Source organism: Myxine glutinosa, chromosome 14, assembly GCF_964187855.1.
Source record: "Myxine glutinosa chromosome 14, kmMyxGlut1.1, whole genome shotgun sequence".
In the NCBI taxonomy this organism is placed as follows: Eukaryota; Metazoa; Chordata; class Myxini; order Myxiniformes; family Myxinidae; genus Myxine; species Myxine glutinosa.
Window position 1 is genome coordinate 173,291 of NC_136274.1, and position 72,089 is coordinate 245,379.

Here is a 72,089-nt window from a genome sequence, read left to right on the forward strand (position 1 = left end):
GCATTTTCCCGTCTGTTATTTCAGGCGGTGTATGACTGACCATGCCGTGATTGTAAAAAAATATATCTCGGCAATTTCTCGTGTGTAGCGACACGTGAACGAAGCTATGCTCCTCTCCACATTATTGTGACGACGTATAAATTAAATATTTCATCGTGACGATTGTCATCAAATGGACGAATTTTTTATATATCTCGGCATTTTCCCGTCTGTTATTTCGGGCGGTGTATGACTGACCATGCCGCGATGTAAAAAAAATATATCTCAATGGACTTGAAGTTACAGGCCTTTGAGAATTCATTTCGTTCTATAAAGGGCAACTTTCATCGGATTTTCTTCACGTTTTTTTTCAACCGAGTCTAAAACTATGTTTGCGACTGTGAAAAATGAAATGATATATCGAATTTGATTTGAAAGAAACAAGTAATTACAGTCCAGAGAGTGAGTTGTTCTCTTCTAAAAATAAAAAGGTGATTGGAAAGTTCAAGGATGAATTAGGAGGAAATGTTATGAGTGAATTTGTGGGATTGAGGTCCAAGGCTTATGCTTATAAATACATTGTGAATAACGTTGAAAAGACTGATAAGAAGTTAAAAGGTGTAAAGAAAAATGTTATTAAAGAAACAATAAACTTTAAGGATTATTATAACTGTTTAACAACAAAGAAAGAGGAGTTTAGAAAGATTAATGGAATAAGAAGTTATAAACATCAATTATATACAGAAGAAATAAATAAGAAAGCATTGGGGGCTTTTGATGATAAGAGGTTTATTTTAGAAAATGGAATTGATAGTCTCCCTTATGGTTATATAAGTATATAAGTGATAAGTTAAAAAGGGGGTTAGGGATTTTAACGGGCTACCGCCACCTTTTTTTTACTATTATATAAATGATAGAACCAAGTATCAACCAGACTAAAGAGTGGAGGTGTAATCAACCTTGGTATATAAATGGAAAACTTAATGAATGTGAAAAATATCAAATAAGACTTATTGAAAAGGCAACTGGTAAAAAAGTTCACAAAACAAATAAGAGAATTACTTTAAATACTGGTGAGTTGGGTAAAAAAGATGGAAATATTTTTGAGTGGACGGAAAACTTTGATGGTTGTCAGGAAAATATATACTTTAATTTAAAAATGGTGTGTGGCACTGGAGGTGCTCAGACAAGAACATTGAGGGAGGTTTATCATTTTATCTTAGCTCAGTTAAAATATCTTGACAAAGAACCAAACTCAAACATCTTCTTTGTTAATGTATTACATGGTGATGGAAGTGGTAAGATAATTAAATTATTTCCCACGCATAAACAAATATTTGTAGGATCATTGTTTGAGTGGTCTACTAGATGATCTGCCAGATGATATGTGTAAGGCTCAGTGTCAATAGTAGAAGAAGGATCATAGGTCCATAAGGTTAGAAGGATCATAGGTCCTCAAGGGGGGTGAGAGGGAGCAAATATTCGTAGGATCATCGTTTGAATGGTCTACGAAACAACAATGATCATTGATAGTAAGAGTAAAAGGCCCATAAGACCAAGGGGGGAAGGAATAGAGGTGTTAAGGGGAAATGAGGAAAAGTGATGGTGAGAGGAAAATTTACATGTAAATGAATGGAGATTTGGGGCTGTCCCAGGAACAACATTTATCATCTACTTCCCATCATCATTTTTTTGGAGCTTACTTTTTTTCTAGAAGGTATACCATGGAGATGCTTTGGTGAAAAAATTGTGCTTTTGTCCACCGTGTAACGACATTTTCACTATGGTACCCCACTACTACCGGCAGACTGTCATCCAGAAAACTGTTGGGGAAATTAAAAAGGGTTATTCACCCACAGGTTCTGAATCGTTCCCAATCGCAAATTACCTCAGGACGGGCTCACCTGTGATTCACACTCGGGACTTCGATTTATACACCTTGCAGACAGGTCAGCAGAAGCACAAGAAAATAAGTTGTTGATAAAGAACCTTCCGAGTCGCTAAATATCAGTAATTTATTCGTATGACTGATTGTATTCATAAGGTTGATGTTGCCATTAACAACGCCCTCCGCATTGTAGCTGGTTGCTTGAAGCCCACCCCGGCATTCCACCTGCCAGTCCTAGCGGGAATCGCCCCAGCCGGGGAGGCTGCTACCCTCGCCCTGGCAAGGAATGCCCAGAAACACGACTGGCACATCCTGCACAACACCACAACGATAGTGGAGCCTCCAAGCAGACTCAAGTCCCACCATCCCTACAACAAGGCGGCACAAGAGATGCTCAGTTCTATCCCTGAGGACCTGTCTAGAAGAGCATGGCTGGCGGCATCTTGGAAGCAGGTGTGATGCGGGCCCACCCGCATCCACCACTACATCTGGGACCCAGGGGGTGGCGTCGGAGGAGAAGACCTACCACGCCTGCAATGGACCTTGCTGAACCGTCTACGTACGGGGGTCGGCCACTTCAAATCATCGCTGAAGATGTGGGGCCTGGCAGACAGCGCCGCGTGCGAGTACGGCGAGCCTGAGCAGACTGCCGAACACATAATTACCACCTGCCCCCTATACAGACCACCTTCAGAAGCCGGCCTCTTCGACGTAGGACCAGAGATGAGGGCATGGCTGCACGACACTGAGCTGGCCATCTGATGATACACGAAAGAAGAAGTAATTTATTATATTTTCCAGTTCACGATCAATGATCGATGTGTATATATAAATGTTGCTCGGCTTGGCTCCACCCCTCCGGAAAGCGTGCGCTGTCGCGCTGTTGATGTTCGCGAGACAAGGCTGAGGGCGCGCGGTGCGGCTTGAGGAGAACTCGAGAATAAACAAGAGATTAGCATTTTAAAAATATTTTCGTTTATTTAACGATATCTGCCAAACCACGTGCCCTATCGCAAATTCCAAAAGGACATTTTAGAAGATTGACATGCTGAACAGATCTGTGAAGTTTCCCCTTGATTGGATCAAAAATTAGGGAGGAGCTCAGCTTTAAAGGTTCATGCTTAAAAACGTCATAACTCTGAAACCATGTGATGCATGACGTAATGCTCGCTGATTTTTTTTGTTCGTCCTAGGTATGCGATTCTGCCTGCAGAGTTTGGCCTCAATCTGTTCAGCCATTGCAAAGGAAAAAGGGGTTTTCGTGTTTTCACGAAAAACAATATGGCGTCCAAACCACGTGACCTGTGGCGTCATAATTACCATTAAAATATTCTACAGACCGAGTCCCTCATATGGTGAAAATTTGATCTCAATCAGTCCAATTATTGCAGAGAAAATCTTTTTTAAAGGAAATTAAAACTTAAAATGGCACTGAGTTAAGGATCATCAGAATTCCCAAAGTTCAAAGTGCCATAACTTTGTCAAAAATGTTCGAAACGTCGTGAAGTTCGAACTTGACCTGTAACTTATCATGAGGAAACCATGTGCCAAGTTTGAAATCATTAGGATTGAGCGTTTAGAAAAAAAGGCCGGAAAACTGTTCTTTGCACGATGGACTGACGGACTGACGGACGGAGGGACGGCGTGCAAACCTATATAGTAGGGTCAATATACGGAAAAAAACTCACCTAACCCCAAAAACATTGATACAAAAGGTTTTTCAATGGTTTCTGGTACCATGGGGCATGCTAAATAACATACTAAAAATCTAGTAACATCTGACTTCCGGAAAGAGGTCATTTTCAAGATGGCGTCGAATATGGCTGCCGGGAGCTTAAAATGGCCATATCTCAATTATTATTCAACCTAGAAAGGTGGTTTTGGTGTCTAACCCTAGGTTTTAGGGCCCAAGGAATCCAATTGAATCAATAAAATTACCATCAGTTAATTATTTATTGACAAGTCCAAGATGGCATCCCAAGGTGACATCCTGATCCACTAAAATGGCTCTGTCAAATAGTAGTCAACCTAGAGAGATTTTTTCAGTGTGAATACCGAGGTTTAAGGCACCCAGGAAATCATCAAAATTACTTAAATAAGCACAAAGTAATCAGGTAATCCAGTAAGCCAGGTTTACCAGCCCATTAGGCATTTGTTGTCTTATACAGTTAGTCGCTATTCATCGTCATCCTCCGACTCCTCTGGAAGAAACTTATGTGGATTGTCACATTCTTCAAGTTGGCACGGTCCACAGGCAGCAGTACATGGTAGTCCATATCATCTGCAAGAGCAGCGGAGTGTCTTGCAGGCAGTGGAGCAGTTACAATGAATGACCTTCAAGAGACTGTCTGGAGCAGCGTTCATTCTTGACATAAGTGGGACAAACTGATTATCCTGCAGGCTCCACCCCCATTTCATGGCATCCATACCCTCTTCTTTTCCCATCCACACCATGATCTGGTAGTACGCTCTACGACAGTGAAGTTTGGTAGCAGAATCAGTTGGGGGCAGACGTTCGGGTGTTACAAAAGACGAAGCAGAGACAACCTTCTTGCTGAAGGTGTTACATCGCATTGTTGCAAGGGAATCTTTGCACTTGCCACCAAAGAGGATAGCCATTACTCGGCATCCAAGGTCATCGATCACCTCTGTGGTCTGGTTTGGGATGGTGAATGTGTTGGCACAAGACCGAAGGACAGGGTCTCCTTTTGCAAGCTTCTGGAAAGCAGTCTTTTTGCCAACACCAAAAATCCGAGAAGTCGTGTCACAACCAGTCATGGCATGGATGAATATCAACTGAGAACACGTCATGTCCGAGGATTTCTTTTAGACGGTTGATGTCATACACTTTAAAACTGCCATCAGCTTTGGACTTGTCTGATCTGAAATAAAGGCTCTTACTGTCTCCCTGTGCATAGTAAAGGAGTAAGACAAGGAGATCAGTATCTTCTCCACTCAGTGTAGTGGTGTGTAGAAGAGATGCCTCCACTCCCCCCCCACTTTCCAATTCATCACCATCCCAACACACACTTGGTTCATTAGCTGGTGAGTCGGAGGATGACGATGAATAGCGACTAACTGTATAAAACAACAAATGCCTAATGGGCTGGTAAACCTGGCTTACTGGATTACCTGATTACTTTGTGCTTATTTAAGTAATTTTGATGATTTTCTGGGTGCCTTAAACCTAGGTATACACACTGAAAATATCTCTCTAGGTTGACTACAATTCGACAGAGCCATTTTAGTGGATCAGGATGTCACCTTGGGATGCCATCTTGGACTTGTCAATAAATATATAATTAACTGATGGTAATTTTATTGATTCAATTGGATTCCTTGGGCCCTAAAACCTAGGGTTAGACACCAAAACCACCTTTCTAGGTTGAATAATAATTGAAATATGGCCATTTTAAGCTCCCGGTGGCCATCTTGGACGCCATCTTGAAAATGACGCCTTTCCGGAAGTCAGATGTTACTAGATTTTTAGTATGTTATTTAGCATGCCCAATGGTACCAGAATCCATTGAAAAACCTTTTGTATCAATTTTTTGGGGGTTCAACCATATATTGACCCTCTAATAGTACCCTCCGGTGTACTCCGGTAGGGGACTAATAAAAGACTTAACTCAAAGAAGCCACTAAATGTATCGTACCTTAAAAGAAGATGCCAACACGTTAAACTGAACCAAACCACCCACGCGTGGAATCTTGGAGTGCATGAAGGAAAGCTTCAGTACGTGTGGTTCATTTTAACTCACCTGGAACGAAGTTCCAGAGAGCTTTTGGGATTGTGCATTACCCGTTAGTCAGTCCTTAAACACTTGCAACGTCTTCTCTGAAACTGATGGGATTGTAACCAAACTTGGTTAAAATGATATTTGGTATGTTGCACCTCAAGTTTGTTCATGGCATTAAAAAAAAAATAGAGGTGTGAGTGAGTCTCCTGGGGGGTCAAAGTGGGTACAGGTTTGACCGCACAAAATAGGTTTTTTTTTTGTTTGTTTTTTTTGTATACAAGATCGAGGCTTGTGAAAGAGCCAACATTAATCACACAGAAAGACAAACCGACACATAAAATATATAACATGGGGAGCGGTAGGCAAGATGGGGCGAGAGGGGGAGGAACACAAAACATCTGAGAGCAGGGACATCGAGAGATCTGTGGGAGGGAGAGGGCTTTGGGGGGGGGGGGGGGAGAGAGGTGTGGGAAAGGGGGGTGGGAGAGGTATAAAACATATGGACACTGCCGGGACTTCCAAGAAAGAAGTTGGAATTTCAAACAAGGTGGATCTGGGGTGAATTAGTGGGGGTAGAAAAGATCAAGGTTTTGGATGGGGAAAGATAAGAGATGGTGGTGAACAGCTGTTTTAAAGACCTGGAGGGAGGAGTGGGATTGAAGTGAGTGTGGGAGTTTGTTCCAGAGGCGGGAGAAAAAGGAATGAAAGAGTGAAGGTGAGCAGAGAGCCGAGATTTCGGCAGTTTAACCATTAGAGGGTTGCTGGCAGATCTTGCGCGACCTGTAGGAATATTTGGGGGACAAAGCACAGAGAGAGCTGGGGGAGCAAGGCCGGAGAGGAGTCGGTGGAAGACAGAAAGACCACCTACCTGTCTGCAGTGAGTGAGTGAAAGGCCCTCGGAGATAGCTTCATTACGGGAGATTCCAATGATTCTGAAAGCTTTGGTTTCAACAGCGTGAAGTCGAGCTAGGTGTGAGGCAGGAGCACCGGCCCACAGGGGAGAACAGTATTCCATTGAGCTGCGGATGAAAGCCTTGTATGTGGTGAGGAGCTCAGGTGTGCCGAGGAAGGACTTCGCACGACGGAGGATGCCCAGTCGGCGACTGGCTTTGGAGGCCAGCTTGGAAATATGGTTTTCCCAAGAAAGATCATGGCAGATAGTGAGACCCAAAAGCTTGAGCGACAGAACTTCTTGGAGAGGATTGTTGAGAAAGTAGATGGGAGGGTTGTCCAGTCGATCTTTTCGGAGAGACATAGTAAGAGTGTGAGATTTGTCAGGATTGAAAGACATGTTCCACTTGTTTGACCAGTCTGATTTTGTCCAGGTCTTCAGAGAGTGAGGAGGCTGCAGACTGCCGATATGAGGGAAGAGGAATGGAGCGGCAGAGAGTGGAGTCATCAGCAAAGAGATAGAGAGGATTTTCCAGAGAGTCGGAGAGATCATTGATAAAGACCAGAAAAAGCACAGGGTGCAGAACACTGCCTTGGGGAACTCTAGCCTGAACAGGAAGAGGAGATGAGAGAAATACATTCAGGGCCACACGTTGTCTACGACCAGAGAGGAAGTCCGCAAGCCATGCATGGAGATTTCCATGGATACCATAGGAGGAGAGTTTGGTGAGCAGAGCTGGGTGCCAGACCGTATCGAAGGCACGTGATATGTCAAGGGAGACGGCTCTGATTTCCTGTTTGGCATTGAGGACCTCCATCCATTTTTGAGACAGCAGAAGCAGCATGTCCAGAGTAGAATGACCTGGTCTGAATCCAAATTGATGATCGGAGATCAAGCCATTGGAGAAGAGGAAGGATTTGATATCCGAAGCAATGATGGATTCCATGACTTTGCTGATAATTGGGAGCAGGCTGATTGGTCTGTCGTTGCAAGGATCTGTTTTTGCACCTTTTTTGTGTAAAGCGGTAATGTCTGCTGATTTCCAGGATGCTGGCAGATGACCTTGAGCAAAAGAGAGGGTGAAAAGAACAGAGAGAGGGTGAGATAGAGTGGCAGAGCAGGATTTTAGGACCCGTGGGCTGATGCCGTCTGGTCCAGTTGCAGAATCAGAGTCGAGGTTTGACAAAAACTCCTCCACATTGTCAGGAGAGAAGGACACAGAGTCCAGGAGTAGTTGGGTTCGACTGGGTAAGGTGGGAACAGAGAGAAATGGGTTCGGGACACAAGATTATGAGGCAAACACAGAGTTGAGGCATTCGGCTTTGTCACGTGCGGTGTCAACTGTGTAGCCATTTGAGGTAAGGGAGGGGATGGAGGGGGAACAAACACCAGAAACGGATTGGACAAGACACCACCAGGATTTGGAGGAAGGAGACAGGTTAGAGAGTTCATTCTTGAGTATGGAGAGATAGTGCTTCCTGGCACTCCTGAGGGTAGACACACACTTGTTCCGAGCTTGGTGGAAGGAACTGAGATTGCCTTCAGTTGGATTAGCCTTCCAAGAGGCAAAGGCAAGTTGTTTCAGGGCAACTGCCTCACCACAAGATTCAGTGTACCATGGACGGGAGGAAGGGTAAGACAACTGAAGACGAGATGGGATAAATCTGTGCATGAGAGAGAGAGAGCAGTTTGCTTTGGAAGAATTCCCAGGAAGAATTGATGTCAAAGGCAGTGGAGATGGGAGACCAGTCCAGATGATTGATGGCTGCTTGAAGACCGCGCCAGTCGGCCTGAGTGAAATGCCAGACTCAGCGACGCTGAGGAGGCTCTCTGAGAATGGCCAGAGAGATGTCCACTTTAACAAGCACATGATCAGAAGAACCGATTGGGGCAGAAGAAGAGCAGCAGACATTATCAGGGAAGTTTGTCACAACCAAGTCTAGAAGAGAAGATACACCATTGGCTGAGATCCGGGTCGGGAAATTGACAGATTGTGTCAACCCCAGTGAGTCGCAGAAGTCCTTTGCTGAGGTGCCATGGCTGGTGAGAGATGAACCCACACCCAGCCAGCTGGCATGATGACAGTTGAAGTCGCCACATATGAGGAAGAGAGAGTTGGGATGAGTGGATAGAAGTTGGTCCATGTTGTCAGACAGTGAAATGTAAATGGAGTAATCTCTGTTTGGAGGACGGTACAGAACACATATGAACAAAAGGTGGGAGCGGAGAGGAAGCCATAGCCAGAGGTACTCCTGGGGGTGAGGTGGAGAGAGGGCAGTGCATGGAGAGTGAGGAAGAGAGTTTTTGATAAAGATCGGCACCCCACCACCAAGACGAGGCTCAGGTCTATCGTACCGGAGGAGGGAGTAAACAGGAAGACATATTAAGGAATCGGAGACATCTTGAAGGAGGAAAGTTTCTGTTAAGCAGATCAAGTCTGGATTGTCAGAAGCAACCTGTATGGAGAGATCAGTCAGGTTTGAGCGAAGGCCCCGGATGTTTGAGGTCCATACCGTTAAGGAAGAGAGAGGGGGAGCGTCGGGTACAGGACAGGGGAGGGGAGATGTCGGGTAAGATGAAGGATGCGAGGGGGAGGTAGGGAGAGCAGTTGATAGTGTGTCAGAGATTACAGAAGAGTTACAAGAAAAGGAAGGATGAGGAGAACGAAAGGCTTGATGGTGAAGGGATGAGGCACAGTGAGGGGTAGTTTGAGGGGGGGCAGAGGAAAGTAGAAGGTTGGGGGAGGTGGAGGTATGAGATAGAAGGGAGACGAAATGGGGAGGAGGCAGCTTTGAGGAGGAGGAGGGGGGAGGGAGAATTGGAGAGGAGGGATGGAGAGGAGGGATGGAGATATGGGAGGAGATTTGAATGGGAGGGGTTGGGGGGGAGTTTTGAAGGGGAGGAGTGAGGGGGGAGTTTAGGAGGGGAGGAGCAAGGGGGGAGTTTAGGAGGGGAGGGGCAAGGGGGGAGTTTAGGAGTGGAGGGGCAAGGGGGGGATTTGGAGGGGTGGGGCAAGAGGGGAGTTTAGAAAGTGGATGATTAATGAAAGACGAACATTGATAACAAATTGGGTTTATTGTGATTTTCAAGTTAGCAATCCGATTAAGAACGATGGAGGAAGGATGGAAAGAATGTGAATTTAGAGCATGCAGTGATTTCGAGTTATAAGGGATTGAATTTATTTTTTTTGAAGTGGAATGAGTTGGAGAGGAAATTGAAGGAAGTCTTTTAAATATGAAGAAAAATAGCGTGTTGTAATATACCACTGAATAAAACACTGAAGGGGAAAGTTTAAACATATTTAAATAATATTTAAACAGAACCGTGAACAATCTTAAATCCACAAAATTCCGGTGGGGGGAGGGCCTGAGGGTGAGGGACCACCACGAGTCACGTGAACAGAGCAAAAGGTGGATGGCAAAGAGATAATGGGGGCGGGGCGAACAGCACACCTGGACAGAAGTACAGGATGAGACAACAGCACACGTGGAGAAAGGAAAAATAAATGTTTTTGGTTTTTTTTTTTGTTTGTTTTTTTTTTTTTGGGGGGGGGGGGTGGGGATTATTTGCTTTCTTTTCTGAAAATACACACACGATTTCAATGAAACCTGATCACAACCTTCATCACCCTTGATGTACCAAAGTTTGTTCATGGCATTTGAAAAATCGTGGTCTTAAGGGGTCTACAGTGGGAGGGTGGGGGCAGGGGAAGAGATGCCCCCCCTAAAATAGGTATTTATTTTGATTTAAAGTCTTATGTTAGTATGATTGTACATGCTGCCCTGTCTCCTAACAACCATTGAAATAGGCTTAAAATACTGATAAAAAAAAAAAAAACTTTTAGTGAGTGTCGAATACTTTATTCTTCCAAGTGAGTGCCCAGGGCGTCAGGAAGGGCATCCGGCCATAAAAACATTGCCTCAAACAGGGAACCATGATTGTCATGGGGCCCGCAAGGCTAACCCCTGCTCTAGCGGGAAAATGGCCTTAAAACGATCATTCATATTCATTCATTTTTGTGTGCCCAGGGGTGTTGCCCCTATTTTTAAGAAACCAGATGGAGATGTTGCTACTGATAAGAATAATGTGTTAAGTGATAGATAATGACAAGGTGAAACAACTTCGGGTTTCTCTTGCTGGAATATTTCATCCACGAGACAGATTGGAAATTGATTGGGATAAAAACGATGATGGCGTCTCACCAAAAGGTGTGCAAAAACAACGGTAATGAAGATCCCATTTTGGATATGGTTGTTTTTAAAATAAACTTTATACAATCTATGTAATTGACCTGAGTTCTCAAAAGGAAACTATAAAGTCTAATAGAGTGGACACTTCCCCATACATTGAACAAGGAGAGAGTGAAGGAGTCGATACATGTTGTTTGCTTTGGAAGAAACGAAATTACAGATTAGAAAAAAAAATTATGCTGATCTTCACCCCACTTCAAATTGATGCATGGGCATCACGATCCTGGAGTATGTGCCACTGTCGCCCTTTGCTGATGTCTTTCCCTCAGAGTTCCATGCTGACACCACCTTAGGCAGGAAACATCAGACTGAAGCTCCTGTCAAACGCACCCTACAAATCACCCCTCTTTCAAAGCCACTGAGGTTTCGTCTTGCAGCCATGCTCACAATAATTTTTGGCAACCAGGCCTGTGCAGCATTTTTATGCATGACCCTAAGCATGCTGGGATGTTATTATTTGCTTTACTAACAAATGGGCCAAACCTGTGTGCAAGCCATTGCTTTCAATATATCTGGTGTCCCTCATTTATGCAGGTGTTTCCATTTTTTTTGTCCACGACCTGTACATTCAAATTACTCCAACTGAACATGACATTTGGGATGGCTAATTGATAAAAAGAAGGATTTATCCATACTGTAATAGGTTCCAAGATTTCATTGTTATCCGATTACATTACAGTAAAAATCATGAATTCTAGAAATGTATGGAGAAAAGGGGGAGGGGAGGAGAGAGATTCAGCCATAACTGTATTTCTCCTCTATAGGAAAACAAATAATCAGAAAAACACAAAACATACAAAAGCATGAACTTACCTCTAAAGTTGAAGTTTTTTGGATAAACTTCAACATTTATTGTATTTTCTCAAAGGGGAGCCATTTGCAATTGCAAGCTGGTCTCAAAGTGTTGCCCAGAATTGAGTGCCTATCTTGTTCCAGGTAATGGTTGCAATCACGTATATCAGAAATCATCACGCTACATGTATATACAGAATGCACGGCTCGGAGCTCAACGGACATTCAGCTAGGAATCAAAATATCAGTTGTCACTGCTACCTGAACAAATGTATGTTAAGGGAATTGGGAAGGGGGGGAGTGAGTGGTGCCCAGGCCTGATTACGATGGGACACGAGCAATCAAACAGAGACAAACGCTTCATAGCAAATCGCAAGATGAAGAAAAGATAAAGGTGTTTTATCATTCAAAAACACAGGTCTCAGCTTGTGGACTGTGCTATTGCAAAGCAAATGCTTTTTTTAAATATCCTTTATCAACAAACGAGAAAATTTTTATTATTATTATTATTATTTTTAGTAACTCACAAAACTAAAACTCAAAATGATGTGCATAAGCAGAAGCAATGGTAGAATGAAGTGCTTGCAGTGCACTAACCAAACTCATTCGTGCCCGAAATGCTCGGTAATATATCCCCATTAGAAACAAGCAACGATAAACGCACAAGGGATGTGGAATACTGGCACAGAGCTCAGTGTTGGTGACAATTCTCTGACCTTCGTAACGACTCAATCCCAAATAAACCTTCCTTTGACAAAGCCACGTGGGTCTTTTGGATTATTTCTCACATCAGAGGCGAGACCCAGTTTGGTGTTCCGCAGATCTGGGTTTAAATTATTCACATCTTATGGTTCAATCACAGTTTACGTATCTGCCCGTCAGCGTTCTTCAGTTTGATGTCCATAATGCTGACCTTGTCTGTCACCTTGTCTATAACCTCATTCTGTTCATCAATTTCCAGTTGTAGGCCCAAGGCAAGATTCTTCAGCCTGCTCATTCCACTGCCAATTTCATCTGCATCAGACAATATACAGAATCACCATCCTGGAGCAAGTCACAAACGCGGGCAAATGCGGCTTACAAACAAACTCACCGAGGTTGTTGTCCATTTTCTTGTGGCAAGCCCTCACAGCATCGATCCGAGAACAACGTGCATCATCTAAGGCATTCGGCAGTGGCTCCTTTGCATCTGTTGATGAAAATAAAACGGGACAAAAATGTTTTGCAAATGTATCATGGAACATCAACACATCAACTATGTCGATGTAAACTGAGCATCGTGACATTTGACATGGTATGCAAATTGCAGCGGTGCAGGACGGCAACAGCGTCTGGAACAAGAGGTTTGGGCATTACAATTTTGAGAGCAACAGGAGAGCAAAGCTGTGACCAAAACGACGTACAGCCTCTTAAACTACACCTTGGGTGTGTTTAGACCACCACACCGAGTACAAGGAGCAAGGTGGAACCCCATTTGTCATGCTTCCTCGTTTGTTCCCACCGCTGCCCCTCTTCTGACCCCAATTCTCTCCCCCTCCATTCCAAACCACCACATACAAAGTAGAAATTTGTGAGGAGTTAAAAAATGACAGGTAATAAAATAAAAAAAGTGATCGGTAAAATCTGAAGTTCCTAAAACGAAAAGAAATCAAGTGGTAGAGTGGCCTTTTTAGGTTACCAATGTGCACGATTTGAGTCACCCATGAAGATCAAGACAAGGTCCCTTATGCATCCTTAATGCATGCAAATTGCAGTCACGAACATGCATACTGCTCGGTATGTGAATTACTCACAACAAACGAAGGTAGCTTCACATTAAAGCATGACCGCACAGCACACACCATACATCACCCACTAAAGGTTTCATGTCAATGTAAACATTCCATAAACTTGAAAAGTTAACAATTGCATTCTATTTGCCTTATTCCTCAGATGAATATCAGTTCCTTCAAGAATGTGATGTACAACATCCTTGTTTGGAGACAGCATCAGAATCTATCACTGAGGTTTGGTATGTCATTGAGTGCCAGATAATTGTTAGAAGCATAACCACCAAGAAATGCATTTGAACAAGCGACAACATTTGCCATTTACGCTAAAACACTGACCGTGGTCCCATGGGTGCTGCAGCATAGGATGGTCTCCCTGGGGTTGCTCTCTCTCTACATTTTGAAGACTTTGTTGCATGGCAGCCTGCAGCCTGGCCATTGGAAGTGCAATGTGTGAATCTTACATTGAAATGTATGAGCGAAACATCACACACCCCATTCGTAGCTTTTAAACTTCCTCGAGGACAATTATAACGATACAGGCTATCAAAATAAAGCGTAATGTAGCGAGATAATTACAATGGGGGTGCAACTATCACGGTGCAGAAGCATTCAGTGGGATCCGTTCAAACTGCATAGACTACAGGAATTCCTCAGTTAACCGTGATTTGGTTAACGGCACCGATAAAATCGGGAAATAGATCCTTTTAACGTTATGATGTTCGCTATTACGTTCTTTGCCAGCAGGCCACAGCAAACTACTTTGTATTGTATAGGCGTAGGGGCATACGTTTACGCTAAGCAGTTGCACCAGGCCATTTTGATGCCGATTGAAGCACGATTCAATCCCTTTTAAAGATGAATAAAAAAAGCTCCATAAGTGATGAGTGAGTACGACAATAAGATAACCAGAACAGCACTTGGACGTCGCCCGATATGCATCCGTCCACATTATTAAATCATTATTCATACTTGTACCAAGTTTAATTAAAATCCCTTCAATTGTTCTCAAGTATCACATTTTTACCTGACATGAACTCTGACCTTTGACCTTTAACGCAGAAATCGAATCGGTTCATCTTTTCATCATAATACATACTTGTACTAAGTTTGGTCAAAATCCCATCACCGGTTCACAAGTTTTATTTTTATACGAAGTCGAGACTCGTGTTAAAGTGTTAAAGCTAACACATACAACATATAATAAAGTGAGTGGGAGACAAGAGTGTGAGAGGGAAGCACAACAACAGTAGATAAAAGGGACATTGGGAGATCTGCGGAAGGGAGAGGGCTGGGGTGGGGTACACAGAATAAACAAGATGGACACTATTAAGACTTTCAGGAAAGAAAACGAAATTTGAAAAAAATGTGGATTTGGTGTGAAATAACAGGGGTAGAAAAGATCAACGTTTTGAATGGGGAAAGATAAGAGATGGTGGTGAACAGCTGTTTAAAAGACCTGGAAGGAGGAGAGGGATTGAAGAGTGAAGGAGTTTGTTATAGAGGCGGGAGAAAAGAGGCCATTTCGAGTTAGCTCAGTAACAGAATATTTACCAAACGAGACCTCTGACCTTTGACTTCCTGACCCCAAAATCTATTCAGTTCATTTTTACCTCATTGTACACATCTGCACCAAGTTTGACTTTAATTCCTGCAGGTGTTGTCAAGTCATCGCGGTAACGAAAATCTATAACGGACGTAACAGAAGGACAACCCCAAAACACAAGCGTTACGCATAGGTCCCCCGTCGGTGAAGTGATGCGAGTTGACAAAGTGGATGACGCAAGGCGGCCATCTTGGATTTTGACGTGGTGACCCAATTTGCAATAGCATTCTCCCTTATGCGTAGATACACCCACACACCAGATTAGAAGTTAGTAGTTCGTTTAGTTTTCAACATATTTCGCTCACAATGTTCAGACATATATATATATGGTGGTGGCCATCTTGGATTTTGACGTGGCGACCCAATTTTCAATAGCGTTCTTCCTTATGCCATGAGCGGTATTCCATGGTGGTGTGATGAGGAAGTTGGAAAGAGGATTGACGAGAAGAGGAAGAAGTTCAAGGAGTGGCAGAAGGCGAAGGGTACGGGAGCAGAAAAAGCCGAGCATGAAAGTTATAAGGCAGCCAAGAAGGCTGCAAAGAAAGAGGTAGCAAAGGCGCAGGAGGCATGTAGGAAAATTTTCGGAGAAAGCTTGGATTCGGAAGAGGGTCAGAGAGCGGTATTCAGGATTGCAAAGCAGATAGCGAAAGATAGGTGTGATGTGATGGGGGTGAGTTCTTGAAGGATGAAGTGGGACAAATCGTTGTGGACCCAGATGGAATTAAAGGAAGATGGAAGAGATATATGGAAATGCTGTTGAATACAGAGAATGAATGGGATAGCAACATAGAGAGTAACCCAGTTTTAGGACCGGCAGAGAAGATAACTGAGAAGGAAGTTGAGGAAGCGATGAAAGCAATGAAGAGTAGAAAAGCGGGAGGGCCGACGGGAGTTGTGGGAGATATGTTGAACTGAAGGCAGCAGGAAGTTGGGGTGTGAAGAGAATGACAGCGATCTGTAATCTGGTGGTGAAAGAAGGCCGCATTCCAGTGGATTGGGAACTGAGTACCCTCATCCCTCTACACAAGGGGAAAGGTGACCCTCTGGAGTGTGGCTCGTACCGAGCGATGAAGTTATTGGAGCATGGAATGAAGGTATTGGAAAGGGTGTTGGAGAGGAGGATAGGGAAGAAGGTGAAGATCGACGAAATGCAGTTTGGATCTATGCCAGGAAGAGGAACGACAGACGCGCTCTTTATTGTGAGGCAGTTGCAGGAGAAGTACATGGTGAAGAGGAAGAAGTTGTTTCTTGGGTTTGTTGATCTGGAGAAAGCATTCGATAGGGTTCCACGCGAAGTATTGACATTGAGGAAGTTAGGAGTGGAGGAATGGTTGATCAGAGTAGTGATGGCAATGTACAAAAGAGCACGCATAGCTGTAAGGATGAAGGACGGGAACAGTGGTGAGTGTGAGGTGAAGGTGGGAGTGCATCAGTGGCCGGTACTAAGTCCACGACTATTTGTAGCTGTGATGTAGGTGCTGGCTCAGAACGTAAAGGAGGGTTTACCGTGGGAGTTGTTGTATGCAGATGATCTGGTGTTGATTGCGGAAAGTATGGATGGACTGAAGGAAAAGATGAACAAGTGGAAGGAATGTATGGAGACAAAAGGTCTGAAGGTGAATATAGGAAAGACGAAGGTGATGGCAAGTGGTAAAGCACGTGGTGAGGTGGAAAGAACTGGGAAGTGGCCATGTGCTGTGTGCAGGAAGGGTGTCGGAGTGAACTCCATTCAATGTACAATGTGCACTGAGTGAGTTCATAAAAAATGTAGTGGTCTGAGAGGGTCATTAACCAGTGTGGCAGCTACATTCAAATGTAAGGTGTGCACAGAGGGAGCTGCAGATGGAGGAAATGTTGAGTTGGATCTTGGAGAGGGCGTGAAGCTGGAAGGTGTGAAAACATTTTCCTACCTCGGAGACATGCTGAATGGAGAAGGTGGATTAGACTCGGCAACGGTTGCAAGAGTGAGATGTGCATGGAAGAAGTTTTGGGAACTGAGTGACGTGCTGATGAGGAGGGGAGTGTCGTTGAAGCTGAAGGGAAAGGTGTATGCTGCATGTGTGAGAAGTGTTATGATTTATGGGAGCGAGACATAGGTAATGAACGTAGAGCAGCAACGAAGGCTGGAAAGGGTGGAAATGCGAATGGTTCGGTGGATGTGCGGAGTATCGTTCGGAGAGAGGAGGACAAATGATGAATTGCGAAAGATGATGGGAATAGAGCCTGTGATTGATGCTGTGAAGAGGAACAGGTTGAGATGGTTTGGTCACGTGTTGAGGAAGGATGAAAGTGACTGGTTGAGAAGAGTGATGGAAATGAATGTAGACGGAAGTAGAGGACGGGGAAGACCGAGAAAGACTTGGCTAAAGATGGTCGAAGAAGAAATGCGGGCAAGGGGGTTAACAAGGGGGAAAAAAAAAACCCAACTTTAGAGGCCATTTTTCCCCACAAGCGGGGGTTGGCCTTTTTTGGGGAGTGTGGTTGTTGTTGTTTTTCGGTCCCCTTTTTGAAGCAATGTTTTACGGCCGGATGCCCTTCCTGCCGCCAACCCTTTTTGTCGCCTTTTACGACAAACAGGGATTTACCAGTGAACTGGTACTCAATTAGCCGACCTCGGAAGGATGACAGGCTGAGTCAACCCCCCTGGCGTTAATTCAGCGATCGACCAGGATTCAAACCCAGGATCCTAGGATCCTAAGCCGGCACCCGAGCCGCTAGCCCAACACCAGGGTTGGGGTTAACAAGGGGAGATGCAGAAAATAGAGCAAAATGGAGAAGATTGTCATGGGGCCCGCAAGGCTAACCCCCGCTCTGGCAGGGAAAATGGCCTTAAAATGCGTTGTTGTTGTTGTTGTTGTTGTCTTCCTTTTGCCTAGATACACCCACACACCAGATTAGAAGTTGGTACTTCGCTTATTTAGTCCCCTACATGTGTACACCAGAGGGGACTATAGGTTTGCACGCCGTCAGTCCGTCAGTCCGTCAGTCCGTCCGTCCGTCAGTCCGTCCGTCAGTCCGTCAGTCCGTCCGTCAGTCCGTCAGTCAGTCCGTCAGTCAGTCCGTCAGTCCGTCAGTCCGTCAGTCCGTCAGTCAGTCCGTCAGTCCGTCAGTCCGTCCGTCACGCAAAGAACAGTTTTCCGGACTTTTTGTCTGAACGCTTAATGCTAATGATTTCAAACTTGGCACATGGTTTCCTTATGATAAGTTACAGGTCAAGTTCGAACTTCACGACGTTTCGATCATTTTTAACAAAGTTATGACACTTTGAACCTTGGTAATTCTGATAATTCTGATGATCCTTAACTCAGTGCCATTTTAAGTTTTAATTTCCTTTAAAAACCAATTTCTCTGCAATAATTGGACCGATTGAGATAAAAATTTTCACCATATGATGGACTCGGTCTGTAGAATATTTTATTGGTAATTATGACGTCACAGGTCACGTGGTTCAGCCGCCATATTGTTTTTCGTGAAAACACGAAAACCCCTTTTTCTCTGCAACGGCTGAACAGATCGAGGCCAAACTTTGCAGGCAGAATCGCATACCCATGACGAACAAAAAAGGTCAGCGAGCATGACAGCATGCATCACATGGTTTCAGAGTTATGACGTTTTTAAGCATGAACCTTGCAAACTGAGCTCCTCCCTCATTTTTGATCCAATCGAGAGGAAACTTCACAGATCTGTTCAGCACTAAAATGTCCTTTTGGAATTTGCGATAGGGCACGTGGTTTGGCAGATATCGTTAATTAAACGAAAATATTTTTTTAAATGGATATCTCTTGTTTATTCTCGAGTTCTCCTCAAGCCGCACTGCGCGTCCTCAGCCTCGTCTCGCGAACGTCAAAAGCGCGACAGCGCGCACTTTCCGGAGGGGCGGAGCCAAGCCGAGCAACATATATATACACATCGATCATTGATCGTGAACCGAAAAATATAATATATTACTGATGGTTTCAGTTATGACGTTTTTAAGCATGAACCTTTAAAACCCAGCCCCTCCCTCATTTTTGATCCAATCGAGGGGAAACTTCACAAATCTGTTCAGCATTTCAGTCTACTAAAATGTCCTTTTGGAATTTGCGATAGGGCACGTGGTTTGGCAGATATCGTTAATTACACGGGAAAAAAATTTTTTGTTATGGATATCTCTTGAATCGCCAGTACCTCAGACCATGAGTTGGTAATAATTTATATAATTCACACAGTGCAATACGTGCAGGCCGCTCCACTGAGCGACCTTGGGGGCTTATCAACGAGGCAAGGCGTGACACACATGTGTCTCAGCATAGCTCAGATCAAGTTTGAAAACCAGCATCAACCGTGCATAAATTTGCATATTCGATCATTTTTGACAAATTTATGGCACTTTGAACTTTGGTAGGGGACATGTATTGCAGCGCAATACTCAAATGCTTGTAAAAAAAGCTTCATAAACTTCCCAGTAATTTCTGTAGATTCTCCATTCGGCAGCAAATACACCTCAGTAAATTTCCCAGTAATTTCTGTAGATTCTCCATTCGGCAGCAAATACACCTGAGTAAATTTCCCAGTATTTTCTCTGGATTCTTTATTGGGCAGCAAATACACCTTCGTAAATATCCCAGTAATTTCTGTCGATTCTCCATTCGGCAGCAAATACACCTTTGTAAATTTCCCAGTAATTTCTGTGGCTTCTCCATGGGGCAGCAAATACACCTTTGTAAATTTCTGGAGATTCTCCATTGGGCAGCAAATACACCTTAGTAAATTTCCCAGTAATTTCTCTAGATTCTCCATGAGGCAGCAAATACACCTTTGTAAATTTCCCAGTAATTTCTGCAGATTCTCCATTCGCCAGCAAATACACCTTCGTAAATTTCCCAGTAATTCCTGTAGATTCTCCATTCGGCAGCAAATACACCTTTGTAAATATCGCAGTAATTTCTGTCGATTCTCCATTCGGCAGCAAATACACCTTTGTAAATTTCCCAGTAATTCCTGTAGATTCTCCATTCGGCAGCAAATACACCTTCATAAATTTCCCAGTAATTTCTCTAGATTCTCCATTGGGCAGCAAATACACCTTCGTAAATTTCCCAGTAATTTCTCTAGATTCTCCATTGGGCAGCAAATACACCTTCATAAATTTCCCAGTAATTCCTGTAGATTCTCCATTCGGCAGCAAATACGCCTTCGTAAATTTCCCAGTAATTTCTCTAGATTCTCCATTCGGCAACAAATACGCCTTCATAAATTTCCCAGTAATTTCTCTAGATTCTCCATTGGGCAGCAAATACACCTTCGTAAATTTTCCAGTAATTTCTCTAGATTCTCCATTCGGCAACAAATACGCCTTCATAAATTTCCCAGTAATTTCTCTAGATTCTCCATTGGGCAGCAAATACACCTTCGTAAATTTTCCAGTAATTTCTGTGGATTCTCCATTGGGCAGCAAATACACCTTAATAAATTTCCCAGGAATTTCTGGAGATTCTCCATTCGGCAGCAAATACACCTTTGTCAAATTCTGATTTCTTTCCCGAAAGTCCTAGTAGTGTCCATCTTGTTTATCCCTTGTATCCCGCCCCAGCCCTCTCCCTTCCACAAATCTCCCGATGTCCCTGTTGTCCACTGTTGTTGTGCTTTCCGCTATCTCCCTCTCTTGCCTCCTACTCCCTCTATTATATGTTGTATGTGTTAGCTCTTATACCAGCCTCGACTTGGTATGCAAAAAGAAAGAAAGAAAAAAAAGAAAGAAAGAAAAAAAAGAAATAAGAGAGTTCGGATGAGTCGTTAAAATTTCTTCCATATTATCTGAGAGGTCTGGATGGAGTCGTAACTGTTTGGAGAAGGTACAACACAGATAGTGGAAGGGAAGTTGAAGCTGGTGCACCTGGGGGTTAGGAGGAGTAAGATCAGCAAAGTGCAATTCCGCTGCTGGGGTTCAGGCCTATAGAATCGGACGAGACAGCTCAGAAATTGATATAGTTCAGAAATTGGGAGTGCAGAAAGAACAAAAATAAATAAATAGCTGAAATGGTGGTTTAGTACTTCCAGTGGTCTAAGAAACTCAAGGGTACCATTAAAATTGGAGGCGCTGATTGTAGAAACAAACGGTGCAAAAGCTATAAGCCTCCTTTATCCTATAGTATAGACTCTACAGGATATACGGAGGCTTTACAAGATGTGGGAGTGGAGGGGAAGTGAGGGGGGAATTTGAGTGGAGACAGGACGAAGGGGAAGCTGAGAGGGGGCATGACGAGAAGGAAGCCGAGAGAGAGCAGGACAAGCGGGTGGCCGAGAGGGGGCGGGACAAGTGGGTAGCCGAGAGGAGGCAGGATGAGGGGGTAACCAAGAAGAATAGGACGACGGGGAAGTCGAGAAGGTGAAGCTTTAAGGGGAGACTTTGAGGGGTTGGGGTGAGAGGGGTTGCTGAAAAGGGGGTAGTCAAGTGGAGAGATACTGAAGAGGGCTGCACACACGTAGGAAAGTTGGGGTTGGAAGGGATGATGGTTTGTCGGAGATGCCCTGTGAAGGAGAGGAAGAATAGCTCGTGATGAAGAACAACATGTGGGATGTTAATGCCAGAGAAGTAAGTGAATATAAGCATTCTAATGTTTTCAAAAGCTTTTTAAAGGAAGAAGCATCTCTTCAATGAAGATCATGAGAAAATGATGCAGGAAAAGGAGAGATGTGGAGGACGTACAGGTGGAGGGCAGAATACAATCTTGTTTTTTTATTTTTCTTTATTTTTGAAGGTAGGGGGGAATAGGATAACGTTGAAAAGGCTGAAAGGACAAAAAAATGAGATACAGGACAACAAAACACCCTCAAAACCAAGACTATTAAGTTCTGACTATGTGAGGAGGCCAAGCAAGGCTGCACAAAAAAATACGAATTCAAAAAAATATCAACAAAGTACGATTTATCATGGAAATTTTCAATGCAAATGCAAACAATGCACATGGAAGAAAATATAACAGAAAAACACAATGGATCCCGTTCGGAAAACTTAACTTTACACGTCTATTTTCTTTCCTTCGATTTAAATGTCTGCAACACTCTATCAATCCTTTCCCTTTGTCTTCCTTTGTTACTTAATATGTAGGTGGCCCCACAAGCTGAAAGTTATTTTAGAGTACAGTACCCATTTTTCAGCATATGGTATTTCTCCAATTCTGTCTTGCTTGGGTATTACATCATATATATTTGTTTGTCAGACTTTAATTTAACTGTGTTGTCCTCATTGTGGTGCAGCAATGCAGGAAGAGGCCCTGAAGCTCGTGTTGCTTGCTCTAGACTCTAGAGGATGGCTCGGCCCTCTCATGGAAGGTACTGGTTTTGTTTGTCATGCAGCGCCTGGAACCTCGCTTTCCCCAGGCATCCAAAACCAGTATTGGCCATGTGGTGCAACTGCTTTACCAGGCTTCATGCTTTAAGGTGACAACGCATGTTATTGAGGAAGCACCGTGTTGATCTTCATGTTCACTGCACGATGTTAAGAACTCCTTTTTAGCTCACCTGGCGCATCGTCCGTCCGTCCATCTGTAAACACTTGCAACTTCTCATCTGAAACTGCTGATACGGTTGTGACCAAACTTTGCTGAAATTATCTTCAATGTGGTAGACTGAGTGGCATCTTCCCCTCTCGACCGATAAGTATGTTATTGTAATGTTTAAAGGTCCCAAAAGTTCTCGAATTTCGATCAGGCTTTACCGATCAATGCAAAGCTTTACATTTGTGATCAATGACCCAAGATAAATATTTTTTTTACCTGCAACATGTCACAGGTCTGCAAGATCTTTGCAGTGCTGTTGTTGTTGCTGTTATTGGGATTCTTATTGGGGGTCGATTTTTGAAATGTGCACCCATTGGTTGAACAGCTGTCGGACCACACCCTCATCTGTTGCTCGACTCCACCCACCACAATGCCAAGACAAAATTATATGGCCACCATCTTGTTTCCTGGTGGGCCTAGCACATCAGGCCTGTATTCAGCCTCTGCTGATTATACACTGTCCGGTTTTGTTGCGTCAGATTTCCATTGGCTTTGTTTGGATCGAGTGTTAATTAGTAAGGGTTTTCAAGCCCTTATGCCCCTCCCTAAAAAAAAATAGCATTATGTAATTTTGATTGGCGCCATAGGCACGTTTCCAAATTGGCTCATTGCCAGATTTTTAAAGGCAATTATGTTGCACTTAAGAACAGTCCCGTTTTTTTTCGAATGACCATTTACAGGTTTTTATGAACAAAATGTTTATTACCACAGAAAGAGTGGGAGTGCGGAACCTTGCTAACTGAGTACGCCTTTGACGTTCCTGAGGCTCGAGCCAAGATGTACTGTAATCTATATACCCTACAGAGTGTACAACCCTAAAGAGCAACCCTGGTGTTGGGCTAGCAGCTAGGGTGCCAGCTTAGGATCCTAGGATCCTGGGTTCGAATCCCGGTCGATCACTGAATTAACGCCAGGGGGGTTGACTCAGCCTGTCATCCTTCCGAGGTCGGCTAATTGAGTACCAGTTCACTGGTAATTCCCTGTTTGTCGTTAAAGGCGACAAAAAGGGTTGGCGGCAGGAAGGGCATCCGGCCGTAAAACATTGCTTCAAAAAGGGGACCAACAAAAACAACAACAACCACGGTGCCCGAAAAAGGCCAACCCCCACTTTGCGGGGAAAAATGGCCTCTAAAGGTGGTTTTTCTACAGAGTACAATAACAACCGTATCTGCCGCTCCTGTTCAGAGTGGGTGCACGAGCTGCATGGAACCAGACCATGCTGTTTGTCAGACTCGTAATTGATATTGAACCAAACCGTGAAGACCCTCGGAGATGAATTGTACAATACCTTCAACAGCAAGGATGAGGGTGTTGAGTGGACAGACGAGAAAAATATATATTTTGTTTTTCAGGATGTGACCACAGTGTGATCATTCATGTTTTTTAACAATGACTGCATCAGTCACGTGGTGATCCAATATGGCAGCCATATTGGATCAAAGCAAAACCATTAAAATCCATCTTCTCTGAAACCGCTTAGTCAATCAACCCGAAACAAAATATATGATTGACTACCTATAGGAAGGTTTGATTAAAATAAGCTGATCCGGAACACACTATGGCCACCAGTGATGTTATAACAGAAAGAGAGCAATATATCAAAATATGAAATATATAGACACCTTGGAGTATTACCTTAACAAACACAGCTAATTTTGACACAAGAGGAAGTGACATAATCATCCTGGAAGTGGGCAGTATCGCGAAAACTAAGGCTCATATACAGCAGGGAGTTGTACTACTGTGAACATCATGTCAATACTACTTGACATGAAATGTGTATTCTCAATCCAGCTATTAGTCCCCTACCGGTGTACACCGGAGGGGACTATAGGTTTGCACTCCGTCTGTCAATCAGTCAGTCAGTCAGTCAGTCCGTCCGTCCATCAGTCCGTCCATCAGTCCGTCAGTCCGTCACGCAAAGAACAGCTTTCCGGACTTTTTTTTCTAAACTCTTAATGCTAATGATTTCACACTTGGCACAAGGTTTCCTCATGATAAGTTACAGATCACGTTCGAACTTCACGACGTTTCGATCATTTTTGACAAAGTTATGACACTTTAAACTTTGGTAATTTCCCCAACATTTTTCCAGACTATAATTTGGAGTGCGGTAAGTCAAAGCTGTTAATATTCCTTGTTTTAACTCCAATTTACATTCTGTTTCCACTTTTATTGAGAAGTAGGGGTCTGTGCAACCATTCATGAACTTTATTTGGTGCAAATCGGATAATCTTTAGCCGAGTTACCTCAGACCGTGAGTTGGTAATTATATAATTCACACAGCTTTCCGGATGACAGACTGCCGGTAGGGGACATGTATTGCAGTGCAATACTCAGAATGCTTGCTTTTCAAGATATTCCGCTCACAAGGTTCAGACATTCATGGCGTCAGACATACATGGCGGCGGCCATCTTGGATTTTGACGTGGGTTGCACCCACACACCAAATTAGAATTCGGTCCTTCGCTTATGCACGCACGCATGCACGCACGCACGCACGGACACACGGACACACGGACGGAGGGGAAAACCATAGTCCTCCTTTCGCTCTGCGGTGCGATGGGGGACAATAATGCCTCCGTCAACTCAGTCGTCGGAGGCATAAAATAAATTCTAAATTGGATATTTCAAAGCATTCTGGTGTCAGAGAACAAACAATTGATATTAGGAGAGCATTTCAGCTACGCTATATAAATGTAGAATCAAATGTTGAGCATTGAATTGGAATGTTTAGTGGACTTTGACATCATGCATGACGAGGCAAACGTCACACTACATAGATAAACCAGCATCATACCACAAGGAGCGAATACTCCGTGCCATGTTCGATTCCAGACAACCAAAAACAATTAAAACTTTTACTTACTTCATCACACAGAACATGAAACCTTTGCATATCTACATCCACCATCAATGGTGGATGGAGGTTATGTTTTCACCCGTTACTACCTGTCTGTGAGCAGGATATTTAGATTGTGGACGGATTCGGACAAAACTTGGCGGACAGGTTGCGTGTGTGACATGGAAGAATCGATTCACTTTTGGTGAAGATGAAGAATCGGATTCCAGATACGATAATTTTTTTAATTTTAAGTGATTCTTCATTGAGTGATGGAACCAAAAACGATATATAGCATGATATTTCAAAAAGTTGCAGACAACCTATGCTAAAACTTGGTGGATGAGTTGAGTTTAAGTGACAAAAACAAGCTAATTCGATTTTAGTTCAAGTCTGGATCCAGATCTGACCTGTCAGTGGGATAAAAAACTTAAACTGATTAGCCTGGTGGAGGAGTACCCTCTCCAGAGTGCCGTTCTCGTCACTTGTGCATTGCATTACAAATTACATAAATGCAGAGTGATAACATTCTAATGATACTCTCCTGAAGTTAGATCGGGCAAGGGCTTCATAATATACAGCCGTGCTCCCAAACAAATGATGCAATCGGCAGGCAAAAGTTCAGATTGAGGGATCTCCTTTACAAAAGGAAGCGTTTTAGAAACGAGCACAAAGCCCCGACTGCATAAAGGCACTATAGAAAATGAACGAGCTTTGCTTTCCACTCAAACCAACCTTGTGTTCGGTTGTCGCGTCTCATCCACGTTAGATTTCCCGGTCGTTGCCACCTCTTCCGGCTTTCCTCTCATATAGTTCTTAATGCCCCACCAGACACTCTTGATACTGTTAATATGACGCTGACTCGTCTTCATCTCCTTATCAATTTGGTCCAGTGCACGACTTGTCCTTCCCAGGGCCTCGCCCTGCCGGCTCAACTCCTGTGTGCACACACGGCCACAACCTTTGCATAAACATTCAATCCAATCCAACTGTGAGGGTTACAAAATGCATGATACAAAAACTGTGCCCAAGTTCAAATCGACCAAAGAGAATCAAGTTATATTCAATGCTTTCATTCTTGTTTTAGGACTAGTGACATTACCTCTGCCACCAAAGGTGGATGGAGGTTATGTTTTCACCCCTGTCTGTGAGCAGTACATCTCAAAAATGTACGGACGGATTTCGAGGAAACTTGGTGGATAGGCTGGTTGCGTGACAAGAACGAACCGCTTTGATCTTGGTTAAGATCCGTATGCAGATCTGGCTCATCAGTTGGATACAAGTAAACTGTTCAGCCCGGCAGAGGTACGTGCTCTACAAAGTGACGTTCAAGATAGATATTTATTTAAGGCATTAAAGATCAACAAAAGTTGCATTTGACGGTTGTATCTGCCGCCACTGTATGATATGCCGACAGCTCCCATTTCAGGACTGGTACATTGGATTTGTTGCTCATGTGCATGCGCCATGCAGCGATGGTCAAGTGCACAGGATTTGATATTACGCAGCTCCGGCGATATCAACTAATCCTTGGCAGCGTCGTTCTGACATCTCTAATCCAAACTCACCTTGGACCTCTGGGTGGGGGAACTTGTGGTCGATTTACAAGTGTGACTTGCATCAGTTAAACATTCGATCAACACTCATGTGTTTGTACCAGTACTTGGAGATATATTCAGAATACAAACAGTACGAGTCAAATAATATTCCTCTTCTCTTCTCCCTCTTGCAACATCAATTTGCTTTTTGGTGTTGCATCCCCATTAGTTTCTGCAAGCCTGATTATTCATGCCACTTCGCTTGAGTCCTATTTTATCATTTACATCATGTCCTTTCCATGTAAATGTAAAATATCTATCCAACAGTGTAATAGTAATGGAAGAGTATGATAGCATTTAGCTGGCTTAGCCTTTCCACTCCTCACGCTCATGGTGAAGGTAAACTACATGCAATGTACAAAGCTTGCTCAGAACAGCACTGTACAAGCAAACTGCAATTACAGTACTGTAAGTGCTCGCTTATCGCAAGGGTTGCGTTCCCACAAAAACTTGACAAGTGAAATTGCATCAAACAAAAGTTGTTTCCCATAGAAACCTGGTCTGGTACCCCGCTCTGCTCACCAAACTCTCCTCCTATGGTATCCATGGAAATCTGCACGCATGGCTTGCGGACTTCCTCTCTGGTCGTAATCAACGTGTGGCCCTGAATGGATTTCTCTCATCTCCCCTTCCTGTTCAGGCTGGAGTTCCCCAAGGCAGTGATCTGGGCCCTGTGCTTTTTCTGGTCTTCATCAATGATCACTCTGACTCTCTGGAAAATCCTCTCTACCTCTTTGCTGATGACTCCACTCTCTGCCGCTCCACAACCCATCCCTCAGATCGGCAGTCTGCAGCCTCCTCACTCTCTGCAGACCTGGACAAAATCACAGACTGGTCAAACAAGTGGAGCATGCCTTTCAATCCTGACAAATCTCACACGCTTACTTTGACTCTCCGAAAAGACCGATTGGACAACGCTCCCATCCACTTTTTCAACAAACCTCTCCAAGAAGTTCTGTCACTCAAGCTCTTGGGTCTCACAATCTGCCATGATCTTTCCTGGGAAAACCACATTTCCAAGCTGGCCTCCAAAAAGCCAGTCGCCGACTGGGCATCCTCCGTCGTGCAAAGTCCTTCCTTGGCACACATGAGCTCCTCACCATATACAAGGCTTTCATCCACAGCTCAATGGAATACTGCTCTACCCTCTGGGCTGGTGCTCCTGCCTCACACCTGGCTCGGCTTCACGCTGTAGAAACCAAAGCTTTCAGAATCATTGCAATCTCCTGCGATGAAGCTAACTCCAAGGGCCTTTCACTCACTCACCGCAGGCAGGTAGGTAGGTGGTCTTTCCGTCTTCGACCGACTCCTCTCCGGCCTTGCTCCCCCAGCTCTCTCTGAGCTGTGTCCCCCAAATATTCCTGCAGGTCGCACAAGATCTACCTGCAACCCTCCTATGGTTAAACTGCCAAAATCAAGACACTCTGCTCACCTTCACTCCTTCATTCCTCTTTTCTCCCACCTCTGGAACAAACTCCCTCAGTCTCTTCAATCCCACTCCACCCTCCAGGTCTTTAAAACAGCTGTTCACCCCCATCTCTTATCTTCCCCCATCCAAAACCTTGATCTTTTCTACCCCCGCTAATTTCACCCCAGATCCACTTTTTTGAAACACCAACTTCTTTCCTGGAAGTCCTTGCAATGTCCTTGTGTTTTATACTTCTGGGCAATTCCACGAGAAATGGTCCGCAGAGGTCAAATTTTAAATTTGACTGAAAAAGTTCATGTTATTTATGTACCAAATGAAAGTTGAAAACATGTACTTTCAGATAATGTCAAGATCACTGAGTTAGCTTGCTCTGTTGGCTTACATCACTCATTGCAATTAATGAAGTCATTCTACTGAAAAGCGCAGTAAAATTGGCCCTCGATAATGCAAAGAACTATTAATTCATTCATTCTCTCAATTCATTGGTATGAAGTCAACAAATGCTATCCATCAGAAGCTACCTGTATGAAGATTATTTCAAAACCAATTGAAAAAATATGAGTTGTCCTTCTATGCTTTAAAATTAAAACTCAAATTAGGAGTCAGATGTCACTCCGTGACGTGTCACTCCATAACGAAAATTTGACATTTGGTTACTTTTCTCTTTAACTGGTGGATGAAAAACCAAATAAATCCAGGGTCATTAAGAACTTATACCACCCAATCATTGTACAGTCTAATTTTTTTTTTTTTTAATCTACAGAAAATAAATTAAAAACAAAACTTGTCACTCCGTAACATTACAGAGTGACTCATTCTGTCAAACAATTGATAACTCAGCCTGAAAAAGGTGAGTTCCTTCAGGAATTGTTCAAGATTCAATTATCCTGGAATTTCTTTGCCACATCTCACGGTAAGGGTGCTGTTGATTGGATAGGAGGTGAGGTAAAGAGGAGAGTTTGGTTGGCAAATCTGGCTGGGGATCCTGTATCTGATGCAGAATCCTTCTTCCGCGTAGCAGAGGCACAGTGAAAAAAGATCGAAGTTTTATTCATCGCAGCAGGAGATATTGAGAAGTGCCAGTCGCAATTGGACGAGCGCTGGCAGTTAGTGACGTCGCTTCCGAAAACACACCAAACACACTGTGTGAAACCTGTGAGGAAATATGTTGTGAGCGCCTCTATGTACTCAACAGCGGAACAATTTGAATTGGTGAGTCTTCACCCCGAGTGCCATGTATCATCCTTGGAATGTCAAAATACTGCTAGTCCAGCACCTGCTGAGCACCCCAGGTCAGACAGTCAACCCCAAGTGCACCCTGGTGACTTTGTGACTGTGCAGTATGTCACAAAAAAATCTAAGAAGTTGTTTGTTGGCCAGGTGACTCAGATAGTAGATGATGGTTGTTTGGAAGTATCATTTTTGCGAAAAGCAGGCCTATCTGACTTGGCATATACATTCCCAGAGGTGGAAGATAAATCCTGGATTGATTCCAACCAAGTCGTCAGATTCCTTCTTCAGCCATCCCTCGACCATCGCAATCATTATGTATTTGCTGAATGTCCTTTGGGAAAGGGAACCTTTTGCAGGGCAGTCATATGAAGTTTTGTGATGTGGCCAACTGATTAATTCCAAACTTTGTTTTGTTTCTGGTCATCCACTCGTAAAATAAATTGTTCTCAATTTCTTTAGTCTATTTCTTGACTTTTTTTATATGTTTATTGTATATTTTCTCAGTTCAGATTTTTATTTTTATTATTTATCTAAAGTGTTAGATGTTGAAACACCAGCACAAGTCAGCTGGGTTCAGAATGAAAGCCTGGCGTTATCTAGAAATGATTTGTTGCTTTGGGAGAAATCTCAAAATTGACTCGTCACTCCGTAACGGGATTTTTCGTCACTCCGTAACGGGACTATTGTAATTATTTCAGAGTAATTAGGTCATGTCTGGAATTTTGAAACCCCTGTACTGAAGGCACAACTATTAGTGTATCTTCCCATTATTTCATTACAATTTTATAACTATTGTGAGAGCAGAGTTTTCAATAAATGTTGTTATTGTTTAATAAATGACAAAAGACAGTGTCACTCCGTAACATCGTTTTTGAATGTTAATTACTTGACAATGGTCCAACTTACAGGAACTCCATTAATATCTCTGTAAAGTGCAACTCTTCCTTTACAATATGATATATAGAGAGTAGGTACGAGTGGCTTTATCACTATGCTTGAGCAATCAAAGTTCACAAAAATGACTCAAAGAGTCACTCCGTAACGTCGTGGATTTGCCCTTCTCCCAACCCCCCCCCCCCCCCTGCCCTCCCCTTCCCACGCCTCCTTGGTGTCCTTGTTTGGGGATTTCCTTCTTCCAAGCCCTCTCCCTCCCACACCTCTACCATACTCAGCCTTTTAACTCTTTCACGAGCCTCGATTCAGTATACAAAAAAAAACAAAATAAAAAATAAAATAAAAAAACCACATCTCCCTGCTCTCAAATGTTATGTTTGTGTGCTTCCCCTTTTCTCACCATCTTGTCTTCCGCTCCCTCTTTTTATATATTTTGTTTGTCTGGTTGATTTGTTTGTGAAATAAATGTGAGCTCTTTCACGAGCCTCGATTCAGTATTCAAAAAAAAAAAAAAAAACTCCCACGGTAAACCCTCCTTTACGTTCCGAGCCAGCACCTCCATCACAGCTACAAATAGTAGTTGACTTAGTACCGACCCCTGATGCACTCCCACCTTCACCTCAAACTCACCACTGTTCCCATCCTTTGTCCTTACAGCTGTGCGCGTTCTTTTGTACATTGCCATCACTACTCTGATCAACCATTGCTCCACTTCTAGCTTCCTCAATGCCCATGTCACTACTTCACATGGAACCCTATCGAATGCTTTCTCCAGATCAACAAACCCAAGAAAAACATCTTCCTCTTCTCCATGCACTTCTCCTGCAACTGCCTCACAATAAAAAGCGCGTCTGTCGTTCCTCTTCCTGGCCTAAATCCAAACTGCATTTCGTCAATCTTCACTTTCTTCCTTATCCTCCTCTCCAACACCCTTTCCAATACCTTCATTCCATGCTCCAATAACTTCAACGCTCGATACGAGCCACAGTCCAGAGGGTCACCTTTCCCCTTGTATAGAGGGACGAGGGTACTCAGTTCCCAATCCACTGGAATGCGGACTTCTTTCACCACCAGATTGCAGATCTCTGTCTTTCTCTTCACACCCCAATTTGCCGCTGCCTTCAACATATCTCCCACAACTCCCGTCGACCCTCACAATTTCCTACTCTTCATTGCTTTTATCGCTTCCTCAACTTCCTTCTCGGTTATCTTCTCTGCCGGTCCTAAAACTGGGTTACTCTCGATGTCGCCATCCCATTCATTCTCTGCATTCAACAGTATCTCCATATATCTCTTCCATTAATTCCATCTGGGTCCACAACGATTTGTCCCACTTCATCCTTCAAGCAAATCACCCCCATCACATCACACCTCTCTTTCGCTATCTGCTTTGCAATCCTGAATACCGCTCTCTGACCCTCTTCCAAATCCAAGTGTTCTTCAAACATTTTCCTACATGCCTCCTGCGCCTTTGCTACCTCTTTCTTTGCAGCCTTCTTCTTGGCTGTCTCATAACTTTCATGCTCTGCCTTTTCTGCCCCCATACCCTTCGCCTTCTGCCACTCCTTGACCTTCTTCCTCTTCTGGTCAATCTTCTTTCCAACTTCATCATCCCACCACCATGTTTCCGAGTGCCTCGATGGTCCTTTTGTCCATCCACATACCTCACCAACGGCTCCCAACAGACTAGCTTTCATTGACATCCAACCACTTTCAAGCTCAACCACATCATCCTCTACCATACTCTACCATACTCAGCCTCTCTTTTAATGCCTCCCTCACTGTCACCTCTTTCAACCTCCACACCTTCATTCTCAGTTGCTACTTCACCTGCCGAGCTCTCCTCGCACCTTTCACCCTTATGTCGCAGACAACCAAGTGGTGCTGTGAAACAGCCTCTTCCTCCGGGATCACCTGTGTCCCAGAGGTGCCCCCTATCTCGCCTACGCACCAGCAGGTAGTCAACGGTTGTCGTCGACCCACCTGACGTGTATGTAACAAGCTCATTATTCTCTTTCTGGAACTGAGTATTACAAATCAACAAAACAACTTAAGTAAAGAGTAAAAGGGTGAAAATTTTACATATGCTGTGAAAAATAACTACCGCTGTCGGTTTGAATGTTTGAAAGAGAATAGACGTCTGGATCAATTTTTGAATTAAATTTAAAGTTTCATGACGTCATTAAATTTAAAGGGATCAATCCCTCGAAGCACAACCCAAAGCCGTTGAAAAACCTAGCCTTATGAAGAGGGACAGACACACACACAGTTTTATATGGTATATATATATTGTTACGGTCCGCGGATTAGGATGTTATTTTGACCGAGCAGTGGTGTAACCGCGGCCGAACAGTTATTCCCCGACTAAAACCCGATTCACCCTGAACGTTGGCCGTATCGCGCCACAACTACTCAATCTGGAAAACTCTAAAGCGACCGAATGCAAAGAGGAAGAAGACGTACAGAAGAGTAACGGGATTTATTATTATTTACACACACAAGCAAAAAGGAGCAGTCACGATTATGTACAGGGACATGAGACACAGGTGACACAGTGAATTCCTTATACAAGCTTAATTACCTACCCAGGACAGAACAAACAAAGACGACTCACACGGGGAATTGCAGAGTGGATTGGCTGGAAGGAGGTGTGTGGCTGGAGGGGGAGGACGGCACGGAGCTGGCTGGAGCTTGATCCCGCACGGGACGTCGGGCTGGACCTCGACGGCCGCTGATGCCACCGATCCTGTCGTGTGCGCGGGATCACGGGTCGGATCACGGGTCGGATCAAGGTCGGAGCCGACGCGCTGGTGGGGGGTCTGGCGTGACGGGTTCTCTCCTCTCTCTTTCTTGGTCCAACCACTCTTTCTCCAATGCAACCACTCAACGCAACCACTGACCACCCCTGACGACCAACTCAGCTCTTGTCATGGACCTCTCTTTTCAGACTCTTGCTCTGACGACCCAGCTCTTTCCTTTTTACTCGTCTCCTTGTCTCAGTAAAAGCGCATCTCCTCTGACGACCCAGCTCTTTCCTTTGTACTCGTCTCTCTTCTGTAAAAGCTCATCTGCTTGTCTCCTCCCCTTGTCTCATCTTTTGGGAACGCCCCGCAGCGGGTTATATACGCCCCGCCCCTCAACCTTTTCGAACCTCCCCCATCGCTCTTCCTCCGCCCTCTCAAACCAAACCCCTTGTTCATGGTTGGTCGAGTGGGGCTGGCTCACTCCTCCCCTCTATGACGAGGTAGAGACACGCCTGTCTTCCCCAATAGTGCAGCGGCATAGCAAAAATTTAAGAAGAATTGTGCATTTTGTGATGGAAGCACCAAATTTGGCACAATGATAGAATGTTATATTTAGAACATTTTCAGATATGGAACCACTTTGAAATTCACCCAAGGTCGCCGCCATATTGGATTTCAAAATGGCGGCTTTAAAAATCTGTAACCCTTAGGGGGGGTGGCGGAAACAAATCCTACAGGCACAATTATTGCCCCATTCACCCTATATCTTTTCTAACATCAGTAGACACATTACAGCGGCGATTCTGAGCTCAAGGGAACATCTAGGGGTCTGGGGAGTGAAAAATTTGAAAATTTCGGCCAAAAATACCCCTAAAAGAGGTCATTTGGTGTCAAATTTCAGGGGGGGTCGTGTATTGTCCTGTAGATAAAACATGCTGGTCCATTGATTAACCCCTAATTAAACGACTTTTTTGTTTGTTTGCTCCATCCAGGTTTCAATCATGTCGAAGTAGTTCAAGTTAGTTCATGTTACCAAGCATGTAACTTCAACGCCAAAGACGCCACTGGACTGGGAACTTTGTGTTCTGTGTCAAGTTGATATAGGAGAGTCCCTACAGTGTCCTGCTGTCACGAAAAGAACTGATGCAGGTGCTGGATACAAGACACTTGAAGACAATCTATCAGCATTCAATAAACTAGGCAAGCTGCCACAAGACGTGGACTTGCAACGACTGGATGAAGGCCAAGGGATAGCTGCCACTCTAGCTGCCCACCAAGCCAAGTGGCACAAGTCATGCAGGGTGAAATATAACACTACCAAGCTACAGCGGGTACAGAAGAGAAGTCATTCAGAGGGAAGCCCTATCCCCAGTACAATCACAGATAAGTACAAGCTTACTAGGTCTCAGGCAGCTTGTGTTGATAGCATATGCGACAATTTGTGCTTCTTCTGCCAGCAAGAGCTTGGTTTGGAGTTTCATCAAGCAGCGACATTGGAACTAGATAAACACGTTCGCAAGGCTGCAGAGTTTCTTCAGGATACCACTTTGTTAGCCCAACTGAGTGCTGGGGACATGGTCGCAAGAGAGGCCAAGTACCATAAGAAATGTTTGACATCCCTATACAACCGCGTGAGGGCAGCAAAAAAGCTTGCTGAGCAAAGCCAGAGCACGGTAGATGTCATTTCAGCAATAGTCCTTGCTGAACTGGTAACGTACATAGAGGAAACTGCTAAAGAAGAAGACACTGCTCCTGTATTCAAAATGGCAGACCTCACCAAGCTCTACACAATGAGAATGGAACAGTTCGGAGTTGTGCTGGAAACACGAGTCCATACAACCAGACTCAAGGAGCGTATCCTGGCACACTTCCCTGATCTGCAGGAGCACAGGCAGGGAAGAGATGTCCTGCTGGTGTTTCAGGAAGACATTGGCAGTGCATTAGCCAAGGCATGTCAACATGATATTGACAGTGATGTTGTGCACCTGGCACGAGCTGCAGGGATTATAAGGAAGGATATGTTCCAGTCATCTCAGCCTTTCAATGGGTCCTTCTCAAACAAATGTCAAGAAGAGTCTGTGCCACAACTGCTGCTGACAATGGTCTCCATGATTTTAGAGGGCGCAGGCATCAAAGATCAGGCATGTCAGTCATCGGCATCGGCGTCTGTGACAATAGCTCAACTTCTCAAATACAACAGTGTGAAGCATGAGAGGAGAGGTGCAGGCACAGACGTACGACACAGCATTAGTCAAGAGACTCCTTTGCCAATATATCTTGGCTTGATGCTTCATGCCCATACGAGAAAGAGGGAACTGGTTGACACATTATCTGGACTAGGGATCAGCATTGCCTATGATAGAGTGCTACGGATCTCTGCAGAGCTGGGGAACGGGGTCTGTCAGCGCTTTCGGGCGGAGAAGGTGGTCTGTCCCCCAAAGCTCCGCGGTGGAGTGTTCACCACATCAGCTGTGGATAATATAGACCACAATCCCAGTTCCACGACAGCACACGACTCCTTCCACGGAACTGGTATTTCATTGATACAACATCCAGACTATGAGAATCAAGGCACAGACCGAGGTATTGTCATCATCGGGGGTGTCTCAAATGTCAAGACTGTGGAGGACCTTCCACGGTATTACACAGATGTACAACCAGTTAGTTCACTTGCCAAAAGCCACCCTGTACCAGCTGGAACCCAGGCGTCGCTGCAGAGGAATCCTGCACAAGCTGAACTGGATAAAGAGAAGAGGTGGCTCCAGACTGTGAAGGATGCATGTGACAGTGGTGACACACAGAATCCAGGAAACATTTCTTGGGCTGCACATCACGCAGAGAACCAATCGGCCAAGGATACTAGTATCACAGTCACACCCACTGCCTTGCTTCCCCTCTTCCATGACCAAGCCCACTCAGTGGCAATGATCCGCCATGCCATGGATGTCGTGAAAGCAGCGATCAATGAGCTAAACCCTGGACAGATACCCGTCGTCACACTGGACCAACCACTTTATGCGATCGCCAAGCAGGTGCAATGGAACTGGCCAGACACACATGGTGAAGATCTCTTTGTGGTCATGCTGGGTGGTCTACACACAGAGATGGCAGCTTTGAAGACAGCAGGAGACTGGCTGCAAGACAGCGGTTGGACACAGGCATTGGTTCAGGCAGAGATAGCAACAGCTGGCACAGCAGACTCCTTCTTGCGTGCAGCTCACGTCAGCCGTACAAGACGCGCCCACCAAGTAACTGTTGCTGCCCTACACATACTGCAGCATCGTGCATATGACATATACAATGAAAGAGCAACTGCAAGAGATGAGGAACCATTGGAGTTCGAGGCATGGTGTGACCAGAGAGCAGCGGCATGTCCACAGTTTCAGTACTGGGCCACTGTACTTAACCTGGAGTTCTGTATACTCCTCTACATACGTTCACTGAGAGAGTCCAACTTCACGCTGTACATGGACACCCTACCAGAGCTAGCTGCATGGTTCGCTGCATTGGGCAATATCCACTATGCTCGCTGGTTACCAGTCCACATCAGGGACATGGTTGGCATTGCAGAGAAACACCCAGATGTTGCTGCCAAGTTCCATGCGGGGCACTTCACATCCAAGAAGACTAGGCATGCTTTCTCCGCCATCTCCCTAGACCAGGCTCATGAACAAAACAATGCCACGGTCAAAGGCGATGGCGGGGCAGTGGGCCTAACTGAAAATCCAAGTGCCCTTCGACGGTGGATGGTGGCTGGCCCCGAAGTTGCTCGGGTCATCACAGAATTTGAGACCTCACAGCAACTGCGCCAAAGGGGAGAGCACACCCACCACCGTGAGCAAACCGACAGTGTGCAGAAGAAGTTCGTCCAAGATGTCCGTGCACTGACAACAGTCATCGAAGAGATGGGCAGCCCCTTTGAAGAAGAAAGCACAGATTTGCTGGTCCTGGGCACACTGGAGATCTTGGGCCCAGCTGTTGTAGATACTGTGCGTACAGCTTTACAGATTGGGAGAGATCAGTTCCATTCATTTGAGAAGGAACGTCTGGCAGACAGATCCAAGCCACTCAATGATGTCATCAAACGCAACAAACTCCCGTTGTTTTCATCCATCAAGGTCAAAGCTGCCCAGAAGAGCAAACAACAAGTAGCCTCTGCAAAGAGTGATTCAGAGCTCTTCTCCAGACTATACATCGCATGCCAAACCAGAGATGGGGGTCTCGAGCAGTTCTTCAAACATGAGAACAGCGCACATCCGCCAGCACTCTCGCAAAATGGACAGCTCCGCTTTGGTTCCAAAGCTGACTTGTTGCAGCCCTTAGAACAGCTTGTCGAAACAAAGTCGGACCCACCACAAGTATCTTCTGTGATCCTCGATGGAGCTGTAATAGTTCAAATGCTGAGCCCAGGCCAGACCAAAACATTTCTTGACTATGCCACAAAAGTATTCGTTCCATACATTATGTCACAGCTTCAACATCGATCTCGTCTCGATCTAGTGTGGGACCGCTATGCAAAGTCAGGCAGCCTGAAGGCAACTGCAAGGACCAACAGAGGCAAGGGAATACGCAGACGTGTCACTGGCTCTGCCCTCCTACCAGGCAACTGGCACAGTTTCCTCCGTGTCGACGAGAACAAGGAGGAACTCTTCAGCTTTCTGTCTAAGCAGGTCACGGAGTCCATCGATGTGCCAGACAAACAGCTGATTGCTACTGACGGTGAACAGGTAATGTGCATGATGTATGTTAGTGTGTGTTAGTTAAAGTGTGTGTATGTGTCTGGGTGGTGAGAGTGGGTGCGTGCCTGCTTGTGTGTTTGAGAGTGTGTGTACAATCTTCTGTGGTTTCAGTACATATTATACAATGTATTATTGATTTATGCTGTTGTAGAGTAAATTCTTACCCACATATGTGTATTCTTTTCATATAATTTAATTTTGATTATATAATCCCGATTTGAATTATCTATTCGGAAGAATATTTTGTATTGTATATATAATCTTTAGCTGTCCACGGTACACTCCCTCAAATTGTTAAGAAAGGCCTATTGGCCATAGTGTTCTTGAATTGCTTTTTTCTTTCCTGGCATCTTGGGGGAGTGTACACGAACAGGCTACTGTTATATGTGCAATGTCATATTGTATGATTTCATGTGTTTGATGCCAAGTAAATAACAATAATAATAATAATAATAATAATAATAATAAATAATTGCCCTGTATTTATGTACTTGAAATAATGTACTGAAATAAATTAATAAATGTTATGCAGATTCATGTCAGGTTTTATTCGTGACCACCGACACCAAAGGAATTCACATTTAATTTACATCACGGTATTGTTCATGCTTACACCAACAGGTCATTGCTGTACCACCATGTGCAGACACAGCCACTTTGGCCCCGTGCAATCACGAGGAAGCAGACACGCGCATGATGCTCCACGCAGCAGCTGCTATGAAATCTGGACACTGCAGAGTACTCATCCGCACCGTGGACACAGATGTGGTGGTTCTCGCTGTGTGGATGGCCCAGGAGCTTAATGAGGTAGTGGACGAACTCTGGTTAGCGTTTGGAACCGGAAAGAACTTCTGCTACATAGCAGCACACGAGCTGTCTGCTACCCTGGGACCAGACAAAGCCAAGGCACTGCCAATCTTCCATGCAATCACAGGGTGTGATACCGTCTCGAGCTTTGCAGGTCGTGGCAAGAAAACAGCATGGGCAGTATGGGAAACTTTTCCAGAAGTGACCAATGCATTCCTGGACCTGGCATCTGCACCAAGTGAGATCTCCGAGGATACACTGGCAACCCTGGAGAGATACGTAGTGCTTCTGTACGACCGCACATGCACATGTTCTGAGGTGAATCTGGCAAGAAAGAAACTCTTTGCAAAGAAATCTCGATCCATTGAAGCAATATCTCCAACACAGGCCGCCCTAGTACAACACGTGAAGAGACCAACTTACCAGGGTGGACATTGTTGGGGACAGTCTCTTGTCCCACACTGCTATCTCCCATCACCATGCGACTGGGGGTGGGTGGACAATGACGGACAGTTCGATCCTCTGTGGACAACACTACCAGAAGCTGCCAAATCCTGCTATGAACTCATCTGTTGTGGGTGCGAAAAAGGTTGCAGTGGGAGATGCAAGTGCAAGAAAGCGGCTCTGAAATGCACAGCACTGTGTGCCTGTGATGGTGACTGCTCACATTGAGTTGGAACTGTGACACTTGGCATGACTTGATGCAATACGCTCGCTAGTTCTCTTGCTGAACGTGTGTATACAATGTACGTAATATGGGATTATCAGTTGCTTATGTGCATTAAAACATATTTCAATACAACCATTCAATTCATTGACCTCAGAAATGTACATCTAGACACCAGAATCAAGTATCTAGCTGGCATAGAACCAGAGATATCGGTCAGCAGATTTTCGGAAGCCGCCATCTTGAAATCCAATATGGCGTCAGTAAATCAACTTCTAAGTAGAACCATTCAATTCCTTGACCTCAAGTTTGTACATCCAGACACTAAAATCAAGGCTGTAGCTGGTATAGAACCAGAAATATTTGTAATTAAAGATTTTTAAGCCGCCATTTTGAAATCCAATATGGCGGCCACATTGGGGTGAATTCCAAAGTGGTTCCATATCTGAAAATGTTCTCCATATAATATTCTATCATTCTGCCAAATTTGGTGCTTCCATCACAAAATGCACAATTGGTTTGCTATGCCGCTGCACTACAACCCTGCCTCGTGGCCAATGGTGGTTGAAGAAAACCACCCAAAATGCAGTTGGCCATTGAAATGAAATTAAAGGGGATCTATTCTTATTTCACTCGGTGCAATGGAGTATTTCAATTAATGGGAGACACAGCCTTACCCTAAGACACATAATAAGATATAAGCTACTGAACAAGGGTTTTATCGGGTCCTGCAATGTGGTGTTTATGGAATAATTACCGAGACGCCTTTTTTATCTTTACACTACGGAGGTATTTACAAGGATCATGACATTTACAAAGGGTGATCTTTACAACAATTTACACTACAACAACAAAAAAAAAAAACCATTCTCATATCCACAACAATATATATATATATATATATATATATATATATATATATATATATATACATATACACAATATATATATATATATACATATACAATATATATATATACAATATATATATATATATATATACATATATATATATATATACAATATATATATATACACAATATATATATATACAATATATATACAGTCATCCCTCGCTATATCGCGGTTCACTTTTCGCGGATTCGGTACATCGCGGTTTTTTCTCGCTAGTATATGTAAAATTATATCGCGGATTTTTCGCTATATCGCGGGATTTTGCGGTATAAATGTATTTTTATATACTATTATTTTAAATATTTTTGTGGTAAAATAAGCATTTTCTAGCCTAAAAAATTAAAAAACGTAAAGAAATAAGAAAAATACAGTATTTAAAACATATTACAAGAAATAAAATACTGTACATAGTGTACAGTAGAAGGGTAGACAAAGAGTCGTGCGTATGGAAAACGCCAGTACATTCATCATCGTCATCACCTTCATCGTCATCAGTACTGCACAGCTAATTCATCATCATCTTCATCACGCAAGTTGTAGTATTGAAGAGCCGGGGCTCTTGCTTGATACGGACGAAATGACGGGCAAGACACAAACTCGTCCGAGAAGATATTTATTCTCAAAACCAACTCGGGAACACTGAAAAGCCCATTTATCGGGCTGCATTATAAAGCACAACCAGAAACCGAAAGCCACGCCTCTCAAGCGTGGCGTGCTTCGGTGAATCGGTGGTCACGTGATCAACAGGTGTAGCTGATTATACCCGCAAAGCGCGGCACGCTTTAGCGGTCACGTGACCAGCCACTCTCGCGCCAGGAATCCCCGCCGGTGACGTCACCGGCTGGAGCAAGGAGATTCTGATGCTGGTCTTGCTTGGGGAACCCATGGGTAGCTACAGTATCTTCAATGGTGAGTACCCATTAGAATTGTATATGTTGTTAAAATTACGTATGTTTAAGAGTGTAAAAAGTGTTTAAGAGTATAGGAAGTGTTTATAAGAGTATGGGAAAGGTTAATAAGAGTGTGGGGAGTTCATAATGCTTTAAAATATATATAAAAAAAAAAATATATATGGTCGCTACTTCGCGGATTTTCGTTTATCGCGGGGGGTTCTGGAACGTAACCCCCACGATAAACGAGGGTTCACTGTATATACACAATATATATATATATATATATATACACAACATATATATATATATATATATATATATATATATATATATATATATATATATATATATATATATATATATATATATATAGTTGCGGTTTTGAGTCTGTCAAGTGAGTTTAATAAAGGTTGTAGTTTGCCCCCATAGTTTGTCACACAAGCAACATGTAGCCTCGCGATAGTATAGTTATGTCTTAGTATTTGTGAGCTTAGTTCCTTTCCAGTGTTAATTCTGCGTTGAGTAGGAGCCAGGAAAATAGGCCCTACTTGCCACCGATTTACCCACCACCCGAGCCTCAATCCAGTTTGCTAAGCATTGGTTGATCAATGGGCGAGTTAACACGAGGCCGGCCTGGGAAGGTCGGGGTGGAGTCGAGGCAGAGCGGCAGAAGCGATGACGGTAAGCACGAGCCGCCAATCAGAGCTCAGAGGTGGTGGCGGCGGCGTGGCATCAGAGGGCGTGGTGAGAAGGTTTGGGTGAGTTCCAGAAGGTTCAGGGGGCATAGCTATAAAACCGGCTGCGCGAAAGCCCTCAACGGGACTGCAGCAAAGAGAGGACTCGCGTTGTGATGAACTTGACGAACTTGCACGAGAACGCGCGCGCTAACCAGCTCGGAGTTTATAGAAGAAGAGGAGTTGGCCGCGACATATACACGGGCGCAGCCAGATGCGCTTAGAACGAATATAGCGCATTTCAGACGCGCGAGTGAGCAAGGCTGAGTAACCGCCAGCCGCGCTAAAGTCCGCCCTCTTCCGTTCCGCCCCATCATCTGCTTTGTACGAGAGACGCGCTACGAGTCCCTGCCTTCGCCTGCCACCATCTTCGCGGGACGTGCCGGGGACCGTGGAGAGCTGGACGGGGACCATCTCTGGATGGGTTGGGGAACACCTGCCCATCTGCAATTCCCTGTGTGAGTGTGAGACAGGTCCGTTGTCCAAGGGATAAGTTAAGACTGCTTAAGGATTGCTCTGTGTCTCTTCGTCCTTGAACTGTATATACGTGTGGGAATAATTAAACCCATTTGTTCTTCCTTTCTTCCTGATTTGATCGTTCCTGTGGTTTCTCGATTTGACTAAGCGTGGCACGAATAAGATCGCTCCAATCGGGTTCCACTAAGACTGCGCGGACCACGTGTATGCAATCCGCTTGGCGTACTAACATCACACGTGGTTCGTGCGATGCTTGCTTCCTCGCTCCCAGGGCAGCGCGGGGAATTAGGTACGAGCGAGCAGTAGTCCTGAAACCCTACTCCGCGTGCGTCCTGGAGGGACGTAATAAGTCTCGGTTCCTCCAGGCCCAGTAAAGACAAGGGGATTAATCCCCCCCTTGATAAGGGGAAGAAGGCCGGCGTAGAGAACCGTAACAATTGGTGTCAGGAATTGTTACGGTTCCCGGTGTGGGATTGGACCCGGAGTGCGCTTCACACACTTGAAATTGCGAGTGGACGAAATTTAGTTTTAAAATCCAAAATTAAATTTGTGCCATGGCCAGCCAAAGCGATTGAATGCCGGTGGGGGTAGAAGAGGAGGTAGATAAGGAAGAATTAATGACCCAGGACCCACGGGAAGAATTGGAAGAAGAGGACGACATTGATGAGGGGCCGGCAGTAGGGGTAGAAAATGGCGGCGCCTCACACATGGCGGTGGCAGACGGGCCCGCTGTGCGCCCCGGGTTCGACATCGAATTATACCTAATCCAAATGTCTGCAAAGCTAAGTGCAAAAATGGACACCCAAGAGAATGAAATGAAAGGCATGAGGAACGAAGCAAGATGTAACATGGGAAAATTGGAAAGCAAAATGGGTGGCCAATTGAAAGAATTGGGGGACAAATCCACCCGGGAATTGTTTGAGTGGAAAAAGGGGTTGGAAAACAAAATGGACATCCAATTGGGAAAAATGAGGGTGGCGTCGAAAAAAGAAATAAGAGAAGCGGGGAAGGACATAAGGCGCAAGCTGAGCGAGGAGGTCGCAAAGGGATGCAACGAGGTAACGCGGTGCGAGGAACGCGGGGAGAGCGGGGGAGAGCAGAGCGCAGCCAAATTGACCAGAAGGATAGAGATCACGACTCGGGGTGTAAATGAGCCGACGGCCGCCGAATTAGAAAAGCAAATTTCATGCGTGCCGGCGGTCGTCGAGGTAGAAAAAGACTTAGTTGAAATTGGGGCCGAAGAAACGGCAGAGGAAGTACATGTATCACGGAGGTGAAGTAGCAACTGAGAAAACGCGTGCGGCGTCCGGCGTCCACGTGCGGCTTCCGAGTGCTGCGTCCGAGTGCTGCGTCCGTGTAGTGTCTGTGTAGTGTCTGTGTAGTGTCTGTGTAGTGTGTGTGTGTGTGTGTGTGTGTGTGTGTGTGTGTGTGTGTGTGTGTGTGTGTGTGTGTGTGTGTGTGTGTGTGTGTGTGTGTGTGTTTAGTGTAGAGTAGAGTGTAGTTTAGTGTAGTGTAGTGTAGTGTAGTGTAGTGTAGTGTAGTGTGGTGTGTGTGTGTGAGCATGTGTGAGCGTGTGTGAGCGTGTGTGAGCGTGTGTGAGTAAGTGTGAGTAAGTGTGAGTAAGTGTGAGCGAGCGAGCGTGCGTGCGTGCGTGTGGTGTGTGAGCAAGCGAGCGTGCGTGCGTGCGTGCGTGCGTGCGTGTGGTGTGTGAGCGAGCGAGCGAGCGTGCGTGCGTGTGGTGTGTGAGCGAGCGAGTGTGCGTGCGTGTGGTGTGTGAGCGAGCGTGCGTGCGTGTGGTGTGTGAGCGAGCGAGCGAGCGTGCGTGCGTGTGGTGTGTGAGCGAGCGAGCGTGCGTGCGTGTGGTGTATGCGCGCGAGCGAGCGTGCGGTGTGCGCGCGCGAGCGAGCGTGCGGTGTGCGCGAGCGAGCGTGCGGTGTGCGCGAGCGAGCGTGCGGTGTGCGCGAGCGAGCGTGAGTAAGTGAGTGTGGCGTGAGTAAGTGAGTGGGGCGTGAGTAAGCGAGTGGGGTGTGAGCAAGCGAGTGGGGCGTGAGCAAGCGAGTGGGGCGTGAGCAAGCGAGTGGTGCGTGAGCAAGCGAGTGGTGCGTGAGCAAGCGAGTGGTGCGTGAGCAAGCGTGTGGTGCGTGAGCAAGTGAGTGGTGTTTGAGTAAGTGAGTGGTGTCTGAGTGGGTGAGCAAGTAAGCGAGTGGTGTCTGTGTGAGTGAGTAAGTAAGTGAGTGGTGTCTGTGAGAGCGAGTAGTGTATGAGTGAGCGAGTGGTGTGTGCATGGATGTGTGTGTGAGTAAGCGAGTGGTGTCTGTGTGGATGTGTGAGAGTAAGTGAGTGGTGTCTGTGTGAATGTGTGAGTGAGTAAGCAAGTGGTGTCTGTGTAAGTGTGTGTGAGTAAGTAAGTGAGTGGTGTCTGTGCGAGCGAGTAGAGTATGTGAGTGAGCGAGTGGTGTGTGTGAGTAGAATCGTGAACGCGCATGTGCGAGAATGCGTGCACGAGTGAGAAGCAAGTGTGTATGTGTGTGTAGTGTGTGTAGTGTGCGTGCGTGGTGTGTATGCGTGCGTGGCGAGTATGCATGTGTGGTGTGTATGCGTGCGTGGTGTGTATGCGTGTGTGGTGTGTATGTGCGCGTGGTGTGTATGCGCGCGTGGTGTGTATGCGCGCGTGGTGTGTATGCGTGTGTGGTGTGTATGCGTGCGTGGTGTGTATGCGCGTGTGGTGTGTATGCGCACGTGGTGTGTATGTGTGTGTGGTGTGTATGCGCGCGTGGTGTGTGTGTGTGGTGTGCGTGCGCGGTGTGTATGTGGGCGCGGTGTGTATGTGGGTGTGTGGTGTATGTGGGTGTGTGGTGTGTATGTGTATGTGTGCGTGGTGTGTATGTGTGCGTGGTGGTGTGTATGTGTGCGTGGTGTATGTGTGTGTGGTGTATGTGTGCGTGGTGTGTGTGTGTGTGTGTGTGTGTGTGTGTGTGTGTGTGTGTGTGTGTGTGTGTGTGTGTGTGTGTGTGTGTGTGTGTGTGTGTGTATATGTGTGTGCGGTGTGTATGTGTGCGCGGTGTGTATGTGGGTGCGTGTGTATGTGGGTGTGTGGTGTATGTGTGTGAGTGGTGCATGTGTCTGAGTGGGTGGTGCATGTGTATGAGTGGGTGAGTGAGTGAGTGGTGCATGTGTGTCTGAGTGACTGGTGCATGTGTGTCTGAGTGACTGGTGCATGTGTGTGAGTGAGCGGTGCATGTGTTGTGAGTGGTGCATATGTGAGTGAGTGGTGCATGTGTGTGAGTGAGTGGTGCATGTGTGTGAGTGAGTGCTGCATGTGTGTGAGTGAGTGGTGCATGTGTGTGAGTGAGTGGTGCATGTGTGTGTGAGTGGTGCATATGTGTGAGTGAGTGGTGCATGTGTGTGAGTGAGTGGTGCATGTGTGTGAGTGAGTGGTGCATGTGTGTGAGTGAGTGGTGCATGTGTGTGAGTGAGTGGTGCATGTGTGTGAGTGAGTGGTGCATGTGTGTGAGTGAGTGTGCATGTGTGTGAGTGAGTGGTGCATGTGTGTGAGTGAGCGGTGCATGTGTGTGAGTGGTGCATGTGTGTGAGTGGTGCATGTGTGTGAGTGGGTGGTGCATGTGTATGAGTGGGTGAGTGAGTTGGTGCATGTGTGTCTGAGTGACTGGTGCATGTGTGTCTGAGTGACTGGTGCATGTGTGTCTGAGTGACTGGTGCATGTGTGTCTGAGTGACTGGTGCATGTGTGTCTGAGTGAGTGGTGCATGTGTGTGTGTGAGTGAGTGAGTGAGTGTGGTGCATGTGTGTATGTGAGTGAGCGAGTGTGCGTGTGTGTGAGTGTGCGAGTGGTGCGTGTGTGTGAGTGAGCGAGTGGTGCGTGTGTGTGTGTGTGTGAGTGAGCGAGTGGTGCGGGTGTGTGTGAGTGAGCGAGTGTGGTGCGGGTGTGTGTGTGAGTGAGCGAGTGGTGCATGCGTGTGTGTGTGAGTTAGTGCGTGGTGCATGCGTGTGTGTGTGTGTGAGTGGTGCATGTGTGTGAGTGGTGCATGTGTGTGAGTGAGTGGTGTTGTATGTGTGTGTGTGAGTGAGTGGAGTGGAGTGGAGTGGAGTGGAGTGGAGTGAGTGGAGTGGAGTGGAGTGAGGTGTGGTGAGGTGAGGTGTGGTGAGGTGTGGTGAGGTGTGGTGTGGTGAGGTGTGGTGAGGTGTGGTGTGGTGTGGTGAGGTGTGGTGAGGTGAGGTGAGGTGAGGTGAGGTGTGGTGAGGTGTGGTGAGGTGAGGTGTGAGGTGAGGTGTGGTGAGGTGAGGTGTGGTGTGGTGTGTGTGTGTGTAAGTAAGTAGAGTGAGTAGAGTGAGTGAGTGCGACTGCCACTATGACGACGCCTTGATGGAGTTAATGAGGTTTACCTGGGCTGTGTCAAGGCCGACCTCCTCCGTCTCGATGACAATACCCAAAGACGCGTCGTGCTCGCCGCCATTCGCCGCTCGCTCTCCACCAACTCCTGTCGCAAATCTCGAGCCTCCGGGAATCCGCGACCATCAAAGCCTCGGTCGCTGTAGACTTCGTCATCTTCTTCCGCGAAAGGATTGAACTTTCTGGAGTAGCTGCCATGACGCCGCACATGCAAATCAAACAGGAAGTAGCTGTCCAATCACGTGAGCGAAATAAACAGGATGATAATTGAAATATTTATATCTATATGCAGTATATGTATATATATTTCTATGTAGGCCTATATAATATATATACTGTATTTGATTATTATTATATATATATATATTATATATATATATATATATACATATATATACATATATATATATATATATATATATATATATATATATATATATTCATAAATATTTATTTCTTATATATATATATATATATATATATATATATATATATATATATATATATATATATATATATATATATAGATATATATATTATATATATATATATATATATATATTATATATATATATACATATATATATATATATATATATATATACATATATATATATATATATATATATATATATATATATATATATATATATATATAATATATAATATATATTATATATATATATATTATATATATATATATATATATATATATATATATATATATATATATATGCAGTGTATAGTTATGATTTGTTGGGTTCGTTGGTTCTATGCTTCGCCTTTTCAATTTTTTTTTTTTTTTTTTTTTTTTTTTTTTAACTGAAACAGGATCGTTTGATAAAGGGAAGTTTTGTCTTTTATATAACGCTAATAGTAATAGTGTGTGTTAACCATATCGTGTGTGTTAACCATATAGTGTGTGTTAATCATATTCCTTTACGAGACCTCTAATTAATTTAATTGTGAAGTGTGGTGCTGCGCACACAACTTGCTTGCCAAAGATGTAGGCCACAACGCGTTTGTTAAAACCAAAAGAGTCTTTATTTCGAAAGCTCGAACTGCAGCACTGAGCGGGCTCGAGCTTAGAGCCCGCATATATGTGCCGAGGCCACGCCTACTCCCCGGGCGTGGCCGATCGGTCGAAGGGCGGGCATGTGCCATCGGTCCCCGCCTGGGCGCTCGTGCCACCCACTGGTGCGCGGAATTATTACCCCTTGTGCCCGTCACACGTGCCCCCCCCCCCCCCCCCCCCAGAATTCCCGCGCACCTGAAGGGTGAGTTTGCGGGGAAGCCGGATGATCCGGCCGAAACGCCCCCTGGCGATGGGTGCAGGGCTGGGGGGCAGCAGGTCGGCGGGGCTGAGGAGTGCCGGGGTCCGACCGCCGGGGGGCGGCCTCGACGCGGAGGCAGAGCTGCTGGCGGGGGTGCCGGGGGTCCGACCGCCGGGGGGCGGCCTCGACGCAGAGGCAGCGCTGCCGGCGGGGGGTAGTCCGGATCGAGGGCCGGCTTGAGGCGGTCCACGGAAATGCGATCCGGGGCACCGCCGATGTCGACTGTGAAAAACTTGTCACCGGTCTCCAGCACGCGGAAGGGCCAGTCGTACGGGGGCCGTAGCGGTGCCAGGTGGGCGTCATGCCGGATGAACACGTACTTTGCCGTGCGAAGCTCCGGGGCGACGTGGGAAGGCAGGCAACCGTGGTGTGCCGTGGGCACCAGGGCGAACCTCCGGGCGGTCTCCTGAAGGGCGGAGCGCTGTTGCGCCGCGGACCAATGAGCCGTGGAGTTGGGGATAAATTCACCCAGAACCCGCAGTGGTTGCCCGAAGACCAGCTCCGCCGAGGACACGCGCAGGTCGGCCTTGGGCACCGTCCTGGGGCCCAGCAAGACCCAGGGGAGCCTGTCAACCCAGCCGCCGTCGCGGAGGCTGGCCCGGAGCGCGACCTTCATGGAGCGATGAAAGCGCTCGCACAGGCCATTGGCCTGGGGGTGGTAGGCCGTGGTGTGGTGTAGCTTCATCCCGAGCCCTTGGCCACCGCACGTCCTGGCCCAGTCGCGGACGTCCTTCCTGAGGCCATGCCAGATGAAGTTCGCCCCGACAAGTTTCTGGGATGCCTTCGCGCCAGGGTGGGACGGGCCGTGGATGGCGTCGAGCACTAGGCGCTGCCAGCCAGCGGGCACGATGGGGCCAGGTCGGCCGACGGAGACGTCGCATAGGAGGGCCGTGCCCGCGTCATCGAACGGCACCTCGGGTACGGTGCCCGAGCGGCGGTTCGCCCACGTGCACGTCGACTTGGTGGGACCTCTGCCCCCTCGCGAGGGTTCACCCACCTCCTCACCATGGTCGACCGCACCATGCGGTGGCCGGAGGCCGTCCCATTGGCGGCGATGTCTGAGGCTGAGGTGGCGCAAGCCTTTATCGCCACTTGGGTTGCCCGGTTCGGTGCCCCCTCGGACATCTCGTCCGACCGCGGCCCCCAGTTCACCTCGGAGCTCTGGGCCGTGGTGGCGCAAGGGCTCGGGGTGAAGCTACACCACACCACGGCCTACCACCCCCAGGCAAATGGCCTGTGAAAGCGCTTTCATCGCTCCATGAAGGCCGCGCTCTGGGCCAGCCTCCGCGACGGCGGCTGGGTCGACAGGCTCGCCTGGGTCCTGCTGGGCCTCAGGACGGCGCCCAAGGACGACCTGCGCGCATCCTCGGCGGAGCTGGTCTTCGGGCAACCACTTCGGGTACCGGGTGAATTTATCCCCGACTCCACGGCTCCTTGGTCCACGGCGCAACAGCGCTCCCCCCTTCAGGAGACCGCCTGGAGGTTCGCCCCCGTGCCAACGGCACACCACGGTTGCCCGCCTTCCCACGTCGCCCCGGAGCTTCGCACGGCAAAGTACGTGTTCATCCGGCACGACGCCCACCGGGCACCGCTCCGGCCCCCGTACGACGGGCCCTTCCGCGTGCTGGAGACCGGGGTAAAATTTTTCACGGTCGACATCGGCGGTGCACCGGATCGCATTTCCGTGGACCGCCTCAAGCCGGCCCACCTCGATCCGGACCACCCCCCGCCAGCAGCTCTGCCTCCGCGTTGGGGCCGCCCCCCGGCGGTCGGACCCCCGGCACCCCCGCCAGCAGCTCTGCCTCCGCGTCGAGGCCGCCCCCCAGCGGTCGAACCCCCGGCACCCCCCAGCCCTGCACCCATCGCCAGGGGGCATTTCGACCGGGTCATCTGGCTTCCCCGCAAACTCACCCTCCAGGTGCGCGGGAATTCTGGGGGGGGCGCGTGTGGCGGGCACAAGGGGTAATAATTCCGCGCACCAGTGGGTGGCGCGAGTGCCCAGGTGGGGACAGATGGTACATGCCCCGCCCTTCGACCCATCGGCCACGCCGGGGACTAGGCGTGGCCTCGGCACATATATGCGGGCTCTAAACTCGAGCCCGCTCAGTGCTGCAGTTCGAGCTTTCGAAATAAAGACTTGGTTTTAACAAATGTGTTGTGGCCTACCTCATTGGCAAGGAAGTTGTGTGCGCAGCACCACACTTCACTGGTGACCCCGACATGATCTCGTCTGACCGCGGCCCCCAGTTCACCTCGGAGCTCTGGGCCGCGGTGGCGCAAGGGCTCGGGGTGAAGCTACACCACACCACGGCCTACCACCCCCAGGCCAATGGCCTGTGCGAGCGCTTTCATCGCTCCATGAAGGCCGCGCTCCATGCCAGCCTCTGCGACGGCGGCTGGGTCGACAGGCTCCCCATCATTATTGCCCCATGTGCCCGCCACAATTGATTATTTTGCAGCAGCACATTGTGCTGCTTGTAAATAATGTCAAATAAATATGTGCTTCATCATGTGCTTATAAGTAAATCATAAATGTGCTTGTCGCTGTGCATCCATCATAACCATCATAATCATAATGTGCTTGTACATCATTACCATCATAATGTGCTTGTACATCATAACCATCATTATGTGCTTGTACATCATAACCATCATAATGTGCTTGTACATCATAACCATCATAATGTGCTTGTACATCATAACCATCATAATGTGCTTGTACATCATAACCATCATAATGTGCTTGTACATCATAACCATCATAAATGTGCTTGTACATCATAGTCATCATAATGTGCTTGTACATCATAACCATCATAATGTGCTTCTACATCATAACCATCATAATGTGCTTGTACATCATAACCATCATAATGTGCTTCTACATCAATCATAAGCATCATAATGTGCTTGTACATCATAACCTTCATAATGTGCTTGTACATCATAACCATCATAATGTGCTTGTACATCATAACCATCATAATGTGCTTGTACATCATAGTCATCATAATGTGCTTGTACATCATAACCATCATAATGTGCTTGTACATCAAAGTCATCATGATGTGCTTGTACATCATCGTCATCATAATGTGCTTGTACATCATAACCATCATAATGTGCTTGTACATCATAACCATCATAATGTGCTTGTACATCATAACCATCATAATGTGCTTGTACATCATAACCATCATAATGTGCTTCTACATCAATCATAATCATCATAATGTCCTTGTACATCATGAGTCATCATTATGTGCTTGTACATCATAGTCATCATAATGTGCTTGTACATCATAGTCATCATAATGTGCTTGTACATCATAACCATCATAATGTGCTTGTACATCATAGTCATCATAATGTGCTTGTACATCATAGTCATCATAATGTGCTTGTACATCATAGTCATCATCATGTGCTTGTACATCATGTTCGTGTTCATCCGGCTTTTTCTTTTTTTTGTATACAGAATCGAGGCTCGTGAAAGCTAACATTTATCACAAAAAGAAATCAAAGAGACAAACAAACAAAGTATATAAAAAGGGGAGCGGTAGACAAGATGGGGAGAGGAGGGGACGCACATAAACACAACACTTGAGAGCAGGGACATCGGAAATATGTGGGAGGGAGAGGGATTGGGGGAAGGCGGCGGGGGAAGGGGGGGGGTGGGAGAAGTATAAACACAGTGCACCAAGGACATCCAGGAAAGAAGTTGGTATTTCAAAAAAGTGGATTTTGGGTGAAATTAGCGGCGGTAGAAAAGATCAAGGTTTTGGATGGGGGAACATAAGAGATGGTGGTGAACAGCTGTTTTAAAGACCTGGAGGGAGGAGTGGGATTGAAGAAAATGAGGCAGTTTGTTCCAGAGGCGGGATAAAAGAGGAATGAATGAGTGAAGGTGAGCAGAGAGTCTTGATTTTGGCAGTTTAACCATAAGAGGGTTGCAGGCAGATCTTGTGTGGCCTGTAGGAATATTTGGGGGACAGAGCCCAGAGAGAGCTGGAGGAGCAAGGCCGGAGAGGAGTAGGTAGAAGACAGAAAGACCACCATCCTGCCTGCGGTGAGTGAGTGAAAGGCCCTCGGAGGTAGCTTCATCGCGGGAGATTCCAATGATTCTGAATGCTTTGGTTTCAACAGCGTGAAGACGAGCTAGGTGTGAGGCAGGAGCACCAGCCCAGAGGGGGGAACAGTATTCCATTGAGCTGCGGATGAAAGCCTTATATGTAGTGAGGAGCTCAGGTGTGCCAAGGAAGGACTTCGCACGACGGAGGATGCCCAGTCGGCGACTGGCTTTGGAGGCCAGATTTGAAATGTGGTTGTAGTGAAATCGTATTCGTACTGAACCCGGGGTGATGCTCGCTGCACGTTGACACCGCTAGGGGCGTGACTATAAGACCCGCTGCTGCGAACGGTGCTCCAGAGACTTCTCCTTTGACATGTTACATCGGTAGCCTCGCTAACGGTACGCCTGTATAGAATATCCAACTTGCTTGCATTGAATGATACTAGGGCATGCCCGTACTATATATATATATCTAAAAGTATATCCTCCCCCTCTATTTACATGAAATGGTTTGGTCCATTCGCAAAGCCAAGGCGAACGGCTTGCGAGTACGGTGACAATCCCCCCCCCCTCTATTTACATGAAATGGTTTGGTCCAAAGCGAACGGCTTGCGAGTACGGTGACAATCCCCCCCCTCTATTTACATGAAATGGTTTGGTCCAAAGCTGACGGCTTGCGGAGTTTGGTAAAGAAATCGCCATATCGTGCAAAAACGCGCAGGAAAGCGAAAGAATCGCAAATTAGTTTTAATTAGTTTTAAAACATAGTTTAACACCCGAGCGAGTTTAACGCAATCGCAAATCGCATCGCAAAGCGAAAGAATCGCAAATTAGTTTTAATTAGTTTTAAAACATAGTTTAACGCCAACATAGCGCCAACATAGTTTGCCGACGGGAAATAAATGAATACGCTCTCAAATGTGCCGTCCGAGGCAGAGTCTGTTCGCCACGTTCGGCACACGTGATAGCTCGCTGCTCTCTGATTGGTTGAATCGTTTTTTGGACATAGCTCGGTAACTACTTCTGCGATTAATTTAAAACCTTGAAAAGGCACATCCTCGGGTCCCCAGCAATATACCTGGCAAGTTTCAAGTATATCGGACCCGTGGTTGTCGAGAAACAGCGGTCACAGACAAACAAACAAACACACACACAGACACACAGACACACACACACACACACACACACACACACACACACACACACACACAGAGATTGCTGGAATTATAGATAGATGAATGGACCCATGAGATGTCGCATCGTATACTTATTGTGTATTTCTACTTTACAGGATGATGTGATGATCTAAATGCAATTAAACCAACCATTGGGACTAAAGTTGTGTGGACCTGATTGGTTTTTCACAACACTTAATTGCATTTAAGATCCATGGCTGGCAACAAGACGCTGACGGTGTCCATCTTCAGCGCCGACCCGCAAGCCGCGGATGGTGGCTTGCAGCTGAAGCACTGGCTCAGACAATTGCAGAATCTTTTTGATGAGCCTGAGACTGCACCGACGGCTGCCGCGAAGCTAGCCACTCTCCATGCAAAAATCGACTACCGGGTGTACAACGCTATCGCTCAATGCGCGACGTACGACCTCTCCATCGCCGAGCTCAATCGGCTATACATAAAGGAAAAAAGCCCGGTGTACGCACGCTATTTGTTGCAAACGCGACGCCAGCAACCCAACGAGGCGATGGACCATTACGCCCAGGAGCTCCGGCAGCTTTTGCTGGACAGCGTCAGGGAGCCACGGACTCCCGCGCAGGCTCAGGATGATCGTCTTTTAGATGCCTTCATTGCAGGGGTCTCCTCCCAGGAACTAAGGCTCAAACTCTTGGAGAAGACCGACCTGACCTTCGCTACGGCGCTCGAGCAAGCAACAGTATACACCGAAGCGCGGATGCAATCGAACACCTATGATCGCACGCGCCTTTTGGCGGGCACCACACTACACGCCCGGCCGGAGAGTGCTACCGCCGAGGACGCGGATCCGCTCGCTGAACTCCGGGATGCTCCGGAGGAAGACCCAGCCCTGACGGCTGCCATTACGACCAGACCCAAGGCCTTGCGCGGGGCCGCATGCTTTTTCTGTGGGGGGCCACGTCATGCCCGGGTCGTGTGTCCGGCACGAGACGCTATATGCCATTTGTGCTCGTTAAAGGGACATTACGCGAAAGTGTGCAGGAAAACGGCACGCGGCTCGCGGCTCACTGACTCGCGCAGTCGCGGTCGCGCGGGCGCAGCGACCTTGAATGGGCTCATTGCGGAGCCCGCGAGAGCCCGACACCCGGCGCCTTACCCGACTTCGAAGGGGAGGGCCCCTCTCTGCGGACCCCTGGGCGCTCAGACGTCCTTGGCGGGCGTCACCGGACAGCCACCACCGTCTCATTCTCCATCGGGCACAAAGGCCGTGTCCTTGGCCAAACTCCGGGCCACGCAAGGGGCTTTGAAACCTCGCCAAGCCCCAGCGGAACGTACTCCTCGAGTCGTCCACGAGCTAACAGCGGCCCACACCCCGACAAAGGAGATAAGGGAGCTTTCCAATACTACGGAGGCCTTTTGCTGCCAAAAATGTCAAAAGGCGTTTTCGAATACTACGGAAGCCTTTTTCTGCCAAAAGTGTCAAAAGGCGATTTCAAATACTACGGAGGCCTTTTCTCGTCAGAATTGTCAGATTTTGAATCGCGAAACACCGGAATGCTGGGGAAAGCCCTCTGATGACGATAATGGATTCCCCATGGTCAACGCAGACTCCGGCCACGACCGCAAAACTGCTGCTGGCATAGGATCCACCCGCAAGGCTGGTCCGACCCATTCGGGGGGCTCAGTCCCGCTCCCAGCAGCCTTGTCTGGCCTGGCTCAAGCCCTTATTCCCCTCATGGTTGAAGGCCATTGTGTTCGGGCCTTGGTGGATACAGGATCTACGGATAGTTTTATCGACCAGCGACTTGTGCTCAGGCATGGATGGCGGATCTGGCGGTCTACGAGACGAATCTTCATGGCTTCCCAGGGACTTCGGCTCAGCACGAAGGGGGAATGCCGATTGAAACTCGTGCTAAAGGGACGGGTTTTCCCTGATGTACACCTTATGGTTTTACCCGCATTATGTGCTGATATTCTGTTAGGACACGATTTTCTTAAGCTGCATGGACGTCTGGTAATGGAGTTTGGTGGGCCTGACACTCTTGTTGTGGGGGCGGACGACGCGCTTGCGGTGTGCGCCCTAGCGCAAATGGACGTCCAGCCGCTTTCGCTGTTCCCCAATCTAACCTCCGACTGCACCCCTGTCGCGGTAAAATCACGACGCTACTCTCGCGCTGACATGCAATTCATTGCGGACGAAACGGCTCAGCTCTTGAAAGACGGCATCATAGAACCTAGTAGGTCGCCCTGGCGCGCTCAGGTCTTGGTGGTGCGCAGCGAGGCCCATCGCAGACGCATGGTAATCGACTATTCCCAAACGATTAACCGCTTTACACAGCTGGATGCCTACCCCCTTCCGGGGATGGACGCGCTAGTGCAACAGGTGTCCCAGTATTCGGTCTATAGCACTCTCGATCTCCGTAGTGCGTACCACCAGATCCCTATCTCTAGGGCGGATCGTATCTATACCGCATTTGAGTCGGGGCAGCGGTTGTACCAATTTACGCGATTGCCTTTTGGGGTAACGAACGGGGTCACTTGTTTCCAGAGGGCCATGGATGACCTTGTTGCGCGGGAGCACTTAACCGATGTTTTCGTCTACCTCGATAATCTTACGGTTTGTGGATATGACCAGGGGCACCATGATGCTAATCTGAAGCGCTTCCTCGAGGTCGCGCAGCGGTATCACTTAACTATGAATGAGGATAAGTGCCAATACTCCCTACGCACGATAGATCTTCTGGGGTACACCGTGACCCATGGCTCTGTCGCTCCGGATAAGGAGCGTCTGCGACCTTTGCTCGACATGGCCCCTCCCTGCGATCGGGCATCCCTGAAGCGCGTCCTTGGGCTGTTCGACCATTACTCCAAATGGGTGCAAAGTTTCTCCGCGAAACTTCGCCCCCTTGTGGCCTGCGACACCTTCCCCCTGAGTTCGGCCGCATTGACGGCCTTTGAAGGCCTTAAGACCGACATCGCCCGAGCCGCCGTGGCGACAATCGACGAGAGCGGCTTGTTCGTCCTCGAAAGTGACGCCTAGGATCAGGCCATCGCGGCGACCCTCTCCCAAGGGGGGCATCCCATGGCTTTCTTTTCACGGACTCTTACCGCCGCTGAGCGGAGGCACTCGTCCGTTGAAAAGGAAGCATATGCGATCGTCGAGTCTATTCGGCGATGGCACCCGTACCTACTCGGGCGGAGCTTCCAAATCATCACGGACCAGCAAAGCGTTGCGTTCATGTACGACACCTTACACGCCCAGCGCATTAAGAACGAGAAAATCACTCGCTGGCGTATCGAACTCGCCGACTTCTGTTACACCATCAAATATCGCCCGGGGAAGGATAACCAGGCCGCCGATGCCTTATCACGACCGGCTACATGTGCTGGTATCACCTCTTTGGAGGGCCTACGGGTGCTGCATGCCACTGCGGGCCATCCCGGCGTAACGCGTTTCGCTCATTTTGTGCGGAGTGGGAATCTCCCATACTCGATTGACGATATCCGCCGTATCTGTCGTGACTGCGCTATCTGCGTGGCAATCAATCCGCGTTTCTATAACCCTCCCATGGGGACTCTGGTGAAGGCTACATGCCCGTGGGAACGCTTGGCGATGGATTTCAAGGGCCCATTGCCGGTGTCGAGCGGCTCTCGCCAGCTGCTCACTATCGTTGATGAGTACTCGCGATTCCCCTTTGCTTATACGTGCGCGGACATGACTGCTGCCACGGTGATGCGATGCTTACAGAACTTGTTCTCAATGTTCGGTTACTCGGCCTATGTCCATACCGACCGAGGTGCGGTCTTCTTGTCTCAGGAGGTGCGCGGCTATCTGCTCCAAAATAACATTGCGTCTAGTTACACCACGCCGTACAGACCCCAGGCTAATGGGCAGATCGAACGCTTCAACGGGATTATCTGGAGGGCCGTCATGCTCCACCTCCGGACCCTCGGCCGGGGCCTCGATAAATGGGCTTGGTCGCTACCTGCGGCGTTGAACTCGATCAGGGCTCTCCTGAGTACGGCAACCAACCAAACTCCCCACGAGCGACTTTTCCACCACCCCAGGAGCTCGGGGTGTATACGGTCTTTGCCCAGTTGGCTCGCTGGGCCCGGGCCGGCCTACCTTAAACGGGCGGTTCGCGCGAGCAAGTACGACCCCCTAGTGGACAAAGTGCAGATTCTCCAGGCTAATCCTGAGCATGCTCGGGTGATGACGGCTGATGGCCGTGAGACTACTGTCTCCGTCCGTCACCTTGCCCCTTGCGGGGTCGACGACCTAAGTAGGGAATCGGACGAACCGATCGAACCCATCTATGAGTCTATGACCTCTCCCGACGCTCCCATCGCCGAAAGTCTACCGACCCTCCCCTCGCCGAGACTACCTGGGCCCGACGACTTGGAGTTACCCCCTTCGTCACCCGACCCTGTTGGCGCCTCTGACGCCGGGGACACAGGGATACGTGATGCCGTACCCGGGGAATTTCGGACGCGTGCTGGCAGAGAAATTCGCCGCCCGGCCCGATACGGTTGGGTCGACTGATATTCCGCCGCCTATTCGTGCTGACGCTCACTCGCTTTTAGCCGCGCGGCCGTATAATTCTGACGGGGGGAGAATGTAGTGAAATCGTATTCGTACTGAACCCGGGGTGATGCTCGCTGCACGTTGACACCGCTAGGGGCATGACTATAAGACCCGCTGCTGCGAACGGTGCTCCAGAGACTTCTCCTGTGACATGTTACATCGGTAGCCTCGCTAACGGTATGCCTGTATAGAATATCCAGCTTGCTTGCATTGAATGATATGAATGGACCCATGAGATGTCGCATCGTATACTTATTGTGTATTTCTACTTTACAGGATGATGTAATGATCTAAATGCAATTAAACCAACCATTGGGACTAAAGTTGTGTGGACCTGATTGGTTTTTCACAACAGTGGTTTTCCCAGGAAGGATCATGGCAGATAGTGAGACCCACAAGCTTGAGTGACAGAACTTCGTGTAGAGGATTATTCAGAAAGTGGATGGGAGGGTTGTCCAGTCGGTCTTTTCGGAGAGACATCGTAAAAGTGTGATATTTGTCAGGATTGAAAGACATGTTCCACTTGTTTGGCCAGTCTGTGATTTTGTCCAGGTCTGCAGAGAGTGAGGAGGCTGCAGACTGCCGATCTGAGGGATGAGGAATGGAGTGGCACAGAGTGGTCATCAGCAAAGAGATAGAAAGGATTTTCAAGAGAGTCGGAGAGATCATTGATGAAGACCAGAAAAAGCACAGGGCCCAGAACACTGCCTTGGGGAACTCCAGCCTGAACAGGAAGAGGAGATGAGAGGAACCCATTCAGGGCCACACGTTGACTACGAATAGAGAGGAAGTCCGCCAGCCATGAGTGGAGATTTCCATGGATACCATCTGAGGAGAGTTTGGTGAGCAGAGCGGGGTGCCAGGCGGTATCGAAGGCAGGTGATATGTCAAGGGACAACAACAACAACATGCATTTTAAGGCCATTTTCCCTGCTAGAGCGGGGGATGGCCTTGCGGTCCCCATGACAATCTTCTCCATTTTGCCCTATTTTCTGCATCTCTCCTTGTTAACCCCCTTGCCCGCATTTCTTCTTCCACCATCTTTAGCCAAGTCTTTCTCGGTCTTCCCCGTCCTCTACTTCCTTCTACATTAATTTCCATCACTCTTCTCAACCAGTCACTTTCATCCTTCCTCAACACATGACCAAACCATCTCAACCTGTTCCTCTTCACAGCATCAATCACAGGCCATATTCCCATCATCTTTCGCAATTCATCATTTGTCTTCCTCTCTCTCAACGATACACCGCACATCCATCGAACCATTCGCATTTCCACTCTTTCCAGCCTTCGTTGCTGCTCTACGTTCATTACCCATGTCTCGCTCCCATAAATCATAACACTTCTCACACATGCAGCATACACCTTTCCCTTCAGCTTCAGCGACACTCTCCTCCTCATCAGCACACCACTCAGTTCTCTAAACTTCTTCCATGCACATCTCACTCGAGCAACCGTTGCCGAGTCTGATCCACCTTCTCCATTCAGCATGTCTCCGAGGTAGCAAATGTTTTCACACCTTCCAGCTTCACGCCGTCTCCAAGATCCAACTCAACATTTCCTCCATCTGCAGCTCCCTCTGTGCACACCTTACATTTGAATGTAGCTGCCACACTGGTAAATGACCCTCTCAGACCACTACATTTTTGATGAACCCACTCAGCGCACATTGTACATTGAATGGAGTTCACTCCGACACCCTTCCTGCACACAGCCACTTCCCAGTTCTTTCCACCTCATCACATGCTTTACCACTTGCCATCACCTTCGTCTTTCCGATATTCACCTTCAGACCCTCTCAGACCACTACATTTTTGATGAACCCACTCAGCGCACATTGTACATTGAATGGAGTTCACTCCGACACCCTTCCTGCACACAGCCACTTCCCAGTTCTTTCCACCTCATCACATGCTTTACCACTTGCCATCACCTTCGTCTTTCCGATATTCACCTTCAGACCTTTTGTCTCCATACATTCCTTCCACTTGTTCATCTTTTCCTTCAGTCCATCCATACTTTCCGCAATCAACACCAGATAATCTGCATACAACAACTCCCACGGTAAACCCTCCTTTACGTTCTGAGCCAGCACCTCCATCACAGCTACAAATAGTAGTGGACTTCGTACCGACCCCTGATGCACTCCCACCTTCACCTCAAACTCACCACTGTTCCAGTCCTTCATCCTTACAGCTGTGCGCGCTCTTTTGTACATTGCCATCACTACTCTGATCAACCATTCCTCCACTCCTAACTTCCTCAATGCCCATGTCAATACTTTGCGTGGAACCCTATCGAATGCTTTCTCCAGATCAACAAACCCAAAAAACAACTTCTTCCTCTTCTCCATGTACTTCTGCTGCAACTGCCTCACAATGAAAAGCGCATCTGTCGTTCCTCTTCCTGGCATAAATCCAAACTGCATTTCGTCGATCTTCACTTTCTTCCTTATCCTCCTCTCAAACACCCTTTCCAATACCTTCATTCCATGCTCCAATAACTTTATCGCCCGGCACGAGCCACACTCCACAGGGTCACCTTTCCCCTTGTGTAGAGGGACGAGGGTACTCAGTTCCCAAGCCACTGGAATGCGGCCTTCTTTCACCACCAGATTACAGATCTCTGTCATTCTCTTCACACCCCAACTTCCTGCTGCCTTCAACATATCTCCCACAACTCCCGTCGGCCCTCCCGCTTTTCCACTCTTAATTGCTTTTATCGCTTCCTCAACTTCCTTCTCAGTTATCTTCTCTGCTGGTCCTCAAATTGGGTTACTCTCTATGTTGCCATCCCATTAATTCTCTGTATTCAACAGCATTTCCATATATCTTTTCCATCTTCCTTTAATTCCATCTGGGTCGACAACGATTTGGCCCACTTCATCCTTCAAGCAACTCACCCCCATCACATCACACCTCTCTTTTGCTATGTGCTTTGCAATTCTGAATACTGCTTTCTGACCCTCTTCCGAATCAAAGCGTTCTCCGAACATTTTCCTACATGCCTCCTGCGCCTTTGCTACCTCTTTCTTTGCAGTCTTCCTGGCTGCCTTATAACTTTCATGCTCTGCTGTTTCTGCTCCCGTACCCTTCGCCTTCTGCCACTCCTTGAACTTCTTCCTCTTCTCATCAATCCTCTTTTCAACTTCATCATCCCACCACCATGTTTCCGAGTGCCTCGGTGGTCCTTTTGTCCATCCACATACCTCACCAACGGCTCCCAACAGACTAGCTTTCATTGACATCCAACCACTTTTAAGCTCAACCACATCATCCTCGACCCTACTCAGCCTCTCTTTTAATGCCTCCCTTACTGTCACCTCTTTCAACCTCCACACCTTCATTCTTGGTTGGTACTTCACCCGCCGAGCTCTCCTCGCACCTTTCACCCTTATGTCGCAGACAACCAAGTTGTGCTGTGAAACAGCCTCCTCCCCCGGGATCACCTTTGTGTCCCGGAAGTGCCCCCTATCTCGCCTACACACCATCAGGTAGTCAACGGTTGTCGTCGACCCACCTGACATGTATGTAACAAGCTTATTATCCTCTTTCTGGAACTGAGTATTACAAATCAACAAATCAGCTCCATCAGCAAACTCCAAAATCCTTTCACCTTCTCCATTTCTCACACCATATCCGTAACCCCCATGAACTCCCTCAAAACCATCCATACTCCTTCCCACATGTCCATTCAGGTCTCCTCCCACCACAACAACTTCCTCATCTTTCACGTTTTCCATCAGCTTCTCGTCATGGAAGACAGCTCTAATTTCCTGTTTGGCATTGAGGACCTCCATCCATTGTTGAGACAGCAGAAGCAGCATGTCCAGAGCAGAGTGACCAGGTCTGAAACCAAATTGATGATCAGAGATCAAGCCATTGGAGAAGAGGGAATATTTCATATCAGAAGCAATGATGGATTCCATGACTTTGCTGATAATTGGGAGAAGGCTGATTGGTCTGTAGTTGCATCAATCATAATCATCATAATGTGTTTGTACATCAATCATAATCATCATAATGTGTTTGTACATCATAATCATCATATTGTGCTTGTACATCATAACCATCATAATGTGCTTGTACATCATATCCATCATAATGTGCTTGTACATCAGTCATAACCATCATAATGTGCTTGTACATCATACCCATCATAATGTGCTTGTACATCATAACCATCATAATGTGCTTGTACATCATAGTCATCATAATGTGCTTGTACATCAATCTTAATCATCATAACGTGCTTCTCCATCAATCATAACCATCTTAATGTGCTTCTACATCAATCATAATCATCATAACTAGCCGAAACCCATGGAACATCCACGGAAGGGAGGATGTGGTGTATGGATAGAGTGTACCATTATGGATGGCAGAGGGGATTTGCTTGTCCGAGTAAGAGTTAGGAAGAAAGATGAGAATGAAGAGTGCGTATATGAACAATGATCGACGACACCGGCACAAATGCATGCTCTGGATTGTCCACTTAGTGGACGGCTTGCTTTCGCCTTCACCTGTCCAATCAGCAGACCGCTTGCTTCGCCTTCGCCCAGCAGACGCCAATACGATGGCGTCGTAAGATGGCGTCGTATCGGCAGTTAATCGGATGCTTTTGGGCCCCAACGTCAGCTAATTCAGATTTTTCGAGTATGCCTGTACGTGATAAACAAAGAGCGCGGTTCGTAGATCGTAAATCCATTAGTGCCGTGGGCATCGGTCACTGGGTGCGGCGTAAAAGGGATAACAAAGTCGAGTCCTTACGCTATTATAATATAGATGTGCTTGTACATCAATCATAACCACCATAATGTGCTTGTACATCAATCTTAATCATCATAATGTGCTTGTACATCAATCTTAATCATCATAATGTGCTTGTACATCAATCATAATCATCATAATGTGCTTGTACATCCTAACCATCATAATGTGCTTGAACATCAATCATAATCATCATAATGTGCTTGTACATCCTAACCATCATAATGTGCTTGAACATCAATCATAATCATCATAATGTGCTTGGATATCAATCATAATCATCATAATGTGCTTGTACATCAATCATAATCATCATGATGTGTTTGCACATCATAATCATCATAATGTGCTTGTACATCAATCATAATCATCATCATGTGCTTATACATCAATCATAATCATCATAATGTGTTTGTTGATCGTAATCATCATGATGTGCTTATACATCAATCATAATCATCATCATGTGCTTATACATCAATCATAATCATCATAATGTGTTTGTTGATCATAATCATCAAAATGTGCTTGTACATCAATCATAATCATCATAATGTCTTGTTATTTGTCATTTGTCATTTGTTATATTATATCACCTTTATCTATCAATGTTGTTGAAATGAAGATCAAATATCTGTATGTTGAAATATGTTGAAAAAGTCAAAACTTTACATGAGGTGTGCTTACTTTCTCACGTGACTGTAGCAGGTTTTTGAAGCACTATTGACCTGTCTATGTTGGTTTGTCTGGTGGGAGACTACAACTGTACCCTCAACCCACAACCTGATAGAAACACTCCTGAGCCTCATCCACCGAGTGCAAGGCCTTTGGCACCGCTCGTTAAAAAATTTCAACCTGTGGATGTGTGGCGGGTACAGAACCCTAACATCCGGCAGTACACGTGGGTTTGTGCCGCAAGAAATCTTTTGACAATGGCTCGTTTGGATAGAATTTATGTTAACCATGATAAGGTAAATCTTGTCAAGAATTCTTATATAAGGCCATCTGGTTTTTCTGATCATCACATGGTTGTTGTTGTATGTGGCTTACCTCATCACGTTGGTAGAAGTGCATATTGTACTTTCAATGTCAAACTTTTACAAAGTGAGCATTTCAAAGAAGCATTCTGAATGGTATGTAAGGAATGTGAAATGCAAAAGTTTTCCTACCTAAATTTAAGGCAATGGTGGGATTGCACAAAATCACAAATTAAGTGTTTTTGCCAGCAATACTGTCGTTATAATACATGTAACACACTCGGCGTGATATCTGCCTTAAAAAACGATATACTTTATTGTGAGCAGAAATCTGGATTGTCCAACGAAAATGTCCAGCAGTTGTCAGAGAAAAGAACACTACTGGCTGAAATGGTGAGAGAGCGTGCATCTGGTGCTTTCGTCCGACTGCGAATGGACAATATCCAACTTGACAAACCAAACAAAGACTTTTTCAATTTGGAAAAGACAGCCAAGATCCCTCAACAAATTCACGCTTTGCGCTCTTCTGCCGGTGCGCTTCTGTCTTCTCAAAGTGACATCAAGAATGAATTACGAAACTTTTATTCAAAGCTGTTTGCCTTGAGAACGGTGAACCAGAAAAACAGAAACGGGATGTTTGAACTGCTCCCATCTCTGTCTGAAGACCAGCGACAACAACTGGAGCCTGGCATCTCTCTCGGAGAACTTACTGCTGCTCTTAAAGGAATCCAAGATGGGAAAGCCCCCGGACTTGACGGCCTCCGAGTTGAATTTTACAAGGCCTTTTGGGACATTCTAGGCCCTACTCTACTTGACATCTTTCATGATAGCCTTGAACAAGGTGAATTGCCATTAAGTTGCCGGAGGTCAGTTTTGTGTCTCCTTCCAGAAAAATGGAACTTGCAAGACGTCACAAATTCGCGACCTGTCACTCCTAAATACGGACTATAAAATATTGTCGAAGGCGCTCACGATACTTCTAAAGGAAGTCATCCCCCTTTTGATTGATATTGATCAGTCTTATTGTGTTCCTGAGCGTTCTATTTACGATAACATTTTTTTGGTGAGAGACTTAATCAGTCTCGGTCGTACTACATCTCATGGTTTTGGTTTGGTTCTTTTAGATCAAGAAAACGCTTTTGACAGTGTTGACTATTCTTTTTTGTTTGCTGTACTAAGTAGAGCTGGTTTTGGACAAAATTTTGTTTCCTATGTTAAGTTGTTGTATGAAAATGCATCCTGTCTGTTGAAGGTAAACAACAGCTTATGTCGCCCTTTTCCCTTTCAGCTAGGCATCTGTCGGGGCTGCCCGCTTTCAGGTATGCTCTACAGTCTCTCGGTCGAACCTTTACTAGCTTTGCTCCGCAACTCAGTGGAAGGAGTCTCCTTAACAAAAAACTACAAAATGGTCACTTCAGCTTATGCGGATGACATTTGTGTTGCTGTTTCCAGCCAAAATGATGTGGGTGAGGTCTCTCGATGTCTGTCCCAGTTTGAGCTCGCTTCCACGGCAAAAGTAAATTGGAACAAAAGTGTTGCCTTATGGGTGGGCCCCAGTCCACCTTCCTCAGCTCTGCCTGTGTTACCAGGAGGAATGCAGTGGAATAAAGAGGGTTTTAAATATTTAGTGTTATTTCTAGGAGTCCAAGCATATGAACAAAAAAATTGGGAGGGTTTCTTGGAAAGACTTGAGCAGAAACTAGCTAGGTGGAAATGGTTGCACCACCTTCTATCGCTTAAGGCAAGGGTGACAATAATAAATAACCTGGTGGTTCCATTTATTTGGCATAAAGTTATCCCCCTCCAACCTCCGAGATACTTGGTCACAGGCATTCAGAAGGTTCTATCTCACTTTTTCTGGGAGGGCCACCATTGGCTTGGACCAGGCGTGGTGTGCAGACCCCGAAATGCAGGTGGCCAAAGCTTGATACATGTCCTGAGTCAGATAATGGCTTTTCGCATGTTGACAATAAAGCGTTCATTGTTTAATGAGTGTCCCATGGCGGCTTCTCACAAATGCTTGGCTGCAGGAAGCAGTTGGGTTAAAGTATGACCGAGAGCTCTTCCTCATGGACCTGCAGCACGTCAACACGACTCTGCTCCCCGAGTTTCATCAGAGCCTTCTGAATGCCTGGCAAGTCCTTGGAATACAACGATTAGAGGTGTCCTATGATGCAAAAAAATATATGCATGAGCCATTGGTTCTGAATCCTCTATTCCCTGAAATTTCAACCTCCAGGTCATTTATGCATTGCTTCACCAGTAATGGAATAAACAGAGTGTGAGACCTGATGAAGCCTTCCTTAAATGGATGGTTATCTGCTGGCTCTCTCACATCAAATGTGGGTGTTCAGTCATCTAGAATGGTGGACAAAGTATTGAGAGTTGTGATTAAAACTTTCAGGGATTAAATATTGAGTGGACTGGGGCAGATGAAGTGGTGGACTCTCGTCTCTATTTCCCCGAGCTCCAAATCACCTCAAAAAAACAACAGTGTGTCTTCTCAAATTCAGATGGTTGTGGTGTGTTTCATGTGATGGGGAAAAAAGTTATTTATGGGATATGCCAATAGGTGCTTATACCGGGTTTCACAAAACCTTTTTAAAAATCGGTGGGAGGAGATCATTCCGGCTCGTTCTTTCCTATCTCCAGTGTGGAAAGAGATGTACAGTCACGTGAAAAAGTAAGTACACCCCATGTAAAGTTTTGACTTTTTCAACATATTTCAACATACAGCTATTTGATCTTCATTTCAACAATATTGATAGATAAAGGTGATATAATATAACAAATATCATGAAACATTTACATTTTGTAGTCCATTGTATAATTTAAATAAATATAAATGCAAATTTCGCACGTGGAAAAAGTAAGCACACCCTTGGCTCTAATAGGTGGTATTGCCCCCTTTGGCAGAAACAATCTCGAGGAGGCGTTTCTTATAACTGCCTACCAGTCTCTGAGATCGACTGGGAGAAATCTTTGTCCACTCCTCCATGCAGAATTCTTTCAGCTGTGCGATGTTTGAGGGGTTTCTTGCATGCACAGCTCGTTTCAAATCCCCCCCACAACATCTCAATGGAATTTAGATCCGGGCTTTGACTTGGCCATTCCAGAACCCTCCATTTCTTTCTTTTCATCCATTCCTTGGTGGATTTACTGGTATGCTTAGAGTCATTGTCATGTTACAAGGTCCACCTTCGGTTGAGCTCCAACTTTCCGACAGATGGCCTCACATTATCCTCAAGCACCCTCTGGTACAATGAAGAATTCATAGTGGATTCTATGATGGTGAGCTGCCCAGGCCCTGATGCAGCAAACCTGCCCCAAACTATAATATTTCCACCACCATGCTTTATAGTTGGTATCAGGTTCTTGTGGTCAAATGCTGTCTTTTGTTTTCACCAAACATGTCTTCTGGTACTGTGGCCAAATAGCTCCACCTTTGACTCATCTGTCCAGAACACATTGTTCCAGAAGTGCTGGTCTTTGCCTAGGTGTTCATTGGCAAACTTTAGTCTTGCCCTGATGTTCTTTCTGGACAGCAAAGTTTCCTCCTGGCACACCTCCCATGCAGATCAAATTTTTGCAGCCTCTTTCTAATGGTAAAGTCGTGCACTTTGACATAAACAGTGGCAAGAGCTACCTGTAGGTCCCGTGATGACATTCTGGGGTTCTTAGAGACTTCTTTCAGCATTTTGCAGTCTGCTCTCAGGCTGAACTTGCTGGGGCAGCCTGGGCTGAACAAGTTGGCAGTTGTTTGGAATCTTCTCCACTTGTAGATGATCTTCCGGACAGTCGAATGATTGATTTCAAATTGTTTGGAGATCTTTTTACATCCCTTCCCAGACTCGTAGGCATCTATACCTTCTTTCTGAAGGCCTCAGAGAGCTCTTTTGATCTAGGCATGGTGACGCCGCACACTTCAACAACAAAGAGCAAACCAAACGAAATGTCTGAGGTTTAAATAAGACAGGTTCCTCCAAGATCCTCTCCAACGATGTTCTAATCATTTGCACCTGAGCTGGTGCACCTGATTATAATTTTAGGTATTTGAAGTAGTGATAAATGGAGGGGTGTACTTACTTTTTCCACATGCGAAATTTGCATTTATGTTTATTTAAATTATACAATAGACTACAAAATGTAAATGTTTCATGATATTTGTTATATTATATCACCTTTATCTATCACTATTGTTGAAATGAAGATCAAATAGCTGTATGTTGAAAAAGTCAAAACTTTACATGGGGTGTACTTACTTTTTCACGTGACTGTAGAGGTCTCCAACTTTAGGTCGAACCGGAGACTTAAATTGCAGATTAGTTCATCAGGCCCTGGTCACCCAATACTTACTTCATAAGTTTGATCTCCCTGTACAGAATGTTTGTCCTTTTTGTGAAGAGGCTGAAAATGTGACCCATGCTCTCATGGAATGTAGGAGATTGGTACCCCTTTTTTGTTTCCTCCAACAGTTATTTTCTAAATTTAATTTGTTTTTTCTGTTCCAATTTTTGTGTATGGTATTGAAAGGAGCACCAAGAGCAAGACAGTGGTCCCTTTCTTGAATTTTCTGTGCGGGATTGCTAAACTTGCAATTTATAAAACTAGGAAGATCAAATTGAGTGGCAGAGATGAAAATGTGCTCTTTTGCTTTAAAGGAATAGCGTCGGCACGGATAAAATTTGAGCAGTTTTACCATTTGAGTTTCGGCAGTGTGAATGACGATTTTTTTTACAGATGAGATGTTGAGTTTGTTTTTGTAAATTTTACTTAAGCTCAATGTCCAGATATATGTATGTATATCTTTTTGCTTGTACAACTTCCTTTTCTTGTAAAAATTTGTGGTGTTTTCCATGTGTGTTTTGATACTTTAATAATAAAAGCACATAAAAGTCTCTGTCTCTCTCTGTCTCTCTCTCTCTCTCTCTCTCTGTCTTTCTCTCTCCGTCTCTCCCCACCTGCTGGCTGGTGCGTTGGGGCGGTATCATGGCGGCTTACCGCTTCGTGCCGTGAGTGCTCTGTCTTGGTTGTTTGTCCTATCCTCCCCATTTCGCTCCTTCTTGTCCTTGTTTCTGTTTGTAAAGCTTCCCTGTGTTTCCCTTCTATGTTGAGACGAGAGAGAGAGAGAGAGAGAGAGAGAGAGAGAGAGAGAGAGAGAGAGAGAGAGCCATAGAGCACACTTATCGTGTAGGTTAAGGGTAATCGTCGTTTTTGGGCGGTTCCCTGTTCTTTTTTCCCCAACTTATTTTCTTCACTTCAAATCTTTTTTTTCTCACTTATATTTCCTTCATTTGTTTTTTTTAACGCTCCCTTTCCCTAAGCTGGGAAAGTCGGAGTGCATTACTAACTTCCTCTTCCCGAGCTAGGAGGACGAGGTCGAGCCTCGTGTGTTAAAACATGGCGGCTGCTCATTCGCAGCGATATGCAGTGTTTGAGCAACTATCAGGCGAGCATGGCATTGCATGTTCTCCACCCGAAGGTGTTTCAGTAGAAGTGATTGTTCTCGCTATCGGGAACATGATCGGGTTTGATAAGGTACGTGCGGCGTCACGTATGAACAAACAAGTTATCGTGCTTGTGTCCAATGTAGAGCACGTTGCTCTCATCGTACAACAAGGTTTGTCCCTCGACAACGGACACTTTGTTATGGTTTATCCCTTGGATACTCCTGCTCAGAAAGTGGTTATTTCGAATGTCCCACCATTCCTGGATAGCGATACCATCCTTGCAGCGCTGCAGCGATATGGCCACTGTGTGTCCCCATTAATAATGCTCCCTTTGGGCTGTAAGGATGGACGTGTCAGTCACGTGATGAGTTTCCGTAGACAGGTATTTATGGTTCTCAAAAAGGAATATCCCTCTTTGAATGTTGCTTGAAAATTCACTTCAAATGGTCGTGATTACCAAGTATATATCACCACCGACACCCTAAAGTGGTTTGGTTGTGGTGCAGTGTGACACATGAAACGGTTTTGCCGCATTCAGAAGGAACAGCCTAACATGGTCGAAACGGATAACAATGACTCACAGATTAATGTTAACGTTTCCCGCTCGACAAATGTGCAGGATAAACCAGGTGAACAAGTGGACACGCCCCCTCCCGTTGTACCAATGGACAGCGCAAATGAGGGGTTTGTTACAGTTGCCAAAGTAAATAAGCGTTACGCCTAGGTCCCCCTTCGGTGAAGTGATGTGAGTTGACAAAGTTTAAGACGCAGAAAACATGCTATGATATGATATTTCGCTCACAAGGTTCAGACATACATGGAGGTGGCCATATTGGATTTTGACGTGGCCACCCAATTTTCAATAGCGTTCGTCCTTATGCAGAGATACACCCACACACCAGATTAGAAGTTGGTACTTCGCTTATTGTTCGAGATATTTCGCTCACAAGTTTCAGACATATATATGGTGGCGGCCATCTTGGATTTTGACGTGGCGACCCAATTTTCAATAGCGTTCGTCCTTATGCAGAGATACACCCACACACCAGATTAGAAGTTGGTACGTCGCTTATTTTTCAAGATATGCAGGTTACAAGGTTCAGACATACATGGCATAAGACATACATGCCGGCGGCCTTCTTGGATTTTGACGTGGCGACCCAATTTTAAACAGCGTTCTTGCTTGTGCCTAGATACACCCACACACCAGATTAGACGTTGGTACTTCGCTTATTTTTCAAGATATTTCGCTCACAAGGTTCAGACATATATATGGTGGCGGCCATCTTGTATTTTGACGTGGCGACCGAATTTTCAATAGTGTTCTTCCTTATGCCGAGATAGACCCACACACCAAATTAGAAGTTGGTACTTTGCTTATTTTTCAAGATATTCATCTCACAAGGTTCAGATATACATGGCGGCGGTCATCTTGGATTTTGACGTGGCGACCCAATTTTCAATAGCATTCTTGCTTATGCCTATATACACCCACACACCAGATTAGAAGTTGGTGCTTCGCTTATTTTTCAAGATATGCAGGCTACAAGGTTCAGACATACATGGCATCAGACATACATGGCGGCGGCCATCTTGGATTTTGACGTGGGTTGCACCCACACACCAAATTCGAATGGGGTCCTTCGCTTACGCACGCACACGCACGCACGCACGGACGGACGGACGGACGGACACACACACGGACGGAGGGGAAAGCCATAGTCACCCTTTCGCTCCGCTGAGCGACGGGGGACAAAAAACGTAAATCGGCTGTAAGAAGTGCGTCACCTTCTGGGAAAAGGCAAATCAGTGAAACAATGTGACAACAGGTTTGCCTTATTAGAGGAAAAGGATACCTCAACTAGTACAAACATCATCAAGGAAAAAGTGGATTCTAATTTTCCAATCCCAGTGAGTGTTTCTGATCCGTCAGACAGTGTCATCTCACACGAGGACGTTCATTGTGCAGCTTCCTCCTGTCAATCACAAGAGGTGGAAAAGCACTTAAAATCTCCCCCTAAAAAGAGGAATAAATGAGCAAAATAAGGGCACAGAGAGAATAAAAGAGGATAATTTAAATCCACTGAAGGAGAGTGACATCCATGAACCGAGCATCGTGGTCATGTCACAAACATGCTTGGAGCCCCCCACCTCGCATCCCGGAGAAGCTTCAAATGTGACTCCGGCACAAAACGTTCCTGAAGAAGTTTCTTTTATTGAAACTGAGCAATCATGTGATGTGCACCAGGAAGCTGAAACACCAATTGATTCCCCATATGAGGAATCTGATGGTGAGGGTCAAGAGGAGTTCTCTCAGATTCTAAAGGCTGTAAATAGCCCTTCGGATGACGAGCTTCGGGACGTTTTGAGAGATTCCTATCGGAAAAGGAACATTGAACTGAAAGATCATTTCCCTGATCTTCAGGTGTTGATTTTTAAAATGAAGGAAATTGTGCGTAACCCTGACACTCCAAATTTCACTGATGCTCAGAAGCACCGGTTAAGAAAAATGATCCAGAAAGTTCGGCAGGAGCTTCGTAAATGAGGTCCCTATGGGTTTTTTGATCTATTTAGTTATTTATCTGCTTTCTTTTTCCGAAAGAATGAGTGTTAGTTTTTGCAGTCTAAACATTAGCGGTGGTGCTAGTTTAGAACGCAAAGTTCAGGTAAAAGATCCTTTCTTTTTTTTTTCCTTTTTTTCCCATGTTTTTTCTTTTTTTTTGTATACAAGATCGAGGCTCGTGAAATAGCTAACATTAATCACACAGAAAGACAAACCGAAACATCGGTCTCCACGGTCTCCACGGTCTCCACGTTTTTCCACACGGTCTCCACGTTTTTCGCTCCACACGGTCTCCACGTTTTTCGAAGTTGTCTGTTCACAATTGTATTTTGTCGAAACTGTATTTATC

General features: G+C 46.1%; 1 protein-coding gene across 1 annotated transcript; it reads right to left on the bottom strand.

Moving 5' to 3' along the window:
- Positions 1-11,388: 11,388 nt before the first annotated feature.
- On the bottom strand, positions 11,389-47,082 carry SNAP29 (synaptosome associated protein 29). Its single transcript, XM_068099258.2, has 5 exons — positions 46,833-47,082; positions 26,035-26,237; positions 13,650-13,741; positions 12,635-12,730; positions 11,389-12,555 (listed from the first exon to the last, which is right to left on the bottom strand). Exons 2-5 carry the CDS (start codon positions 26,169-26,171, stop codon positions 12,398-12,400), a joined length of 483 nt encoding a protein of 160 aa, XP_067955359.2. The 5' UTR covers positions 26,172-26,237; positions 46,833-47,082; the 3' UTR covers positions 11,389-12,397.
- Between the last annotated feature and the right edge of the window lie 25,007 nt (positions 47,083-72,089).

Excerpts from the sequence above, each read along its gene's own strand:
- SNAP29 (XM_068099258.2), bottom strand. The coding sequence starts at position 26,171 with ATGAAGACGAGTCAGCGTCATATTAACAGTATCAAGAGTGTCTGGTGG. Across the intron at positions 13,742-26,034 it reads ACGCGACAACCGAACACAAG|GCTGCAGGCTGCCATGCAAC; the intron begins GTTGGTTTGAGT and ends TCCAATGGCCAG. Across the intron at positions 12,731-13,649 it reads GCAGCACCCATGGGACCACG|ATGCAAAGGAGCCACTGCCG; the intron begins GTCAGTGTTTTA and ends TTTCATCAACAG.